This window comes from Panthera leo, chromosome C2 (assembly GCF_018350215.1).
Source record: "Panthera leo isolate Ple1 chromosome C2, P.leo_Ple1_pat1.1, whole genome shotgun sequence".
Lineage (NCBI taxonomy): Eukaryota > Metazoa > Chordata > Mammalia > Carnivora > Felidae > Panthera > Panthera leo.
Genome location: NC_056687.1, coordinates 148382599 through 148453214, shown reverse-complemented (window position 1 = coordinate 148453214; position 70616 = coordinate 148382599). Strand labels below are relative to the sequence as shown.

Here is a 70616-nt window from a genome sequence, read left to right as displayed (position 1 = left end):
AAAAAGACTAAAGTGAAAACCAGTGATAACACCAAAAGCAGAGAAACTGGATCACTCATACAGTGTTGGTGGGAATGTAAAATGGTAAAGCCACATCGGAAAACAGGTTGGCACTTTCTTATGACATTAAACATGCAAACGCTGAAAGCCCCAGCGGTTGCAATATTGGGCATCTATCACAAAGTGAAATTAGACATTAGCAGAAAAACCTAGATGCAAATGTTCAGACAGCCTTATTCATAACTGCCCCAAACCGGAAACAACCCTCCTGTCCTTCAATGTTTGGGTAAATAAACAAACTCTAGTACCTTCAATAAATAAACATGAATTAAAAAAAAAAAAAAAAAAGAATGACCTTTGGATATGCTCAACAATTTAGATGAATCTCCAGGGAATTATTCTGAGTCAGGAAAAAAAAAATCCCAAAGGTTACTGTATGATTCTATTTATATAACATTCTCGAAATGACAAAACTATAGAAATGGAGAACAGATCTGTGGTTGCCAGGGATGGGGATCAGGAACGGGATGGGGAGAGAGAGGAAGGTGGGTGTAGCTATAAAAGGGCAACTGGAGAGATTCTTGTGGTGGACAAACTCTGTCAACGTCAATATCTTGACCGTGACATGGCGGTCTAGTTTCGTATCATATCGTTACTATGGAAGGAAACTGAGTAAAGGGTACACCGGGCCTCTCTGTATTATTTCTTACAACTGCCTGTGAATCTGTAATTATCTTGAAATAAAACACTCAATTAAAACATTTTCAGATACCAAAATAAAAATTGCTAGCTAGATTCCTCTGAACTGGCTCTAACTCAGAATTTAAAAAAAAAAAAAAAAAATCAGTTAACAATGTGTTTCTTAGCTTTTTCGCCCAGATAAAGCTGACATTCGTATCTGTTTTCTGACAAACAAGAAGTAGCTACTTTTGAGAAGCATTTCTGAGACTGAGCTTGCTTCCACTTATAACGATTTGTTTTCTCCAATGCAGTTTGAGTCATCTTCCTCTGCCTGTGTCACAAGTAGGTAGAGTCGAGAAGCAAATGTGTTTCTGAGTGCTTTTGTTCACATTTGTCTGCAGTTATTCTAAAAAGCAGTAATAAGTTCCTTATAAGTAGAACATTGGGGCCTGAGTTTCTTTGTTCTAATACTGCCTCTTTGCACAAATGCTGCTCAGATTCATCTTTGTCTACAAAACTGGCAAATACTGGCGTTTAGAGCAATTTCTTTCCCAGCTCTAAAATCCAATTCAGGACCATTTATTTGACTGCCATGTCTATTTAGTCCAATTGGTAAGCAATCCTCGCTCTTTGTTTTTTTGGGACTTTGACATTTTTGAAGAGTGCAGGTTCACTGTTTGTGCAGAACGTCCCTCAGTTTGGGCTTGTTTGATTGTTGCTTCGTGATTCAGGTAATGCATTTATTGGCAAGAATATTACATAAATGATATGTCTCCAGGATCACACCAGGAGGCAAATGATGTCAATTTGTCCCCATTACTGGTAATGTTAACTTTGATCAGGTGATATCTGCCAGGTTTTGCCATTCTAAAGGCACCTTTTTTATAATTTGTGTGGGGTGTGTTTTTTTAGTGTTTTATTTATTTATCTTGAGAGAGAGAGAGAGTGAGCAGGGGAGGGGCAGAGAGAGAGGGAGAGAGAGAATCCTAAGCAGGCTCCTCACTGTCAGCACAAAGCCCAACGCGGAACCCAAATTCATGAACCATGAGATCATGACCTGAGTCAAAATCAAGAGTCAGACTCTTAACTCACTAAGCCACCCCAGCGCCTGTGTGGGGGTTTTTTTTTTTTTTAAGCGTCTTTCAAAATCAAGTCTCGTGATATTTGGAATATCCATGTTGGAGTAGAAGGGCAAATGTCTTCATATTTCTGCCTGTCAAAATGTCAATCCCAACAAGGTTCACCTTGGTGGGACCACCTTCCAGTTTCGGAAGTTAACATCTCTGCTAGTTTGCATGGTTGTCTTTTGACCAGAAAGCTGTTATCACACAGCGTTGAACACTGCATTAGGAAAGTGCTGGAAGCACTAGCATCTCCAGCAGTGACACCCATCTCATCCACCATGATGAGATGAGGGGATGGTTGCTTCTCTGAGGGAATGGCCAGCCCCCACACCTGCAGCGGATGTGGTGACAGCCCCGGGTGTTCCTGTGTATGCTATCTGTCTAAAGTAATCTCTATGCCTAATGTGGGCACGAACTCACAACCCAGAGATCAAGAGTCATATACTCTACTGACTGAGGCAGCCATAAGCCCCGATGTCATTTTTTTTTATTTTTTTTATTTTTTGCCATTTTTAATGTTCATAGAATCAATATAAAGTTTTTGTTCTGATGAACATGGACATATGTCACTTTCATTTTTTAGAAAGAACTTTATATTTGAAACTAATCTATGAATGATAATACCTCATAGGCCTGCAGATAAAATATAATTGGTTTCTTTGCCAATATATAAATAATTTTTAGGGGGAAGAGCCAAGATGGCAGAACAGTATGGAAGGTCTTTTTGCATCGCACATCCATGAAATACAGCCAGATCAACGCTAAACCAACCTGCACACCTAGAAAACTGATTTGAGGATTAACACAACAAATCTGCACAACCTGAACCACAGAACTCAGCAGGTATGTGGCGTGGAGAGGTAAAACAGGGGAAAGAGAAGCCACAGATGACAGGGAGCTATTTTTTCATGCAGAGAGAAGACGGAGATGGGGTGGGAGGAGTACAGGAAAAGCATCCCCCCAAAAGCAGCTGGAAAGAAAGTGGAAAAGTGGAAATGGCCACAGGGACTGAACTAAAAAGGGAGAAAGGAGAAAGGAGAGGGTTTAAATTCCACTAAGACTCTATAAACAGGGGGAGCGCAGAGTCAGAAACTCCGCAGCTCGATATCTGGAGGTGCTCTGGTGGGAAGGGCGAATCCCCAGGAGCAGAGAGTGAAGTCTTCAAAGTCCTCAGGCCACACGGGAGAGGCGGTTCTCCTGCTGGGAGGACGTTAGGTAGAGGCGGTGCGGCCCCTCCCACAGGCAAAGGTGTCAGCAGACCCCAGAGAACAACCACACCTGCTGGTGCTGGAACAAGGTCTCTGGGGGTGAAGACTGGTGCCAGATGTGTTGTGATTTTCTATAATCCCTGAGGTGCTGCTGCTACACGATCACGTGAACTTTTTCTGGGGTGGGCTGGCACTCGGCCACAGTCTCTGGCCATTGGCAGCAGCATGGTCCCTCGAACGTTCCTGCATATGGCCTGCTCGGGCCACTGCTCGGTAAGACCCTCCTTCAGAAGGTCTGAGCAGGTCAAAGCCGCAGTCCCTCAGAAGTGAGAGGCTGGGAAACACAGCCTCATCTAAGATAAAACTCAGGGAGGGAAATGCCGCCTGGCAACCTGACGGCTTGCTCATGGACAGTATAAAAGCAGGGAGTGGACGGAAGCTGAAAACAAAGGAGGGGTGCGTGACTGCTGACCAGGGAGAACAGAGTTCTGATACAAGAGACTGGATAGCTGGATGAGGCCATTTTCACCCCTCCCACACATGCGCATACACACTTACAAGCACCACAACAATCCACCCCTGTAAGCTAAACAGCGCCATCTAGTGGAGAACAGAGCCATTACACTAAGCCCTACCCAACTGGGCCAACCTCACTCTTCAGGAACATGAGTCTCTCCGCCTGCTTAGTTTACGACTATAAAGCACTTCATAGTTTGACTTCTAGGGGAAAACGATCTCATTTCAGTCGTACTTCAGTCTGTTCCCTGGTCCATCTATTCAATTTTTTTTCTTTTTCGTTTCTTTTTCTTGAATACAGAAAGAGAAAAAATTTCTGTTTATTTTCAATTTTTCTTAAAAATATTTTTCTTTAATTTTTTTCTACTATATATTTTACTTTTTTGTAAAATTTTTAAATTCTATTTTACTTCCATCATTTGTTCATTTTATTCTATTTCAATGTATTCATTTTTTCAAATTTTCAAATGCTTCCCTTTTTTTCTTTCCCTTTTCTTTTTTCTTTTTTTGTTTTCTTCCCCCCACTCCCTTTTTTCCCTTTTTAATCTAATCTATCAAGCTCCTTTCAACAACCAGACCAAAACACACCTAGGATCTAGCATCATTTATTTGATTTTTTGTGTGGATGTGTTGTTTTTAATTTTTTAATTTTTTTTTACCTTACTAATTCCTTTTCTTCCTTCAAAATGAAGAAACGAAGGAATTCACCCCACAAGAAAAAGCACGAAGAAACGACAGCCAGGGACTTAACACAGATACAAGCAAGATGTCTGAACCAGAATTTAGAATCAAGATAATAAGAATACTAGCTGGGGTCGAAAGTAGATTAGAATCAATTTCTGGGTAGATAAAAGAAGTAACAACTAGTACGGATGAAATAAAAAATGTTGTAACTGAGCTGCAATCTCGAATAAATGCCAGGGCAGCAGAGATGGATGAGGCAGAGCAGCAAATCAACGACATAGGGGACAAACATATGGTAAATAATGAAGCAGAAAAAAGAGGGAGACTAAGGCAAAAGAGCATGATTTAAGAATTAGAGAAATCAGTGACTCATTAAAAAGGAACAACATCAGAATCATAGGAGTCCCAGAAGATGAAGAGAGAGAGAAAGGGATAGAAGGGTTATGTGAGCAAATCATAGCAGAAAACTTTCCTAACCTGGGGAAAGACACAGACATCAAAATCTAGGACACACAGAGGACTCCCATTAGATTAAAAAAAAACTGATCATCAACAAGGCATATCATAGTCAAATTCAGAAAATGCTAAGGCAAGGAAAGATCATGAAAGCACCAAGGGAAAAACAGTCCTTAAAATACAAGGGAAGGCAGATCAGGTTTGCCATAGACCTATCCACAGAAACTTGGCAGGCCAGAAAGGAGTGGCAGGATATATTCAAGGTGCTGAATCAGAGAAATACACAGCCAAGAATTCTTGATCCAGCAAGGCTGTCATTCAAAATAGAAGGAGAGAAAAAGTTTCCCAGACGAACAAAAATTAAGAGTTTGTGACCACTAAACCAGCCCTGCAAGAAATTTTAAGGGGGACTCTCTGAGGGGAGAAATTATGTGGAAAAAAAGACCAAAAGCAACAAGACTAGAAAAGACCAGAGAACACCACCAGAAACTCTAACTCTATAAGAAACATAATGGCAATAAATTCATATCTTTCAGTACTCACTCTAAACATCAGTAGACTCAATGCTCCAATCAAAAGACATAGGGTAACAGAATGGATAAGAAAACAAGATCCATCTATATGCCATTTACAAGAGACCCACTTTAGACCTAAAGACACCTTCAGATTGAAAGTAAGGGAATAGAGAACCATCTATCATGCTAATCATCAACAAAAGAAAGCTGGAGTAGCCATACTTATATCAGACAATCTAGACTTTAAAATAAAGACTGTAACAAAATATGAAGAAGGGCATTATATCATAATTAAGGGGTCTATCCACTAAGAAGACCCAACAATTGTAAACATTTACACTCCAGATGTGAAAGCACCCAAATATATAAATCAATTAATCACAAACATAAAGAAACTCAATGATAATAATACCATAATAGTAGGGGACTTCAAAATCCCACTTACAGAAATGGACAGATCATCTAAACAGAAAATCAATAAGGAAACAATGGCTTTGAATGACACTGGACCAGATGGACTTAACAGATATTCAGAACATTTCATCCTAAAGCAGTGGAATACACATTCTTCTCCAGTGCACATGGAACGTTCTCCAGAATAAATCACATATTGGGACACAAATCAGCCTTAAGTAAGTACAAAAAGATCGAGATCATACTGTGTGTTTTCAGACCACAACACTTTGAAACTCGAAATCAACCACAAGAAAACATTTGGAAAGATAACAAATACTTGGAGACTAAATAACATCCTACTAAAGAATGAATGGGCTAACAAAGAAATTAAAGAGGAAATTAAAAAGTACATGGAAGCCAATGAAAATGATACCACCACAGCCCAAACCTCTAGGATGCAGTAAAGATGGTCATAAGAGGGAAGTATATGGCAATCCAGGCCTTCCTAAAGAGGGAAGAAAGGTCTCAGATACACAACCTAACCTTACACCTTAAAGAGCTGGAAAAAGAACAGCAAATAAAACCCAAAACCAGCAGAAGACAGGAAATAATAAAGATTAGAGCAGAAAGCAATGCTATTGAAACCAAAAAATGGATCAATGAAACCAGAAGCTGGTTCTTTGAAAGAATTAACAAAATTGATAAACCACTAGCCAGTTTGATCAAAAAGAAAAAGGAAAGGACCCAAATAAATAAAATAAAGAATGAAACAGGAGAGATCACAACCAACACAGCAGAAATACAAACAACAATGATAGAATATTATGAGCAATTATATGCCAATAAAATCGGCAATCTGGAAGAAATGGACAAATTCCTAGAAACATATACACTACCAAAACTGAAACGGGAAGAAATAGAAAATTTGAATAGACCCATAACCAGTAAAGAAATCAAATTAGTAATCAAAAATCTCCCAAAAATCAAGAGTGCAGGCCAGACGGCTTTCCAGGGGAATTCTACCAAACATTTAAGGAAGAGTTAACACCTATTCTCTTATGGCTGTCCCAAAAAATAGAAATGGAAGGAAAACTTCCAAACTCTTTCTATGAAGCTAGCATTGCCTTGATTCCAAAACCAGACAAAGACCCCACTAAAAAGGAGAACTATAGACCAATTTCCCTGTTGAACATGGATTCAAAAATCCTCAACAAGATATTAGCCAATCAGACCCAACAATACATTAAAAAAATTATTCATCACAACCAAGTGGGATTTATACCTAGGATGCAAGACTGGTTCAATATCCACAAAACAATCAATGTGATTCATCACATGAGTAAAAGAAAGGACAAGAGCCACATGATCTTCTAAATAGATGCAGAAAAAACATTTGACAAAATACAGCATCCTTTCTTGATAAAAACCCTCAAGAAAGTAGGGATAGAAGGATCATACCTCAAGATCATAAAAGCCATATATGAAAGACCCAGCACTAATATCATCCTCAATGGGGAAAAACGGAGAGCTTTCTCCCTAAGGTCAGGAAAGAGACAGGGATGTTCACTCTTGCCACTGTTATTCAACATAGTATTGGAAGTCTTAGCCTCAGCAATCAAACAACACAAAGATATAAAAAAACAACACATCCAAATCATCCAGGAGGAGGTCAAACTTTCACTCTTTGCAGATGATATGATACTCTATATGGAAAACCCAAAAGATTCCACCAAAAAACTTCTAGAACTGTTCCATGAATTCAGCAAAGTTGCAGGATATAAAATCAATGCACAGAAATTGATTGCATTCCTATACACCAACAATGAAGTGACAGCAAGAGAAATCAAAGAATCGATCCCATTTACAGTTGCCCAAAAAACCATAAAATACCTAGGAATAAATCTAACCAAAGAGGTGAAAAATCTATACACTGACAACTATAGAAAAATTATGAAAGAAATTGAAGAAGACACAAAGAAATGGAAAAAGATTCCATGCTCCTGAATAGGAAGAACAAATATTGTTAAAATGTCAATACTACCCAAAGCAATCTACATGTTCAGTGCAATCCCTATCAAAATAACACCAGCATTCTTCACAGAGCTAGAACAAGCAATCCTAAAATTTGTATAGAACCAGAAAAGACCCCGAATAGCCAAAGCAATCTTGAAAAAGAAAACCAAAGCTGGAGGCATCACAATCCCAGACTTCAAGCTATACTACAAAGCTGTAATCATCAAGACAGTATGGTACTGGCACAAAAACAGACATTCACATCAATGGGACAGAATAGAGAACCCAGAAATGGACAACTAATCTTTGACAAAGCAGGAAAGAATATCCAATGGAATGAAGACAGTCTCTTCAGCAAGTGGTGCTTGGAAAACTGGACAGCAACATGCAGAAGAATGAACCTGGACCACTTTCTTACACCATACACACAAATAAACTCAGAATGGATGAAAGACCTCAATGTAAGACAGGAAGTCAGCAAAATCCTTGAGGAGAAAGCAGGCAAAAACCTCTTTGACCTTGGCTGCAGCAACTTCTTATTCAACATGTCTCCAGAGGCAAGGGAAACAAAAGCAAAAATGAATGATTGGGACCTCACCAAAAAAAAAAAAAAAAAAAAAAAAAAAAAAAAAAAAAAAAAAGCTTCTGCACAGCAAAGGAAACAATCAGCAAAATTAAAAGGCAACCGATGGAATGGGGAAGATATTTGCAAATGACATATCAGATAAAGGGTTAGTATCCAAAATCTATAAAGAACTTATCAAACTCAACACCCAAAAAATAAATATTTCTGTGAAGAAATGGGCAAAAGACATGAATAGACACTTCTCCAAAGAAGACATCCAGATGGCTAACCGACACATGAAACAATGCTCAACATCACTCATCATCAGGGAAATACAAATCAAAACCACCATGGGATACCACCTCACACCTGTCAGAATGGCTAACATTAACAACTCAGGCAACAACAGATGCTGGGAAGGATGCAAGGAAAGAGGAACCCTCTTGTACTGCTGGTTGGAATGCAAACTGGTGCAGCCACTCTGGAAAACAGTATGGAGGCTCCTCAAAAAATTAAAGAAAGAACTACACTACGACCCAGCAATTGCACTACTAGGCATTTATCCAAGGGATACAGATGTGCTGTTTTCAAGGGACACATGCACCCCCATGTTTATAGCAGCACTATCAACAATAGCCAAAGTATGGAAAGAGCCCAAGTGTCCATCGATGGATGAATGGATAAAGAAAATGTGGTAAGTTGCCATTTGCAACTAAGTGGATGGAACTAGAAGGTATTATGCTAAGCAAAATTAGTCAGAGAAAGACAGATATCACATGACTTCACTCTTATGAGGACTTTAAGATATAAAATAGATGAACATAAGGGAAGGGAAGCAAAAATAATATAAAAACAGGGAGGGGCACAAAACATAAAAGACTCTTAAATATGGAGAACAGAGGGTTACTGAAGGGGTTATGGGGGGAGGGGGGCTAAATGGGTAAGGGGTGTTAAGGAATCTACTCCTGAAATCATTGCTGCACTATATGCTAACTTGGATGTAAATTAAAAAATAAGTTAAAAAAATAATTTTTAAATACATCATTATTTAAAGCCTCCCGTTTTGATAAAGAAGGTATGGTATATACACAGTGGAATATCATGCCATAAAAAAAAAATGAAATCTTGCCATTTGCAACAACATGGATGGACCTAGAGTGTATCATGCTAAGTGAAATAAGTCAGTCAGAGGAAGACAAATACCATATGATTTTATTCATATACGGAATTCACAAAACAAAACAATTGAACAAAGGAAAGAAGAGACAAACAGACTCTTAAACACATTGATGATTACCAGAGGGGAGGGTGGAGGGAGGATGGGTAAAAAAGGTGAAGAGGATTAAAGAGTATACTTATGACGATGAGCTATAGAATTCTCAAATCACTATATTGTACACCAGAAACTAATACAACCCTGTATGTTAATTATACTGGAATTAAAATTAAAAAAAAAAAAAAAAGCATTCCCTTTCAGTCTCAAAGGTGCCCCAGTTTACTTAAATGTAAGGCTTAAAACTACAAAACTCCTAGAAGAAAACACAGGGAAAAAGCTTCATTCACAGTTTCACAAATTTTGCAATGATTTGGACATGACACCCGAGGCACTGGCAAGAAAAGAAAAAATAGAAAAACTGAACTGCATGAAAATTTGAAAATTTGGTACATCAAAGACACTGTTGGCAAGTAAAAAGGTAACCCACAAAAATGGGAGGAAATATTTACAAATCATGTGTGTGATAAGGGATTAAGATCCAGAATACATAGAGAATTCCTAAAACTCAACTCAACTCAAAAAAAAAAACCAAAAAACAAAAAACGAGCAAAGGACTTGAATAGAAATTTTTCCAGAAAAGTTATGTAAATGGCCAAAAAACGCATTAAAAAAATGCTCAACACTACTGATCATTAGGAAAATGCAAATCGAAACCACATGGAGATACCTCCTCACACCAGTCAGAATGGCTACTATCAAAAAAAAAAAAAAAAAAAAAAAAACAAAAATAGCAAATGTTGGCGAGGATGTGGAGAAATTGGAACCCTTGTGCACCATTGGTAGGAACGTAAAATGAGGCAACTACCATGGAAAATAGTATTGGTAGTTCCTCAAAAAATTAAAAATAGAATTAAAAGGGGTGCCTGGGTGGCTCAGTTGGTTAAGCGTCCGACTTTGGCTCAGGTCATGATCTTGGGGTCTGTGAGTTCAAGCCCCACGTCGGACTCTGTGCTGACAGCCAGAGCTTGGAGCCTGCTTCGGATTCTGTATTTCCCTCGCTCTCTGCCCCTCCCCCACTCTCACGCTGTCTCTGTTTCTCTCTCTCTCTGTCTTTCTCTCTCTCTCTCTCAAAAATAAATAAACATTAAAAAAAATTTTTTTTAAACAGAATTACCCCAGGATCCAGCAATTTGACTTCTGGTATATACCCAAAAGAATTGACATCAGGGCCTGGAAGAGAGATTTGTACACCTGTGTTCATAGTAGGGTTATTTAAAATAGCTAAAACATGGAAGCAACCCATGTGTCCGTCAGTGTATGACTCGATAAGCAAAATGTGGTATTTTCATACAATGGAATATCATCCAACCTAAAAAAAGGAAATTCTGGCACGGCTACAACTGGATGAACCCAGAGGACATGATGCTAAGTGAAATAAGTCGATCACAAAAAGACAAATACTCTGTGATCCCACATATGTGAGATACATGAGATATGAGTTGTCAGAACTATAGAAACAAAGTAGAATGGGGGCAGCTGGGGGCCGAGGAGATTAGGGGTAATGAGGGAATTACTGTTTCATGGGTACAGAATTTCAGTTTTATGAGATGACAAGAGTTCTGGGGATGGAGGGTGATGATGGTTGTACAACATCATGAATGTATTTTTTTTTAAGTTTATTTATTTATTTTGAGAGAGAGACAACATGCAAGTAAGGAAGGGGCAGAGATAGAGGGAGAGGGAGAGAATCCCAAGCAGGCTCTGCACTGTCAGCATAGAGCCCAATGTGAGGCCTGAATTCACGAACCTTGAGATCACGAGGTTCAGACACTTAACTGACTAAGCCGAAGTCAGACACTTAACCGACTGAGCCACCCAGGTGGCCCGTCATGAATGTGTTTAAAATCACTGAAATGTACATTCAAAAATGCTTAAGATGATAAAATCTACGTTATATGTATTTTATCACAATAAAAATGTTTTTAAGGGTCCCAGTTTGGACACATTAGCCCACAGGCCTGATGATTCAATGTAAGATTGTCCTTGAGAAGTTGAATTCAAACAGACATTCAGAGAATTCAGCCAGAGATAGTAGAGGTGGTTCCAGACTAGCCTTCAGCACAGCCTCTCGTCACCCTCCATGCATCTTCCCTTCCTCCATGCACTGGACATCAGAGCTGTGAGCCCCAAGCCAGATATGCCCCAATGACTATCAAGGGCATGCCCACCATCCCACACTGTCAATAGGTCAAAGTCCCAAGTCAACAAATAGCTCAAGGGACTTGGGTTCTTCTGAACAGATCCATCCATCACTGTAAGTCTCTCTTCCTCCACCGTCATATCCCTCCTTCCCTTAAATGCCCTCATTTCACAAGTGAGGACCATGATGTCCAGAAGGGACAGAAGCGGAACCAATGGCATTGCCAAGATAACCAGAGAGCCAGGGGTCAGCCTACCTTTCTAACTTCAGGAGAGTCCCTGCTTTGGGGTGAGAGGCAGGAATCTTGGCTCGGATTCCACTGCTCGAGCTTTCAACGGGCTGCTCACTCCAGAGGAGGGTCACTGTGACCACGGGGACGGCAGTCCACACAGCACCAGACCACACCTCCAGGGGGAGTTATGGGGTATTGTCTGTGCTTCCCTAGCCCCTCCAGACTGCAGTGCACCACTCTATGCCCGGGGTGAAGTGCTCTCAAACACCGGAAACTCTCCTTTTTTAGGATCTCAACTCTCCTACCCCAAGAAAACCCACCATCTCCATGATCAACCAGACTACTCCAGGGCTGGGAAGTCCCTTCCACAGTCTGATAAAGCCATGAATCGCTCCATGACAAGCTGGATCACCAAGGTAATTCCAGAGTTCTGTTTTTGGTTTTGTTTTTGTTTTTAATTCACACTCACTAGTTTTCTGACTCAAATCCACTCACTAGGATGGGTAAGAAGTTTTATACTGGTCAGGCCAGAGTCCCCAGAAGCAGAGCCTGAGACAGCGTTTATCGAGAGAGGGTCTCAGGAGAAGAGGAACAGGTGAAGCAGGATGGGGCAGAGGAGGAGCTGAGTATGGATGGTTTGGACAGGCCCAAGCTCTGCCTGACCCCACAGGAGCACTGGTGCAAGAAATGCACCAGACTCGGCCCCCCTGAAGGCAAGGAAGCAGACTATTTTTTTAACCCCTGTACTGGCTGGTCTTTGGCCCTAAACAGCCTCTGGGGGCGGTGGGAGATGTGTAACTCCCTAAGCAAAGTAGTTCCCACTGGTGTAAGGCATTCTCCAGAGAAGGCTGTGAGCCATCAGAACCACATTTACAGAGGCTGCGATGGAGGGTCTGATGAAGGGGACCTGGCTGGGCGCCACATCACCCAGGGCAGCTGACTGCCAAGGCCCCTGCCCCTGCGGATCACCAGATCCCTGGGACCTCCAGCTCCCAAGGATGGAGTAAAAGTTTAAGCCTGAGGGGGGTTCACTTCTGGTCTTCACAGATGCCAACTGGCCTTGCCCCACCCTGAGGCCAACCCACTGCTTCAGATGCCAGGAAGTCAACACTTCCCTGTCCTGACTCTCAAAGCAAAGTCTCCACCCTCCCTGTTCTTGGACAATCCAGTTTCATCCAGTTTCCTCTGAGAGTATGCTCAGAGGTGTCTGAAAGGCAGCCCAACACCCCAGGCAGCCTCCCACTCTGGAATACAAAGAGGCTGTTGACTCCTCCCTGGCACTAAGGAGCACCCAGACCTTGGAAGGAGGTTCCTAGGAGGGTGGGTTTGCCTCTCCTCCCTTCCAATTGGGCCTTTGGCGGCAAGAAAACAACTCATCCTGTGACACACCTAAGTCACTCCTGCTCCTTCCAGCCAGTTCCCTCTGGTTCCAAGGAAAAGCAGTTATACAACTTCAGGCTTTGTGTGGGTGCGAATGGGTGGGGCTCATCAGCACATCACCCTTGGGGGCAGAATGTGTGCCCTTTGCTCAGTAAGGGTACTCCAGGCCTCAGCCCATAGCCCTGAGAGGACAGGGGCTGGTTCCTCTCCAACATACTGGCCACATGGCCACACCTCCCCAGGGCAGAAGGTGATGGTGTTCCAGGTGCTGAGGGGCCCGGCCACCTCCACAGAAAAGGCTTAGCCATCCTCCAGGGCAGCGAGGTTTTGTGGGACTCTGAGTTCACCTATAGTTTAAGCGATAGCTCTCCATCAACCAGAACATTCGATTCCCAAGAACTTCAGCAGCCAGCAGGGAGAACATTCTTGTGGGAGTCAGGGGCTTCTTGGTGTCTCCTGGGCCCCTGGGCCTCTGGAGAGGCTACCAGAAGAGGGAAAAGAACCCCACATTCTAGTCTAGCCCACTCTGTGTACTTGGGGAACTTCTGAGTTCTCTCTGGGTTTCGGCTTCCTCGGAGGTGGGCAGACAATCTCTTGGGCTGTTCATTTAGGGACTGCCTCTTGGCTCTACTAGGTCTGCCATCTGTTGACTCCCCAAGCATCCCCTGCTCTGCCCCCTGCCTCCACAGAGTGGGGTCTGGGAGGGTTGAATCATCCTCCAAACCACCAGGTGTCTTCCTGGGGCCTGAAGCACCCTGCCATCCCCAAAGCGTAGACACCTTGTAATTCCCAGAAGGTAACCGTGCTGCTCAATCCTAGGGCCACCTAGATCTCTCGGCCACATCTCATTCCCCAGAATGGTACAAAGAGGCAAAGTACACAAGAGGGCCTTAGGGCCATGATATCACATAGCAGGAGTGAGAGCAGGGACTATGGGAATGTTCAGCCTGGTTCATTATGTGACCCTCCCCACGACTCCTCCCCTTCCCAGCCTCAGTTTCTTCCCCAATAAAATGGGCACAAGCATACAAGAGCCCAGGGCCTGGCCCAGACTCCCCTTACCACCTGTTCAGTTATGCTCCCTGCCCCAGCAGGGCCCCTGCTCTGTCACCCTCTACTTATTCTCATGACACAGGGCAAACTGGGCGAGCTGACCCCTTCTTACAGGGAATTCCTGGATCGAGCCCAGACACAGCCCTTACCTACAAAGGCCTGGTCCAACAGGAATTGTGCACACCTGTTTCTGAGAGTCAGAAGGGGGAAAGGGACTGAACAGTCCCTGAATAACTTGCAGTTCCCCTAGATAAGTAGAGAGGCTCTGCTGAGTATGAAAAACCCCTGCTGTCAGCGGTTACCTCCGGCCCCCAGTACATTTAGCAGCCACTATATTTCATAGATGGAACACAATCTCAATAGCTTTGGATGCACTGTTTCTGAAAAGATTGGTGCTGGTTTCTGAAAATGAACTGATCAATTTTCATTGCTAGGCCTAAACATAAACAAGCAAACAAAACAAAACAAAACAAAACAAAACAAAACAAAATCCAGCCCCTTTCTAATATGTTCTCAGAGCTCTGTTCTCAAGCCTAGCCTGAGACCAAGCCCCAACCCTGACCCAGACTCAGCCCTGACCTTGTAGAGGCCAGGACCCCAAAAGAAATCTGAGCCCATCAGGACAGAAGTAGTTACACAAATCATGTGCAACGACGACATTACACATGGCCACAGAACAAGTGTCAGGTTAAACATACGAACTGAGAATTCTAGGCAGGGAAAAACTCAATGGACTGGACCGTCTTAGTCATTTCGGTACCCCCAGAATCCAGCCCAGATGCTGGCATGGAGTAGGTGCTCAGGAAACATTGGGAGGGAGGGAGCAAGCTGGACCTTGAAATGCAGAGAGCCTTCCAGACAGAAGAAGCGGCATGAGCGGAGATAGAGAGTTAGAGCCTGTGGCAGACAAGTGGGCCACGAGATCCTTGCCTCCTGGGGTTGACACTTTGTGTGATCCCCTCCCCTGAGTGTGGGTGGGACCTGTGACTTGCATCTAACTGACAGCATACAGGAGAGATGAGGGAAGGTGTGCGAGTGTGTGATGTAAGATTGTGCTGCCCGTCTTGGCAGTGTCTCTCTCCCTGGCTTTGAGGGAGCAAGCGGCCATGTTGGGGAACGCCACACGGCAAGGAGCCCAGACAGCCTCTAGGAACTGAGCAGCCCGCCAGGGCCCCCAGCAGCAAGTAGGAAAATGAGGCCCTTTGTCCCAAGCTACAAGACCCTTAACTCTGTCAACAGCTATGCGAACTCAGAAGTAAATCCTTCCCTGGTTAAGCGTCAGATAAGACCATCGCCTTGGCTGACAGCTTGGTGGCAGCTTCATGAGACTCTGAGGTAGTGAGGTCGTGGACCCAGCAGAACCATGCCGTAGACCCCCGAGCCACAGGAAAGTGTGAGGTAATAAATGTTCGTTGTTTTCAGCTGCTAAGCGTGTGGTCATTTGTCACACAACAACAGACGAGGAACAGAGGGCTGCACTGGGAGGTCTTGACAGAACTTCTGGTCACTGGGATAGTTGAGGGCGGCTAGCACGTGACAAAATATTGAGCAGCAGGGGAGTGGAGGGAGGGAAGCGTGAAGCAGGTGATAACGGCAACCTGTTACTGAGCACATACTATGTGCCAAGCACTATGCTAAGTGCTTTACGTGTGCTAAGTCCTTTAAGCCTCACACACTCCAGGAGGTAGGGACTATAACTGTCCCCATTTTACAGATGAGGAAACTGAGGTACAGAGAAGTTAAGCACTTTGCCCAAAGTCGCACCCCTGATCAGTAGTAGAGCTGGAACTCAAGCCAAGAAGCCTTACTACCTTGCTTCGCCCCAATACCCACCCTCCATTTTATTTATTTTTTAATTTTTTTTCTTAATGTTTATATATTTTTGAGACAGAGAGAGACAGAGCATGAATGGGGGAGGGTCAGAGAGAGAGGGAGACACAGAATCTGAAGCAGGCTCCAGACTCTGAGCAAGCAGTCGGAACAGAGCCCGACGCGGGGCTCGAACTCACGGACCGCGAGATCGCGACCTGAGCTGAAGTCGGACGCTTAACCGACTGAGCCACCCAGTCGCCCCCACCCACCCTCCGTTTTAAAAGGCAAAAGATTTATGCGATCTGAAGAGAAACCAGAGCATGCCCACCCTCCATTTTAAAGCATTTTGCCACATGACTTCAAGAGTGAGGGAGCCGGATGTCAGCCTGAGGAACTGTGTTCTTTGGGCAGTAGGAGGCCTTGACTGGGGAGACAGGGGAGTGGCAAAATCTGCTTCATGTGTTGGAAAGCCTTCTCTGTCAGGGCAGCAGGGAGGGTGGGGAGGCAGGCCGTGGGAAGACTTGGAGGCTGGGGCAGTTTGTGGAGGATGGAGGCGTCAGAGGGAACATCCAGAGCCAGGCACCTGCGGATGGGCTGGAGAGCAGACAAGAGACGGAGTGAAGGTGCTGACAAAAAGCCACCCAGGCTAGGGGTGCCTAGGTGGCTCAGTCAGTTACGCGGCCGACTTCGGCTCAGGGCATGATCTCGCAGTTCCTGAGTTTGAGCCCCGTGTTGGGCTCAGAGCCTGGAGCCTGCTTCAGATTCTATATCTGCCCCTCCCCAGCTCAGGTTCTGTCTCATTCTCTCAAAAATAAACACACATTAAAAAAAAAATTTTTTTTTTAAGCCACCTAGGCCAGCAAACATCTCTAGGCTCAGGACTGGATTGAAGTGATCCAGTTGGACCCTGAGCCTGTCACCTCCCCTTTTCTGCTCTGTAGTCCTATAGCCTGTTTCGCCTCCTCTAGGGGGCTGAGGCTGATGGGCTGGGCCTCCTGTCCACGGCCCCTAGCCAGTCTCTGGGCATGCCTTTCCCTCCTCCTCCAAGGGCTCCTGGGAAGTGCATGCAAGGGTGCACTTGGGAGGGGGGGGGGGGCGTGCTGGCATAACCAGTGTCACCAGGGCACAGACCCCACCCCCACCCCTGGGATTCAGGCTTGGCCTGGATCCCCTTGAGCTGTCCCTGCAGATTCCACAGCATCCACCAGAAATGAAACAACATCGGACAGGGACGGGAATGAGCCGGGCTTAGTGCAAAGGCTGCAATTCGTTTTTTAATCTGGTGATTTACAAACCTCTGAGACATCTGGACCACTCAGCCTCAAAGCAGCTGATCCCACACTAGCTAATGAGGGCAGTGGCTTCCAGCTGGAGGACCTGGCAGCTGGCGCTTCTGGGTCTAGCTGTCCCGAAGCCAATATGTGCCCTGGTGGCTGGACCGGCTCTCCCAGTGGCGTCCACTGGAGGAAATCTGCCTGTCTGCTCATCTCTGTGCCTGTGCCTGGCAGTGCCTCCCCTCTTACTGTCCTACCTTCCCTGACTCTCCAGCAGCAGCTTCACAGAAACTTGTTGTGTCTCCTGCTGGGGGAATATCCTCCACCACCACTTGGCTTTCACAAGCCAGCATCCCAGGGACATCTCCCTGAATCCCGTCAAAAATGCTCTCTCCTTTACTTAAGGTTCTCCAGCACTCTGGTGACCCTGACGGCATTCCCCTTGCATGCTAGTACCATCTTCATGGTCCTTTCCTCCTTGACCAACTCCCTGCCTGTGGCTGGGGCTGACTCCTCAGCTTTGCCCGTGCCCAGAAGCCATGAGGGTCATGATGTCTTGAGGCTAGAGTTTCCATCCTGTCCCCAGGGTCTGGCATTTCCCCTGACCTCAGTGGCTCAACAGCAACCAATCTGAGCAGGAAGATAATCTCCAACAGGCTCCCTGAGGTCTGAGAAAGCAACCCATCTCAGGTGAGGCTCCCTATAGAATAGGGCATCTTGTCCCTGGGTCCACTGACCCCCAAGGAATACATAAATAGAAATCAGGGGGTCCATATATTTGGGTGGGAGAAAATGACAACTTTATTCCCACTAACTTTTTTTTAATGTTTATTCATTTTTAAGGGACAGAGAGAGACAAAGTGTGAGCAGGGGAGGGGCAGAGAGAGAGGGAGACACAGAATCTGAAGCAGGCTCCAGGCTCTGAGCTGTCAGCACAGAGCCCAGTGTGGGACTTGAACTCACAGACCACGAGATCACGACCTGAGCTGAAGTGGGAAGCTTAACTGACTGAGCCATCCGGGTGCCCCATATTCTCACTAACTTTTAACTGAAGTTTAGCATTTTCTTCCACTACGAATGTAGGCAACAAAACACAGTGGTCAAAGCAGGAGCTTTGACTTTGTCAGCAGCAGAAATCCCAGATATTTTCATCTCACATCCCTACTGGTGGAGAGGCCTCAAAATGTCACCTTCTCTCAACCTTGCTCTAAAGTCACTGTAGCAGGGGCACCTGGGTGGCTCGGTCGGTTGAGTTCCCAACTCTTTAGTTTAGCTCAGGTCGTGATCCCACAGTCATGGCATCGATCCCCACATCAGGGATTCTCTTGCTTGGTATTCTCTCTCTGCCCCTCCTCCATTCTTTCTCTCTCTCTCTCTCTCTCTCTCTCTCAAACTCTTTCTCAATAAATAAACATTAAGAAAAGAAATATATCACTATGACATAAATGTGTTTCACTCTTTTGATAACTACATTTCAATTGATTTCCTTTGCAATCCTTTACGTTTTATTTTTTTTTTAATTTTTTTTTAATGTTTTATTTATTTTTGAGACAGAGAGAGACAGAGCATGAATGGGGGGAGGGTCAGAGAGAGAGAGGGAGACACAGAATCTGAAACAGGCTCCAGGCTCTGAGCTGTCAGCACAGAGCCCGATGCGGGGCTCAAACTCACGGACCGCGAGATCATGACCTGAGCTGAAGTCGGACGCTCAACCGACTGAGCCACCCAGGTGCCCCTATTTTTAATGCTTTAAAAACATCATCCGGGGGATCTGGTGGCTCAGTTGGTTAAGTGTCTGATTTTGGCTCAGGTCATGATCTCGAGGTTTGTGAGTTCAAGCCCCGCATGTGGCTCTGTGCTGGCATCTCAGAGCCTGGAGCCTGCTTCAGATTCTGCGTTTCCCTCTCTCTCTGCTCCCCACCCCCACCCCCTGCCAACTTGTGCTGTCTCTCTCTGTCTCCCAAAAATAAATAAGAACATTAAAAACAAATTAAAAACAAAACAAAAACAAAAAAAACACATCGTCCTAACCAGAGTCCACGGGCTTCATCAGAAAGTCCATGGCAATGAAAAGACCCAAGCACTGCCATGGAGTGACTCCCAGGGGAGAGGGAAGGGGTGACCTCTAGTCAGGAGGGGTCCTCTTTCAACCCTTATGGACGGGGACCAGGAAGTGCTAGAAACTAATATTCTGGGACAGTTGGCTGGGCATCCAGACTAGCAGAGGGCTTTATTCCATCTCTTCCTTCTACTTATTTTTAACTTGTATTATGTTATGACTTCTATTCCTGAATGTTTCCATCATGCCCAGCAGGGAGCTTGGCAGAAGAGGATTTCCAGCTGAACGGAGAGGAATGTGAGAGCCTGAAGGGTAACAGTCTGTGGTACCCTGGATTGGGGTTTGGGGTGATGGCCAGCAGCCCACAGGGCAGCCCTCAGTTTCCCAGTTGGGGGTCTGGGAATGACCAAGCCCGGGGGTTTCCCGGAGATGGCCCATTTGGCTGTCACTCATGGCTAGTGACACAGGGAGGGCCAAGAAGTAAGCCCCAGACAGGTACTAGAGTGAGCCCACAGCACCAGGCCTAAGGAGTCAGGGGCTGAAAGCAGGCCTTCAAACTTCACAGCCCAGATCCCTGTGCTCAGGCACTGTGGGTAGGGGGCAGGCAAAATCGGCAAGCTATCTAGGTCAGCGATACCGGAGTGGTCCCCCAACCTGTTCTCTGCTTCTTCTATAGTGGAACAGATGCTTTGGGGGTCCTTCCTCTGATCACAGCCGCAGCTGTGATGGACAGTTCTGTGTAGGGTCTCAGCATCCCCCTTCAAAAGCACAGAGATGTCTCCTTTTACCTGGCTCAGGGCTGTCTCTGAAGTCATGGGGATTGGGGTGGGTACAGCCAGGAAGTGTGGGGAAGTTTATTTCCCAGGTAGGGCCCACGAAGAAATGCCCCAGCTTCCCACCCCCCAGCATGGACCACTCTGGGGGGTCCTTGTTGAGCTGAGCCCCTATCTCCTAAAGCAGATGCCTCAATAGCACACCCCTTGCCCTCTTCCTCTAGCCACATAAGATCACCTGCCAAATAAACTATCTGCACCCACATTTCAGCCTGCGATGTTGTGATTTATAATAAGAAATGTGTATTTGGTCTTCATCCCTGGTTCCTGGCACAGAGTCCCTAAAACCCTTGTAATTTCTAAGTGATAGGAGCACTGGAGGCATCTTTTATTCTAGTCTTTGGTCTTTGACCCCAGTTCCTGACACAGTAGTACATGCCTTGGGGTTTTCTGGGTGGTAGGAGTGACTTTGGTTCTAGTGAGGCATCTGTGGTGGGCTTCTGCGTGTTTCCTGGGTGGGGGCTGGTCACCAGAAAGACCAAGACATAATTAGAAGCTTGGAATTTTCAGCCTCGCCCACCATTTTCTTAAGAAGGAGATGCACTGAAAATGGAGCTAATGATCTCTCAATCATGCCCATGTGATGAAGTCTCCATAAGAATGCCAAAAGTACAAGGTCCGGGCAGCTTCCAGCTTTGCAAACACATCCACTTACCGGCAGGGTGACATCTACGTACACGGGGACTCTCACTCTTGCACTTGGGACCTCCCAGATCTTACCCTCCGTCTCTTCATCTCTCTGTCCACCTGAGTCCTTTGTCCTATCCATTAACAAACCGGGGAATGTGTCTCCCTGAGTTCTGTGAGCCGCTCGATCAATTTAATCCAACACAAGGAGGGGCCACGGGAACTCTGAATTTATAGCCGATCGGTAGAAGCACAACCCGGATTGGAACCGAGCCCTCAACCAGTGGGATCTGATGCTGTCTCCAGGTAAAAGTGTCAGAACTGAGTTAAACGGCAGCACAGGCAGTTGGCATCACAGAATTGCTCGGTAGGGAAAACCCCACACACATCTGGTGACTGGAAGTGTCAGAAAGGAAGTGTTCGGTGTGGGTTGTGAAGGGGTCCCACAAAGAGTGGGGAACTGGGGTTTTCCCTACTCACGGGGGGAGGGGGGTGGGGGTGGGTAAAGACTGCCTTTTTCTATCCGCCGGGCCCGGTTCTGCTTTTAAGGAGACCCAAACTGAGACATGCGGTAACAGAATTTTGAACCTGGGCACGAGCTTGCCCCCGATCAAGGCCACAATCCCCAGCTTTGCGCTATAGCTGCATGTGACCATGACTGAGTTTCGGCGAATGACAATCCCACAGAAAGCCAGCAGACATACCCTGTGCTACCTCCAGGCCACTCTGTCACTAGGAAGGTGCGCCCTCTCCCTCCCACTAACTGGAAAGCAGAAGTGGTGGTGAGCCACCGTGGGCCATGTGGGCGAGGATTTTCGCACACCATCGCGTAGTCCCCTTCCACACTAAATCAGGAGCAGCCCGTGTGACCAATAGAGTATGGCAAAAGGGACACAGGGGGTGACTTCCAAGACTCGTTAGAAGAGACATTGTAGCTTCATTGGTATCTTGGACCCCTCACCCTGGGGGACGTGAGACTCTGTGCCGTAGGACCCTCAAGCAGCCCTGTGGACAGGTCTGCGGGAGAGGTGGCTGCGGCCCTTGGCTGACATCTGGCTGCCACCCCATGACTCATCTCACGCCAGAGCTGTCCAGCCAAGTCGCTCCTAAATTCCTGACCCGCAGAAACCACGAGAGACGATACATGATTGACTTAAGCCAGCCAGTCGAAGGGTAATTTGTGACAAAACATTAGCTAACTGTTATGGGTTGAATCGCACCCCCCAAAATTCGTATGTTAAAGTCCTACCCACCCCCAATACCTCAGAATCTCATGGTATTTGGAGATAGGGTCCTTACAGCGGTAATCAAGTTAAAATGAGGTCACTGGGGCAGGCCCTAAGCCAACGTGATTGACATGCTTTTAAAAGAGGCAATTTGGAGAGACACACAGGCACACAGGGAGAGCACGATGTGAAGACAAAGGCAGGGACTGGGCTGATGCTTCTACAAGTCAAGCATTGCCAAAGGTTGCCAGCTACCACCAGAAGACATGGAACAGATTCCCTCTTTCAGCCTCAGAAGACACTGACCCCCATGACACCTCGACCTCATGCTTCAAGCTCCCAGATCAGTGAGATGATAAGTTTTTGTTATTAAAACTATCTAATTTGTGGTCCTGTGTTACAGTAGCCTCGCAAACGAGTGCCATGACTGATCGGGGAAGAGCTAAGGGATAGCAGGGCAGCAGAATGGAAGGATCCCGGGCCCTTCACATCTCAGTGAGAACCCCCAGACCAGCTCTGGCTTCTATGTACCGAAGAAAGAAACTTCTCTCTTATTTAAGCCGCTGGTCTCTACCACATGCAGCTGAAGCTATATCCTAACTAATATAGCATCTAAAACTTCCTCCTCACATGTACTTCCCTCTCCCCAGCATTCATATGGAAATGATTCCCTCCAAATAAATAAATGGAGACCTGCACTATCATCGATGTAGAAACTGCCGTCCTTCCACATGGAGACTCTCAGCATTTCTTCCACGTGACGAGCAGGTAGGCTTGGGCTGGAGGAGACGCAGAAAGCCAGCTCCCCACTCTCCCTGTGAAAGAGCGACAAGTCCTGGCAGGACTGAGGGAGAGGCACTGGGGACTGCTGACCCTACTCGCGGACGCAGCACAGCATCTCCCTGTCAAAGAAGAAAACGTACCAGATGTGGGAGAGGCTGCACAGATCAGGAGCAGAGGCCAATATGAAGATTCAAAGGCAATGCGTCTCTCTGTCAGAGCTAAAACAAGCCACAGGCACTTTCTCACTCCTCCCCAAGGCAGGCTTTTGCACTGTGCTCTCCCTGAGCAACATGGGCACTGGGGAAGACGAGGCTGCACTACCAGAATTCTTGCTGATTCGTGTGACGGAAAGCCAGCATACCGTGGCTTAAGTAAAGAAGGGTTATAGCTTAAAAACTGAAAAGTCCATGGCGAGACAGGCTTTAGGTACAGCTGGATCCAGGGACTCAAACAATGCCATCAGAAATCTATCCCTCACCATCTCTTGGATCTGATTTTGTATGTACTGGCTCAAAACTCAAGCAAGGTAAATAAGGCTACAACAGCGGCAGGCTTATATTTTCCTGGCGTGATAGCAAAAAAGCTCCCTTCTTTCCCAAAGTTCTGGCAGAGGCGTCAGGGCTGATGTTCATTGGTTCAGCCTGGGCCATGTGACTGTCATCTTGGCTCTCATTGCCAAGTCTGGGACAGGTACCCACCACTGGAGCCAGAATGGAGGTTGAGCCCCACCCAACTGCTGCACCACATAGGCCAAGAGCAGGGGAGGTGTGGTTTCCACCCCAGCAATCAAGCCACTTGCTGTTACCAGCAAGCCACTGGGTGATGATGGCCATGTTCTACATGGATGTTGTTTCACACTGACAGGAGGACTGAGGAAACAACTCCAATAGCTGAGTGGCCAGCCTGTGCCAGGCTAGAACATCTTGGCCACGGTGAAACACAGCCAGCCCATCCATGTGGAGGGGAGACCAAGACCCCAACCCAATTCTGGCCCCAGATTAAGTGAGTTGGCACTTCCCCTGGACCAGGGGTGGGACATTTCTTTAATGCACACAGTTCTGTACCTTCCTGGGGCAGAACGCCCTTTAATGGTCCTCAGATGGTGCCCAGTTATCCTCAAATGGGGTCTTGGCTCTAGCCAGCAAGGCCTCCGCTCTCTGGCTCTTTCCTGTTCCCCCACTGTGGGTCACACACACACACACACACACACACACACACACACACTCACACACACACTCGTCCATCACCAGTCCAAGACCATCCCTCCCTGGTCCTCCATACCCTTCAGTGTATGGTCCCCACTGAGCCCCTCCTTCTGGTCTGCAGCACCCTAAGAGCCTAAGCCCAGCCTGCAACCCCCACTTACACTCTAACTCATCCCTACAGAGGATCCTGGTCTCCCCAACTACCCTGGGAGCTCCCAGGGGCCGGGCCTCCTCCTTGCTTCCTCTCCCCAACCAGATCCTCTCCTTTCAAGGCAGAGGATAGACAGATTGCATCTACCCCAAGGGGAGACAAATAATCACATATCTGGAGGCACTACGAAGCAAGAGAGCTAACAGTCAAACCAGGGTGACTTCCCAGAGGCGGCAGTGGGTGTTTACTTGGGCTGCAACAGAGTTACTGAAGCTATCTGGGCCCCTGACCCATCCCAGAGAAGAAGAGACCTAGGGGCAGACACAACTGGCAAGTGACTTGGGCCTGGGCTGGATCCAGGATAAGGAGGAAGTGAGAGAGGACTGCGTGGCTGAGGCTATTTTTACCTAGACCTGTGCAAATAGAGGCGTGGGCTGGTCCGGCCAGTTCTTCCCCTTCCCTGATGCTTGGCAGCTCCCCCTGGGTTGGGAGACAGAGAGGAGGGATGGGTAGAGGAAAAGCAGATGTGAGAACTGCCCCCAGGGGCGCAGAGGCTCCCAGCTTTGAGGCCCGGGCCCTCATCTAGGGCCTGTGGACTCAGAAACTAACAGTCTGCCTCCCAATAGCCAGCCACACACTCCCACTCCCCATGGCAAGCAGTGTGGATTGCGGCTGGAATCAAAGCCAAGGGTCAGCCTGGGGTCAGAAATTAGGTTGAGCTGAGGCCTGTAATTAGACTTAGACATCATCCTGGGGTCATGGGTCACTCTGGGCTGGGGCCCATGATCAGTATCAAAGGTTAGTTTGGGTCAAGACCCATGATAAGGTGAGAGGTCAGACTGGGGTCAGGGATCAGTCTGCAGTCATGGTTAATTCTGGGTGGAGGCCCAGGTTCGTGGTTAGGGATCAGCCTATAGTCAAGGGTCAGATCTGGCCTAGAGTCAGGAACAGGTCTAAGCAGGAAAGTCCTAGAGGAACTCCATTTCTCTTACTTACCAACTTTCACTGACACCCACCCTGGGCCTATCATCCCAAGCAGAGGCCCCAGAAATCTTCCCAGAGGGGGCGACTGACATCAATTCAAGCCCAAAAGCAGGACAAAGTCACCCCTGAGCAATGTGTGGAGGAAACCATTCCTGGCAGAAGGAACAGCCCAGGCAAAGGCATGGAGGCATGAAAAGAATGGTGTTCTGGAAAGTTTGGGTGGGATAGGACCAGCCTCCAAGGCCAGGCTAAGGAGGGGGAAGAGAGGATTCCCTCAGAGCCGTAAGAGGGCCACATTAGAAACCTGGGACACAGAGGCGCCTGGGTGGCTCAGTCAGTTAAGCGTCAGACTCTTGGTTTCAGCTCAGGTCGTGATTTCACAGCTCATGGGTTCAAGCCCCGCATCGGTCCCACACTGACAGTGCACAGACCCTGCTTGGGATTCTCTGCCTCTCTCTCTCTCTCTCTCTCTCTCTCTCTCTCTCTCTCTCTCTCTGCCTTTCCCCTGCATGCTCTCTCTGTCTCTCAAAAACAATAAACAAACTTAAAAAAAAAAAAAAAAGGAACCTGGAACGCAGAGGGCAGCAACTGCTATGGGTTTGGGGAAGAATCATTCATTCATTCATTCATTCATTCATTCTGCAAATATGAATAGAAGATTTACTGTTTGCCAGGCACCATTTCAGGGACTTAAGATACGTTGGGAACAAAGCTCCTGAAAATCCCTGCCCTCATGGAGCTTCTGTTCCAGCAGGAGAGAGAGACAACAAAATGTAATAAAGTAGATTCACAAATAATTAAAGGGCATGGCAGCTGAGAAGGTGGTAAGTGCATGGGGGAAAGTGTAGACCGGGTGAGGGGCCCAAGAGTTGGAGTGGGGGGAGCAGTTTGCAGTATTCAGTACCGATACCTGGGGAAGAGCATTGCCAGCAGAGGGAACAGCCAGTCCAAAGACCTGAAAGCAAGAGTCGGCCAGCAATGAGTTCTTGGAAAGGAAGGGAGGCCAGTGTGACAGAAGACGAGAGGGAAAGGATCCATTGGGGCACTCACTCAGGGTCCGCAGGCATTTGAACTGAGGAGTGACAGGATCTCACTTATGTTTTAAAATAATCAGTCTTGGAGAGAGAGGTTAAATAACACCAGAGAGATACAATCAGGAAACTTGGATCATGGGAAGCTAACACACAGGACCAACCCAGTTTCTTCAAAAGAGAGTTTGCAGGTTGAGGAGACATGGAGAACACCTCTGTGTTAACTTCCAGTGTGTGAAGCTGATTTAAACAAACAACTGGGGTTTTTTTTTAAAGCATTTATAAGGCAAAGAATGAAAAAATTTTAAAACCTGAATATTTAACGCTATTAAGGAATGGGGCGTGATAATGCTACGGTGGTCATTTTTTTTCTTTGACTCCTTATCCTTTGGAGATACGTAGTGAGATATTTACAGATAAAAATCACTTCCAAATGATCGAGGTTGGAGTGGGACACAGGGAACGAACTAAGTGATGGGGGGAAAAAGCGAGCTCATTATATTATTTTATCCACATTGTATATTTTGTAGCTCTTCTTAATAAATTAAAAGATAATAGTCATCAACCTGGTTGCTGAGATTGGAGAATGGGGGGCCAGGGAGAAGCCAGGGGTTCCGAGTCAGCTACTGCTGTGAGCAGATGAGGGATGAAATGAGCATAAACTGCTATGGGAAGGGGGGGCGGAGCAGGGAGGGGCTTGCCAGGGACACTTTCCCTGGGGAGACATCCCCCTGGCTCCTGCCTCTGGTTACCCCTCCCGCCTTGCCCATTCCTTTCCTCTCTCCCTCCCAAATGTCCTTCCTCTGCCCCCCTCCTCACCCCCGATCTCCTTCCTCGACTTTCTTCCTCCCACCTCCCTTCTCCAGCTAGTGTCTCCCTGGCCTGGTTCCTGGCCCTGTGCAGGTGGTCCCTCCCAGCAGGTTTATGGTTTATGGCCACAGTGGGTTGCCAGTCGCCACCCAGCTGCAGCCTCCCAGGCCTGTTCTCCCCATGCTGAGGGTTACCTTCTCTAGGTTTCCTCTGAAGAAGAAAGGCTGTTTTGCAAGGGCTACTCTCCCTCCTCAGAACGGTCCCCTCGGCAGTTCTAGCCCTGCCTGGCAGAGGTGGAGTGGGGCCCAACTTGGCAAGGAGACCATGACAAGGTTTTTGCCGTTCTCCTCCCTGGAAAGAAGTCTTCTCTTGGGCAGGATCTCTCCCCACCAAGCAGGGTTGAAGCTAGGAGGGAGCTGACCTGCAGGGGGAGGAGAAAGGGAGACCTCCCTGGGACTCCCTAAGACTGCCTTGCTTGAGCAGCACTGAGCTCCCTGCCTGCACCCGCAGGGAGAAGGGGACGGTGTCTGTACTGAGAGGCTGGACCCTGGACATGAGACCCCTGGCCCCACCAGGATTCTCAGGCCCTAGAGCCTCAGCACCATGAAGACTGGACTAACGAGAGTCTTGGCATCAATCAATGAGACCCAAGGCCGGAAGAGAAGGAAGGGAGTTGCTAATGCTTTCCCAGCACAAGCCACTCGGGAACCCAAGAAAGGGGGAAGTTGTGGTTCCCAGTTGCCAATCTGATGTGGTGAGGGTATAAAGTCAGTATTAATTTTAATTCTAAAACAGTAAAGACAAGCTGTATTTTTTGGACCTGGGAGTTTATGAACTGTGAGTCCCACCCACGTGAAAGGGAAGGCAGGGAAGGGAATTGAGGGCTTCTGGCCCCAGTGAGGCCCTGGCCTGGCTGCACCACACTGCAGATTGCAGACCATGGTCCCTGCCCGGGGGCTGGGCAGCAGACTACTTCCCGGCATGTGGACTGCCAGCAGGGTCTCTGCCCCTCTCACGTGGTACTGGGAACAGGGAAATAGCCTGTTTCCACAGGAAGCCCCCCACCCCTCCCCACATGCCCTGCCCAGAGAAATCAGAGGGCAGAGCCTGGGGTTGATGGTCTGATAATAATCATAGTAATAAGATGGTAATAAGATGCATTTAAGGAGTATGGCCATATGCCTGTGGGGACAGTTAGACCGTAAAGATCCCAGGGGCCTCTTGGCTAGACATCTGTGGCTGAGGACCAGCTGGGGACCAGAAGAGGGACAATAGACAGGCTCTCCCCACCTAGCCTGGGTCCCTTGCTCTGTCTGCCCAATCTTCAACCACAGCCCCAGTCCTGGAGCCCACACTTCAGTCTGGAAGTCACACGGTGGCTGCTGGAAAGGGCCCAGGTCAGATTCTAGGTCCTGTTGATGGGGAAAAGGAAGTCAGCTGGATCTGGATGCTTTCACCCCAGCCCTGCAAGGACCAGGATAATGGTTGTGCCTGATGTTTTCCAGGCCTGGTCTGTGCTCCATCTTCTCTGTCCATGACACCCCAGCTTTGGGCCCATCCCTTTCTGGGAACACCTGGTTTATCAACACCAGCCTCCGGGTTACCTGCCAGGGTTTTCCCTTCCTGTCTCAGCTCCCACCTGCTCCCACAGAGCAGGCCTCTGCAGAAACACCTGCTGGGCCCAAGTGCCCTCACCTCAGCAGGCAATGGCCAGCAGTGTCCTGTCTGAGGCACATCGGCCGACGACAGAGCTGCCCCAACCGTTCCCCACCGCAGCAGCCATGCTTTGTCTCCCTCGTCCCAATTTTTGCTCCTATGTTTATGTATGAACACGAATTAAACATTAAATTGAATTATGTATGAAAATAATTCATAAAATTACTTATTTATTAATATCCATTAAGTTATAAAATGGAATTACAGTCTTCTCCACTGGTGCTATCCATGCTTTGTTTTAATATCAGCATTAGGAGACCTCATAAAATATCTTGGAAAACATTCTGTCTTCTCTGCTGCTGTCGAGCAGTTTGATTACATAAAAATCATCTGTTCCCTAAAGGTTTCAGAATTCTCCTATTATAATCCCAAACATCTCGATAGACTGAAAATTCTAATGATATGAACTATTTATCTTACATTTTCCATCTTAATTCTCCTTCATTCACATGGGTAATGGTGATTAATACTCATAATTATTCCTGATATGTGAGTCTATGTTTTTATTTACCATGTATTCTTGTCTCTACCCCTCCCCCCATGTATACAATCTTTTACCAAATTGGTGGGGTTTTCTTTGTCTTATTTTTCCTTCCTCTAGCTGCTTAGGACTTACATAGAGAGCTCTATTTTTTTTTTCAGTTGATACGCTTAAATTTTTAACACACACACTATTCTCTTGTGTTATCGATTATGTTACTTACCCACCCCCACCCCCCAGCCCCGTCTGTTTTGTTCCACCCACATTATCTTCCTTTTCCAGAATCTCTGCTCAAGGTCAGCTACACACTGATTTACAGGAACACAGGGCCAGAAGGCGGGGAGGCGAGTGTGTAAGTTAGATCTGTGGCGTTAGTCTGAGCTCTCCCTGGGGTGGAAGTGCTCCAACACCCATGGGGGTCCACTGCCCCAGGAGTGAGCTTGGAGGGACAGCCTGGTCCTGTGGTCCTAAGCACCCTCCCTGAGACTCATTCCCTCTCTGCCCCTAGTTACCCAGAACCTTGCCCCTAACTCCGCCTCCCAACACACCTGGCCAATGCCAGCTGGGAGCAGGTGTGCCCATTCACAAGGACACACGCTCACATGCGCACACACACAAAGACGTTGCAGTAGGCATTTGACCAAGAGACTGTGGCTGCTGTTAGAGAGTAAACGGGGGTCCTCCCCTCTAGAGTCTTCCAGAATCACTGCACCATGACCCGCAAGCCAGGTTGCACGATGACAGACTGTTGACCCCCTGGACTCAACTGAGCATTGGGATTTTGAGGAAAGGAGTTCCCTTCTCGAGTCTCCCCTTTCTGTGCCCAGACTGGACCCTCTCCCAGGGTAGGAGACCTAAGTCTCCTCTTCCTGTCTCCCAGAACAGGAGCTCTCCCTCTCCCTTCAGTTTCCATGCCTCAGTTTCCCCTCTGTGGTAGCCTTAGGCATGCATCACTTGGACCTCCCCTCAAGAAAGAACTTGCCACTCAGCTGTGAGGAATGCAGTGAGCTGACAGCCTCTAGACGTAGCACCTTCAGGATCGTTTGAGCTGAGGGCCCGCTCTTCCCAGATAGCCCCCAGCCATCGACCAAGCACAGTGAAGTTACTAAGGCATCTGTGTGCCATCTTTGGTCTGGAGCTCCCTGCTAGGTTGGCAGAGGCCCTGTCTGATCCGGCTCTCTCCCTCTTTGTCTTTCACAGGCTTCCCCTGCCATCCCATAAACTTCCACAGTCCTCATTCCATCTTAGCATCTGCTCACAAGAGGACCCGAATCGACACACCTAAAGGTGGCACCGTCCCCTCTGTTCCCTCTAAGCCCTGGCCTCCAGGACGAAGGGATGGGAGGGTGTAGGCCATTTCAGAACCAGTCCCTAGGCTTCATTTCCCCACCTGTCAAGTCAGGACAATTCCTCCTCCATCACCTGTACTCCAATGAACTTTGTTTTTTTTCCTAAGCGCAGCTATAGCACCACCAGAAATTTCCCCAGCACCCGGCTCAAGCAGTGCTAGGCTCCCCTGGAGGGGCAGCCTGTGTCTGAGCCACTGTGACATCCACAGGGCCCATCGCTGGCCAGCACCAGTGTAGGTAGGTGATACATGCGGGATGAAGGGATGCTATTTGCTGCCTGCTGTTAGAGAAGGGATGGAGGGCACATTGCTTCTTTAAATACCTGTCTGGACCCCTCTCGCCCTCCAAATCACAGTCTGGAGTTAAAATGTGTCTCTCACAGGAAGGCCCCAAAGAATCCTAGAGAGACTGCATCCACACAGCAATGTGGGTGGCTCTGGAAGGGCAATCCTGGAGCAGTGACTCCCCAGGCCAGATCCCTGCCTGGCCCCCACCGTGCAGGCCAAAACTGGTCCCCAGTCACCGTTCCCACTCTGCTGCAGAATCACACAACCAGTGGGTTCCTGAGCTGGGAGCCTTGAAGCAGTGAGTGCACGACTAAGGGACATGGAGAAGGACTGGGGGAGGCCAGGGTGGCACCCACTGCAGGAACGAGGCAGGCAGCCAGGAAGCCAGGCAGGCTCCAAATGAGTAACTGCAGACTCTTTCCTGCCGTGCCTGTCATCACGGGGAAAGGCAAGTGACTGCCTCTTTCTCTTTCCCCCCATCTTCTGCACCCCTGTGATTTCCGGCAGCGGCAGCCGAATGGGTGCTGAGGGGGGAGGGGGCGGGAAGGATTGGGCTACAGACTGGGGACAGATTCCAGGAATCCAGGAAGGGACACCTCAGAACAGAATACACCAGGGAGGAATTGTTCCCCCCAAAAGGACATGGGGGAACAGGGAGCAGAGGGTGGCTGTGGCCCACTCCCCAAGCCTGGACTGGTGAGGCAAAGGCCACCTCCAGACGGGGAAGAGAGATCCCATTTACTGCTTCCCAAGCCCTCAGGTAGTCTGCTTCTGCCCCTCAACTTCTGATATCCGCCCCCACGCCCCTCCCAGCCTTCCCAGATAAGGGGACAGGTGAAAGGCTGGCTTCCCCATAAGATCCTTTAGGACTCTCAGGTGATGCCCCCTGTGCCTCAGAACACAGAACTGAACAAGCAGGAACAGTTAGTAAAAACACGGTCACACCTAACCTTGGCTGAATTTTTAAAGTTTTTGTTTGTCTTTGCTTTTTTCTGTTTTCTGCTCCTTCTTCCACTTCTGAATTTGTTTTGTGCCTTCTGACAAGTAAGGAAGGGTGGGTCCCCCGGGGGAACAATTTTGAAAGAACAAAGGAGTAATTTTCATTGCAAAGAATCTGCAGGGAAACGATTCTCCCTTAGTCACCTGCTTCCTTCCTGGGAGCCTGAGGAGCGGGGAGGAGGCCCTGCCAATTACTCTTAATGCCTCAAGCCTGCCCAGGCCGCTAAAGAGGAGGGTTCTTGTGGACCACCCTCCAGAGCCGGGTGGGGGGGCGGTAAGGAAGCCCATTCCCAGCTGGGAGCCTTGATTCCCTGTCTCCTCTCCTCCCACCAGCCACCTGACAGGCCTGAGTGTCAGGTGGCGAAGTGGGGTCTGGCTCCCTCCTATTCCCCAGTCCTCACCACCTTCCTCTCAGTGCATTCTCAAGTAGCCAAGATTCCTGTCCTCAGAGAGAGCAGAACTTGAAAAGACCAAGAGACGAGCTTTAATGGTGGGACTTCAGTATCCTGCAGTTTGCTAGGTGGTGTGTGTGTGTGTGTGTGTGTGTGTGTGTTGAATGGGCAAAGGTTTATGAGAGCCGAAGCCCATGGATTTGTCATTCACATCAGGCACTCCTAGGACACTGCCAGCAGAGGTGACTCCCCAGAACTGGGACCCAATTCCACTGTCCTGCTGGAGAACTGAGACTTGAGAAAGGGTGCTGTCAGGGTCACAAGGGGAGTCAAGGACTCCTGGCTCCTGAGCCAAACCTGGCCCCCAGAAATGGAGATGGCAGAGGAGAAGCCTGGAGATTCTTCAAACATGTCATTGAAAGGCTGGGTCCAAACCCCAGAATAGCCAGGTCAGAGACATCTCCACAGTGCGGGTATCTGGGGAAGGGCTGCTGTCCAAGCTCATCTGGAAGGAGGTAGAAATTGTGGGGAGTACAATAGCTCTCCAGGTCCCTCTCCATCAGGAGGTGCTGCTGTCTTATCTACCTCTGTGTGCAGCACAGAGACTGGCACACAGCAAGGGAGAGAGAGAGAGGGAGAGAAGGAGGGAAGCAAATGCTAGCACCCCAAGTAAGCCTAAATCGAGGAGGGCCTGGGAGCTCATCCCTTCCAGGCTTTTCCCTGACTCCCCATAACTTCATGCCCCACCCCAGAAAGCCAGGGGCCGAGTTTCCCACGCTGTAAGAAGGGAAGCCTGGTTGGGTCTGCAGGGAACTCTGACGCACCTGCTAGTCGACCAGCGCCTGGAGTTGGGCCTCCTTCAAACAGCCTCACCTGGGGCTGGGCGCCCAGGGACGCACCAACCCTCTCTGCCTCTCCACTGAACAGTCATCCCCTTATCAATACCCGCCATCCACCTTGTCTCTGCCGCCAACGCCTCCAGCCTCGATCACAATGTCTCCAGCCCTCGGAAAGAGGACAAGGCAGCCACCCGCTCTTGGTCTACAAGAAGACCTCCCGGGGCGCGGCGCCAGTGTACCTGAGCCTCATTCTAGGGATGAGTAAAATTGAGCCTGAGGACGCGCAGTGGACGCAGGCTGATCCGTTGTCACCCAGAGGCCGACTCGCCCGGTCTTGGAAGCGAGGCACCAGAAACAGGCGGCCCGAATCCAGGCCTTTCTCTGCACTTCAGTTTCCCGGGCTGTAAAACAAGGAAGGTGGGGCGGGGGGAGGGGGGGGGAGGAGGTCTTCAGCTTCGTTTTAGGTAGGCTGCGCAGCCTGGTCGCGAGCACCGGGGACAGATCTTCCCTCCCCGCATGGGGGCGCTGGAACTTCGGCCCAGCCTCCCTCGGGAGGTGCCCGGGCAGGGGCGCGTGAGGGCGCGGACGTGCCATCCTCCCTAAAGCACGGCCCCCTCACTCCCTGGTCGTGAAGGGCCCGGAAGCCCAGCCGGTGCTAAGCGCGTCCTGCCAGGTCGCCTGGGCTCAGAGGTGGCACCGAGGATCCCAGCGTCGGGCCTCACTCGCGCTCTTGTTTCCCCTCGCTCTGCCTGTCCCGGCGAGGGATGGGTTGGGGCGATTGAAAACGAACCAAACCACGCGCCCCACCTGCGGGTCGCTTACGACCTAGGGCCCTACGCAGGCCGCAGGCCGCAGCCCGCAGCCCGCAGCCTGGGGGATAAGAAGTGACCTGTCCTGTCTCATAGTCCGGCCCGCCCGCACCGGTCCTCCGACGCGCAGAAATGGGAAATGGGGAGGCTGGCAGGGAGACTTCCTGGAGGAGGTGGCTCTGAAGGTGGACGTGAAGAGCGTCCTGGGGTGGGGCTGAGGGGGCGTGTGGGAGTGGGAGATCTCAACCAGGCGCTTGGAAACGTTGTGATCTAAGCAGGGGAGGATGTGGCGTGTTGGGGTCTCAACACTCCCGAGGATGCGGCCCGAAGGGGTGAAGGCTTGTGAATCCCCGGCGACTGAGGAGGACTGACGTGGGTGATCCGCGGCGAGATCGCAGGGACACCCCACTGGCGGGGGAGCCCCCAGCCCCGCCCCACACCTGAGCGGCGGCCCCGCCCCTGCCGATCCATTGGCTAGACCCGCCGCCCGTCAGACGAGCCCCCGGGGCCCGCCTCCAGCCCCGAGCTGCGCCTCTTCGCGTTGGGGCCACCGCGGCAGCGCCACTCGGCCCGGCTCCCCGCCGTCGACCGCGCGGTGCGCAGCCCGCCCGCCTATTCCCGGCGCGGGGCCGCCTGTCGCGGGTTCAGGGCGGACCATGCGCCCGACTAGCCCGCCGCCGGCCCGCTGGCTATGCGTGCTGGCCAGCGTCCTCGCCTGCGCTCTCGGCCCCGCGGTGAGTGTCCGCCGGGCCCCCCCCCCAGTCCCGGCCGCCGCGGGTGGAGTGGGGGGACGGCGGGAGCCGGGCCGTCTGTGCGCACGTCTGTGTAAGGGGAATGGGGGCACGGAGCGCTGGGTCTCGCCTCCCAGCTCAGCCTCGGACTGGATCTAGACCCGAGGGATGGGATCTCGGTCGCGCCTAGTCCCTCCCAGCGCCGCTGGGAGCCCGCTCGGCGCGGTGATCTGAGACACCGGTGGAGGGGCGCCAGGAGAAAGCGTGCTCCCCAAACTTGCCTTCGGTGTCGTGGCTGCGTCGTGCGTGGGGAGAGGAAGTCAGTGGGTGCAAGGTTGGGGACTGTGGTCGATTGGAACGGAAGGCCCGGTAGACCGTGGGTGGAAGGGAGGGAGGCTGTGAGGGTCGTCGTTATGGGCTGTGCCCGGCTGGAGGTGTCTGCGGGGTGTTGTGTGTTACGTGTAGGAGTGACGTCCCAGCAGCAGACCCAGCGCTGGGAAGGGGCTTTGGGGATAAGGCGGCTGACTGGCAGGCCCTTCCTGTGCCCTCCCACTGAGCAGAGCTGAAAGGTAAGAGCCCGAGGTGGAAGGTGGTGGGCAGTGAGGGGCTGAGGGTGGTGTTTATGAGGAAGGGCCAGACTTGTGCATGGGGAAAGCTGAGCAAGGTGTGAACAGCCAAGAGGCAGTGGCATCCTCTTCCTCCCACTCCTGGTTCATCCCCACACAGGTATGTGTATGCCTCTGATGTGTGGCTGTGCCCTTGTGTGTGGCTGTGGGTGGCTCACCTGCAGGGCAGATCCTGGTTCAGGCAGGAGACGCATGGATCATCTCCCTCTAAGATCAGGGAAGACCTCAAGACTCACTGAATCCACCTAAGCCCATTTTACAGATGGGCAAAATAAGTCCCAAAGACACCTGTTCCCCCCTAATCAGACCAGGACTGAGGTTGATTTTCTCTCTTTCCCTACCCCAGGAATCTGGGGGAATCCGGGGTTGCTGCTTGAGGAATCTGGGGTTGCTGCTTAGTCAGAGCCTAAAACCCAAGTGGGTCCCAGGTGTGGCACCAGCTCCAGGTTGACTGCTGGGTGCGTAGAGTATATTGATCACCTACTCTCTTCTAGCCCATAATTACCTCCCTTACCGTCACCTCCACCAAATCAGGAATCTCTGTTTCCATCTAGCTAATGTCTTGTACATCCTGGGGACGAGAAGCTCATTGCCTGTCCTGGGAGCAGAACTTAATAACAATTGGTAGGAGCCTCCCCTCCTCCCATCGAGAGACATGACACCCACCTCCTGAGCACTCAAAGCCCCACCTGCTTCTGGCCCTGAGGCCACAGCTCCACAGCCCTGGCACAAACTTAGAGCCCCTCAGTGTCCTGGAGCCTCCGGGCCTCGCCAACAGCCCTCTGGCTCTCCCAACTGGGCTGTGACCACTCAAATTCTCCTTGGATGAGCCAGGTTTCTTGGGACCACCACTGGTACCTCACTCCCCATCCTTGGAGGCTTCTCAGCCCAGGGGTGGAATACTTTCAGCAGGGCCTCCTGTCGTGCTAGGCCACATCTCCCCCCACCTCCTGAGGCAGTCCGAGCCTGCCTCCTCCAATGCCTACTGTTCCCTGTCCTTCCACATTTTATTCACTCAATACCCCACTCTATCACCTCTTCCAGACAGCCTTCCCTGATTGCTCCAGCCCACTCAGCCCTCCCCCGACTCTGACCCCACTCTTCAGCCCTACCCACCTCCCAGCCTGGGCTCTTCTGACCACCCCCATGGATCAAGGGCTGTGGTCTGTCATTTTTGCTGTCCCCCACAGCCCAGTGCAGGGCTGGGTCTGAAGAGGGAGGACAAGGAACCCACCCAGGACTAGGTGAAGGCCGCCTGAGATGAAGGGCTCCCCACATGCTTCTCCACTTGACCCTCCTCCCCACCAGACAGCACTTTCTCCCTCACTGAATGGACACCAGGCAGTCCCGCTCCAGCCAGACTCAGGGTTGAGGGGGCTGATGTTATCAGAGTCATAAAATGGCAGCTGCAAAGTTCAGTTTAAAGACCCAAGGCCTTATCGCTCCTATTTATGGTGCCCTGACCTCAGTCAGGGAAGGGGAAATCTCTGAACAGGGAAGCAAAAAAAGGGAAAGAAAACGTCTAGTGTCTCAGAAGAGGAAGTCTGCCCCAAGGCCACCTGTCAGGCAGGCCTTCTACCGCCCCTACCCCCTGGACAGCAGACACGGGGCTCCTCAATGGTAGCAGAACTGGACAGGGCAATTCCCAGCCCAGGGACAAGGAGAGGGGTGTCAGAGGAGGAACAGACCCAGGTCCTTCCCTGGGAGGATTCTCAGGCTGGTCAGGGAGAGCAGAGCCAGTAAGCCAGGAGGAGGGCCCCGGGGCGTGAGGAACATCTCCCAGAACTGAGGCAAGAGTAGCTGAGAGAAGCAGTCAGGGAAGGCTCCCTGGAGGAGGCAAGACAATGCCCCAAAGAGTTTCGCCACATGGGCCAACCTTCCACCAGAGACTATAAAGGAGCCTCTGTTGGCAGGACCAATGGGCCTGACCCCAGAAGGAGGAAGAAGGTCCCAGGTTCCCCTCTGAGGCTGAGATGGCCCAGGGGTTTGGGGAAGGTTTGGCTCCTCTAATTCCTCTCTGAGGCAGTTGCTGGCCACCTGCTCCTGAAGGGCTGAGTCTGCCGTAGGCATCCCGCCCTGGCCATCGGCTCCCAGCCTCTCCAGAGGCTGTCCACAGCTGACCAGTCTCCCTTGGCCCCCAGCTGACCACCCTGTGGGCTTCTGGGAACACGGCTACAGTAGGGTCAGGGCCTCCTCCTTGAGCAAAGTGACAACCTCAGGCCCGCCCAGGGCTCCTGGGGGACTGTGCTGAAGAGTGACCTCCTCCTCGAAGTTTCCAGCCTCCCGTCCTGGTGCTCTGAGTCTCAGCCTTCCCTGACGTTTCTGGAGCACATGAGACCTGGTCCTCGCCCTACTCTGTGGCAATGGTCAGTTGACCTTGAGAACAAGCTGATCTCTGTAGAAGGGCCTCAGTTTGCTCATCACAAAAGGAAGGGTAGGAACGTTGGCCCCGGCATAGGAGAAATGGGGCGAGAGGGCTGGGTTGGAGGCCAGCTGCACCCTGCAACTGGGGCGTAATTTTCCCTCTGAACCTCAGGACTCTGTGGAAGGGGATTGGTCCTCCAGTCAGGACTTCCAGGATGCTTGAAGGACAAAGTGCCTTGTGAACTGAGATAGGCCATTTCTTCTCTTGATGCCCCAGCTCAGGAGCTCTGGGGACGGGGGTGGTCCTCATGAGGTAAGCCAGGCAATGTGGGGTTATGGCTCCAGGCCCAAATAGGTGATGAGTTGTCTCAGGGAAGGCTGGGTGGCAGGCACTGGGCCTCCTCGCACAGGGGGCAGCCTCGGTGGCAACCCAGCCTGTGTGAGCCTGCCACTCGCAGGGACCCCTCACTGCGGCCCCTCCGGCAGTGGATGCAGGAATGGGGCCAGGGGACTAGACGAAGCCCTGTCGCTTTCTCCCTGCTTTTGCTACTCAACCTCCCACGCTCTGCCCTCCCCAGTGTGACTTCCCACCACAAATGTATACTATGTGCCAAGTCTCACGCACACCTTAGATGTATTTCAGAAGTAATAGAGACACAGCTTAATGTCTCCACCACATGACGAGACTTTTTAGTCAAACCTTATTGTGAAGATTTTCAAATAGATTTTAAAAAGGAGAATAATATCATGAGCATGGAAACACCCATTCCTTGGAGTGATGTCAGCAAAATGGCAGGATGGGAACTGCCCGTGCTCGTCCCCCCAACCCCTAGGTGTGACAGTTCGTATTTGCAATATTTCCCTTTCGCGGCTGAAGTATCTTAAAGTAAATTACAGACATGATGACCTTGTGCTGCAAATTGTCTTAAGATGCATCTCTAAAACCGAAGGACATTTTCCCATGTAACTATAATACCACCACCACGGCTAACAAAATGAACAGGCATTCCTGAATATCTTGTGTTCAAATATCTCCAAACAGTATTTAGTCAAGCACCCCAGTATCATCGAGGGGTTGGGTCTGATAGCGAGGAGCATTCCTGCCTGGGTTGTGACGAGCCTGGACAGCGAGCTGGGGGGTGGGTGGACATCCAGCCCTTCACTGGAACATGACCCAGACTTTATCTGCACTCCTTTCCTTGTGGCTCATGATGTGAGGGTCCATATCTCTCAGGAAGTCCCTCCCGCCCCCGCTATCTGAAAAACAAGCTTTCTGCGCAATCTGTCATCAGAAGAGGGGAAGAGGTCACCAACTGACTCTGGAAGTCTCGCAGCCTCGTGGCTCAGCCCTCTGCATGGGGCCCCAACACCAATATCGCCCCACCCCCACCCCGGACACCACGGGTGTAAACTGAGTCCTCTTTCTCCAAGAGTCCCCAGGATGACTTCCAAGAGGCAGAAGATTTAAACCTGAGTCCCTGCCGCTCCTGCCTCGCTGGCTATTGCCACGGTGGTCCCCTGCAAAGAAACTCTGAGAGGCTTTGTGCCCCTAAGTACACCTCACAAGAAGGGCCCTCAGATGAGGCCAAGCTTAACCACAGGCCGAACATCTTTGCTTGTATTCTGATAATGAGAGCCCTTGTCCTGGGACCACCCTGCAATATGGAAAGTTCTTTCTTGCCCCAAGCCCAAACGTGCATCCCTGTGTCTCCCTCTCTGTCTTTACCGCTGCACCCCGCGCTACCACCCAGAGTTCAGCCTTTCCCAGGAGGAGGTATGGGTGGCAAAATTTGGATATTTAGAGGGGAGGCTTCAGACTATCAGTAAAAAAGATATAAAAATACATGGAGGGAGGGGTGCCTGGGTGGCTCAGTCAGTTGAGTGTCCAACTCTTGATTTCAGCTCAGGTTGTGATCCCAGAGTCATGGGATTGAGCCGTCAGACTCCAAGCTGAGCGGGGAGCCTGCTTAAGATACTCTCTCTCCCTCTGCCCTTCTCCCCCGCTCAAACACTCTCTCTCTCTCTCTCTCTCTCTAAAATTAAAAAAAAAAATTTAAAAATGGGGGTGCCTGGGTGGTTCAGTGTCCAACTTCAGCTCAGGTCATGATCTCACAGCTTGTGAGTTTGAGCCCCGCGCCGGTATCTGTGCTGACAGCTCGGAGCCTGGAGCCTGCTTCGGATTCTGTGTCTCCCTCTCTTCTCTCTCTGCCCCTCCCCTACTCACACTCTGTCTCTCTCAAAAATAAATAAACATTGAAATTTTTTTTAAGTAAATAAATGATTTAAAAAAGTTTTTTAAATACAGGGAGGAGGAAGAAATCAGACTGCAGTGGTGGGGGGGGGGAATGCCCGACTCGAGACCTGCCTTCTGGTGGGTACAGCTGCTGTCTGTCTATCAGACTGCCTGGGGTTCTGCGGCGCTCGTCAAGGCCGTGGCGAGGCCGGGGTCCCCTCACAAGGCTGGCCTGGCATGTAGGGCTGGCGGGGCCTTTGACAACAACTGCTAACCTTGGTTGGCAGTCCCCTAGTGCCATTTATGTGTGACCCCGGACACAGCCCTGGGAGTGGACAGCGCTGTCATTTGTCCCCATTTTACAGACGAGGCGGGAAGACTCACCCAAGGTCTCCCAGCCAGGGAGTGGCCGGCAGTCTGATTCTGGAACCTGCAGACTTAACTGGGCCCTGCCGTCTCACCAAGAGACGTTGCCTCTTCCCAAGCAGCTGTAGCATGCCCCGGGCTGCCCCGGGACGCAGGAGACATTTTTCAATTCATAAAATGTACAAATCTGAAGTGACATCCCGGGGAATTGTCACATACATATCTGAAGTGACGGCTCAGGCAATTGTCACCCATATGTCCACCCGTGTAGACACCGCTCAGATCAAGCTATTCCACATTCCCCATCACCCCAGGGGTCTCCCTCGAGCCCCTTCCCTATAGGACAAGGCCTGATTTCAACTTCTTGGAGTGCCCTCTGCGAAGCTGGGAGTGGGTTTCTCCTCTTTTCTGTGACTTCTGGATCACATGACTTACCTTACCTTCCTGTGTCCCCACTTCCTCCCCTCTGCCCTTATCTCCTCCTCCTCCTCCTCCTCCTCCCCCTCCTCCCCCTCCCCCTCCTCCTCCTCCCCCTCCTCCTCCTCCCCCTCCTCCTTATCCTCCCCCCTTCCTCCTCCCCCTCCCCCTCCTCCTTCTCCTTCCTCTCCCCTTTGCCCCCATACACCCTCTCCATCTCCTTACCAATTCAAACACAAAAGCCAGAATGAAGGGCACAGCCTGGGAAGCTGGGTTGGGGTCCTGTGTGCCTTTGACCACACTGCTTTCTCTCTAGGTCCTCAGTTTCCTTCTGTGACTCTTTGTTGCCCCATTATTTCAATAGGGGGAGGAGGCTTAAATAAATCATGGGATGGTGAGGGGGGAACGGTAAGTGAGACCACCACAGCTCTTTATTCTCCGTTCCCCAGTCCCCTACAACTTGGCGGGGGGGGGGGGGGGGTGGAGGGGGGTGGGGAAGGGCCCTCCTTGACAAGTCTCAGAAACATGAACCATTCACGGTGACTCCTAGGGCTTGGTAATTCCCAGGCAGGAAGTGCTTTCTCCGGTCTTACCTAATCTAGCCCGCTGCACTTTTCACCCCTCTCAGAAACCAGCTGCCCCTCAGAGGGACTCCTGTTTCCCCACCATGCTGCTTCTGTCTCCCTAGGCTTCTCCCACCACAGTTCTCCGGCCCCAGATGAGGCCGGGAGTTCTGATTCCAGACAATAGCTGTGGGCTCAAGCTTCCCTTGAGGGATGGGTATGGCACCCACAAAACCTGAGTCAGCCCTCCACCCTGTCTTTCAGAGCCCCTAGCGTCTAACAGCCACAACTCCCAGCATCTACACCCTACCCCAGATCTCAGTGAGCCCCACAGGCGGGAGAAAGCCCTCACGGTGGAGATAGAGAGAAAGATAGAGAGAAAGGGACCCAAGTAAGCCGGCGGAATTAGCAAGACTTGGTTAATCCCTGCCCCCAGCCAGAGACTCAGGATTCTCCTGCCAATTGCCAGTCCGTCACCTCCCACCTGCAGCCAGTACCATGGCAGGGGACATAAGAGGACCTGGAATGAAGGGAGGCTACAGACTGCCTCACCCTTGCCTGGGTCTCCTCTTCTGGGCTCAGGAACTCCTGTGATAGAGAAGGTGCTGGGGACTCGGTCGGGCCTGAAACTCTCACCTCAACCCACCCACAGGGTCAGGTGACTTTAAGCCCACTTGGAGCTCAGCCCAGCACAGGAATTGGTGAGGGCTTGAGAGAAAGCCCTGTTTTCTCCTCTCCACGCGGGGCCTCAGGAGACAAGTTGGGAAATGTAGGCAGTAGTCGAAATAAGGAGGGACTCGAATGCCAGTTTTGAAGTGTGGGCTTTGACTGCTAGGCTTTGGGGACCCTGAGGTGCAGGTGGTGGTGCTGAAAACTAGTACACTGGCCCAGGCAGGTACTGGAGGCCTGGCCCCTGCCTGTATCCCACAGCTCGTCTCCTGATGCCTCAGGACCCCTTGCTGCAGTCACCCCAGGCTTTTGCAACCTTGCATGGATTAGACATTTTCATACCTTCATACTAGAATCAGTAGGCTTGGCTGTATCTGGCTGGGAATTTTCCAACTCCGCGTGTCTGCAGTCCAGAGGGATAATGAGGATGTTTAGCATAGGGAAATAAGTGGAAGAGGAAGTTCAAAGTCTGCCTGAATTCCTCAATGATAAGGACTACAGGGAGCTGCCCTGGCCCTGGCCCCCAAAGGGCAATGGTAGACCAGATGGCCCAAAGCAAGGCCATGGAGAGGAATTGATGCAGTCCAGACTAGTGGTCAGAGATATAGGTCCTATCTAGGAATGTGCATTTGCTAGGTGACCTCAGATCCCTCTTTGGGTCTCTCCTTCCCCTACCCTTCTTCAGATGGGCTCTAGCATTCAACTAAGCTGTGGTAAAGACAGAGCTCATCTTCCAGACCATGCTCACTTTATTCAGAGATACCCCAGGCTCCTAGGTTATCCCAGGGCCTCCTGCCCCTGCTCTGCAAACTGCCTCTCAGGAAAGGCTTTATGGCTGTGCTGATGGGCGGTGCAGGCAGACTTGGCTAGAGAAGCTGACCCGATAGCCTTCCAACGTCAGAAGCTACTAGGAACCCTATGATGCCCTCAGTAATTTTGAAGAATTATCTCTTGGTAAGCAGCATGGCCACAGCTCTGGCTTAAGAGGACCCAGTAAATGAGGGCATCCATTGTCCTGTCCTCAGAGCACTAGTCTGGACTCTCTTGGTTACAGGGATAGAAAACTCAACTGATTCTAGAAATAAAGATAGACATTGACTCATGTTGTTGGAAGCAGGGCTACTTTCAGACATGGCTGCATCCAGGGACTTAGATGATGTCAAGAGGATCCAGTTTTCCTCTATCTCTTTATTCAGGCTTTACCCGTGTGGCTTTCATCATTGTGTTCCACAACAACACAAGAAAAAACAAGATGGTGACAATAGTTCCAGCCCCTGCACCCTTTGAGGTTTCCAGTCTAGTGGGAAATCAAAATCCAAAGCCCCAGGAATGAGCCTGCTGGCTCTGAACAGCCTGACTGGGGCCATGTGCCAGGCACTAAGGCCAGGAAAGCTCTGACGGGCTCAAGTCTGATCACATGTTGATTTCTTAGCAGAGGGTTCATCAGAACCCCAAGAACTAGGGGTGGGGAAGGAGGTGGTTTCCCCGATAGAGATGAGGACGTGGCACCAGAGGAGGGTAAAGGATGGTAGGAAAGCAGCAACAAGAAATGTTTACTACCATCCATCCTGCGTTCATGTTGTGGGGGGAGCGGAGGGGAGAAGGGGCAGAAGGCAGAGCGAACCCTGTTGCTGGAGCTGGGAAGGCACTTTGGGGAGAAGCATGCTCCAGGCAAGCAAGACAGCCCAAGAGTGGGACACGAGCCCATCCCCAGGTTCTTCTTCCAGAGGCCACCCCTGGGGTCCTTTGGCCACCCCTCTTCCCATGCCTGAACAGCACGAGCCAGCCACAGATCTCTTGAGATAGAGCATCTTGAGTGTTTCAGTCTCAGTAATGCTTTTGAACAGGAAGGGAAGCATGGGACCCCCAAAGAGGGACCACTGCACATTTCCTTAAAGTCTCATATATTTTCTTTTAAACAGTTATACAAAAAACAACAACAACAACAACAACAACAAACACATATCCTGCTACATAATAGACCTTTGTAACTCTCCATATGCCAAGCTTTAAAGACTTAACCAGCTAATGCCTTTACCCCAATTAGATGATAAAGTTAAAGGTCCAAGATGGAACCCGGTGGGCCTTCCAGGCCATGGCACATGGGTGAGCGAGGTCTAAGTGCTAGGGAGTCTGAAGGCATCCTGGACAAGGACATCCTCCCTTGGGCTAGGCCAGCAGCGGTGCTTAGCTGCATATGGGAAGGTTGGATGGTGAGGACCTCTGTGACAGTGAGGCGCCACCAAGGCCTCCACAAGGGATGAGACAGTATTAAGTGGAAGGGACTAGCTGCACAGCTTCTTGGGCACTGAGTTGTCCAGCTTCAGCTTGGACCCCCTTCCTCTATAGCAATGGAGAGCTCCCTGGCACCTGGAATGCTTATCCCTCCGGGGGATCACCTTACTTAGAACAATGGTCAAAGTCACACCCTTGGTACCAGGCCAGACGGGGATACACTTAAGGAAAGAAATGCTTTCCCCCATAGCCCCACTGCAACAAGCCTTTGAGTCAGCAGGGGAGTTGGTAGAGGCCCGTTTGGCCTACAAGGAAACTGAGGGACGTAAGGACCTTGTCCCAGGCCAGAAGGAACAAGTTGGAAGAGACACTGAGAGTCTCTGATTCTGGAGCTGCCTTGCTGAACAAGACTGTTGGGGACTATGGCATTCTCTTCCCTGGGCAAAGATGAGGAAACCGATGTGGGGTTGCAGCCACTTCCCTAAAGCCAAACAGACCAGCGGAAGCTTCTTCCAGCTCAGTGGTTCCTCCATGGAGGCCTTCACCTGCCCTTGCCCACCCAGTGGTTCCCAAGACCTGTTTTGTTTTTTTTTTTCTATCTGTTCCTGGGCAGCCATCACCCCTGCTCACCTGTTGGCCCCAATGCCAATGCCTGCCCACCCCCCATGCCTTCACACAGGTCTGGTTCCATCCCTGATCCCCTCGTAGGGTGCAGGAAAGGGGAGGGGAGAGGCATGGGCTTTCCCATCACTTCTCCCCACCTCCCAGAGGCAGGAGTAGGGACAGAGGAGGTTTGGTGGGATGGCAAGACAACCTAGAGGGGCCTCCCTTATTTCCTGAAACCTCCCTTCCTTCATTAGATCTGATATGGCTTAAATTGTTTAGAAGCTAAGAAGAAGGCAGGTGATGTGTGGGTAAAGAGGGCCAGTGTCCCCTTCCCAGCCTGGTGACCCAGGAGACCGAGCACAGGCTCCTGGAACGAGGACAGAGGCTGGAAGATGCAGCCAGACTCCTGGATTCCTCCCAGGCCTGGCTCCAGGGACCAACTCCTCATAACCAGGTAGCACTAGCTGAGCCCCACTCATCCGCAGAGTCTGAGGCAAGCACTGAGGACTCGCCACCCAGGCTGGAGGGGAGCAGAGTCCAGAGGGCCGGCTCTGAGCTCTACAGAGAGGTGCCAGAGGGGTGCTGCCCACAAAAAGACTCAGTTGTTACAGCTGCAGCACTATTGGATCCGCCAGGAAGCCATGACAGGGCCCTCAAGGCAGACCCAGCTTTGGGGACTGTGGTCAAGAGTTCTGGGTCCAATCCAGGTCAGGGTCGGGTTTTAGTCTGGGGTTGGGACTGGGGTTCCATCTGGAAGCTGGGCCGGTCAAGTGACAGGCCTTGTTGGGTCTCATGCTCCTGGAGTCTGCGGATGAGAGGTAGGCCGTGGATGAGGCTGACGGGTCCCCCCTCCCCCTGTCTCTGTTCCCCAGGGCACCCGGGCAACCATCCTGCAGCAGGAGGAATGTTACTATCTGCAGCTGATCGAGGTACAGCACAAGCAGTGCCTGGAGGAGGCCCAGCTGGAGAATGGCACGGCAGGTGAGGCCCAGCAGGAAGAGAGGGCCGCGGACCTCCGGGGAGCCCTGCTCCTCCTCACCCCGCGAGCCCAGATCCAGGGTACATGCCTCCCACACGCATCAGATGGGAATGGCGCCACGGAGCTGCTGGGGGTGAGGAGAGGACGCCGAGAGAAGCTGGGGGGCCAGGAAGCGAGAAGTCCTAACAGGCCTCTCTGGTCCCATCATCTGCCCCTGGTCTGGAAGCGTCCTGCTGTTAGCCCAAGAGAACACACTACATGGGGGGTTCTGAGGCCCAGCTTCTTCCTCCCAACCCCAAGCTCTGCACCCAGAGGTGCCACCGCACACACACAGGCCCCCAGGCACACACGCGTCCCTCCCCATCCCAACCCACCTTCAGCAGGCCAGATGAACCACCCGCTCGTTGTGCCGCCGATGAGACAAGTCTCAGTGAGACTCAGAGGCTGAGCACATGCGGGCCCGGCTCCCCCTGCTCAGGGGGTGTGGGAGAGCTCCAGCCTGGTAGTGCGAGGGCGTGAAGGGCGGTGCCAGAGGCACCCTCAGGCCGACGCTGCCCAGCTGCCCAGAGCCAGCAAGGCCATCACTTCAGATGACGCCTCCCTAGCCCGGGCGCCCCACACTTGGCACAACAGCCTGGGGAAGGAATGGGAGGGCTTCCAGAGGCCTTCCTTTGCAAGGTGCCCTCGGGCCAGATTCTGAAGGGTGGGCTGGATGTGGAGAAGCCGAGAGGCTGCGAAGGTGGGAGGCGCCTAGGCAGACTTCCCCTGGGGACTGGGGGTGGGTGTGGCTCGAGGCTCACTGAGGGCAGAGAAGGGCTGGAGCCGCTGGGTGGATGTGCCTGCTCCCGGCCTCCCTGCCAGGTCACCCCCCTGAGGCCACACTTGCAGTTATGTAACAGCCTTGCTCAGGAGCAGGGAACATCTTTATATCTCCCAGGCTCCCCCGTCTCCTGTCACCTCTCTGAGACTGACAGTTATGCAACCCTTCCTGGATCCCTCCTTCTTGGCCCTGGTGCCCAGAATCTCTGCTTCCTACACCGTGAGTGAGTGCGTGCAGCCTCATGGATGGACTTTGCCTCCCCAGCTCTTGAGGAAGGACAGACTCCTGTCTCCTGAGGCCTTAAGACTGAGACCTGGGTGAGGGGTGGCCTGACCATCCACTGACCATCCACTGCCTATGCCTATGCACCCCTCCCCACCCTCCAGGTGGGAGAGGCAGGAGACACCGCGGACCGTCCTCAGCAAACCCCAACAGTAGGATCTGGGGGTGCACGTAGCCCAGAGAGGCCCTGACCCCGGATCTAGGCCCCATTGCACTGCCTCCTAGGCCCCAAGGGTGAGCCACCCTCGTGATCCAGGTGAGGTAATTGCTGGCACAGGGTGCCTGTCCGCTGCCAGCATCCTGTCACCAGGAAGACAGCCTGGGATCCAGAGGAGGGCAAGTGAGTCTGCCCATGACCTTGTGTGGGTGGGGTTCTGCGCGTGTTCGCGCACATCCAGATGCGTGCTCCTGGCCCACGGCCGTCCGGAGCGGTCTCTGTGTCTGGGGTCTGTAAGCTCTATGTCTGACTCTGAGTGTCTTTGTGTGTTGTCTGTGTGTGATCGCGGGTGTATGAGTGTGCATATCTGCGGTGTGCCCAGTCATGTCTATGCATGTGTGTTTGTGACTTGTGCGTGTCTCTCGGTGCCTTTGTTTGCTGGGGTCTGTCCTTCCATGTGCAAGTAAGCATGCATGTGTGTATATTTGCACGCATGACTGTGCTTCTGGGTGACTGGGAGTGCTTGTCTGTGTGTGTCTGTCGGTGCACACACATCTATAAAATGGCACAGTGGAAGCCCCCACCCTGCCTCGCCACCCCCGCCCCAGTCTCCAGGCTGTCTTTCTTGTTGAGGTGGCAGTCCCTTTCTTGTGGAGGTGACACACACAGCCAACAAGAGCCCTGTTTCTCTGTGGGCCTGGGGACACGTGTGGTGGGGCCTGTGGGGCCTCTCTGGGTCAGGCACACAGAGAATACTCCTGAGGCCCAACCCAGGACAACAGGCTCTCCAGATAGCCAGCATTTTTTTTTTTTTTCTGATTTAAAACAACTTGTTTAAGTTTATTTATTTAATTAGAGAGAGAGAGCAAGTGAGCGTGAGTGGGAGAGGGGCAGACAAAGAGGGAGAGAGGGAGAATCCACACTGTCAGTGCAGAGCCCGACTGGGGCCCAAACTCACTAACAGTGAGATCGTGACCTGAGCCGATGTCAAGAGTTGGATGCTTAACTGACTGAGCCACCCAGTGCTCTAGCATTTTCTTGGCTGTTACTCCCTTCTCAGCTCCCTGACCCTGCTGCCTCCTCCAGGAAGCTTCCCTGACCACATGCCTCTAATGGGCTTTCTTCCCAGGGTTCCCTGCCATGTCCACTGGCCTGCACCCCAGGACAGTTCGCAGCCCAGTCCTGGTGGTGTTGAGATTCCTTGAGGCCAAGTGCAGCCCCCCACCCAAGGGCAACACCCAGTCTCCCTCTCCCTGTGCCACTTGTGGTGAAGCAGAGCTCAGGGCCAGAGACCCAGCTCTGAAACTGCTCTCTGACTATGCTGCAGCTCAAGATCCAGAGAGCTCTAAGTCTGGTGAGGACACAGACACAATAACTGGCCTATAAAACAAGGTGTGCCCAGCATTGTCAGAGAGGGCTGAACAGAGTCCAGCAGAGCAAAATTCCCCAAGAAATGGGCATCGAGCCCTTCAGAAGAAGAGGAGCGCAAGAGGTTTGCTGGAGAGGGAGCGTATGAACATGTGAACAGGCTGCACCATTCACCAGCAATGTGACCTTGGGCTTAGTTACCGAATTGCTCCCTGCCTCAGTTACTCAGCTGTAAAATGGGAGGGTTAAATAAATAAGTTATGTATTTAAAGAGGGTAGAACAGTGCCTCGCACATACAAAGGCTACATAAGTATTTGTTGATATTATTAATAGGGTCTTGAACCGCTAGCAGGATTTACCTGGCATGATGAGCCCCTACATGGCCTCCAGAGAGGCTGGCACAGGAGCGGGGGAGGGACCGGGAATCAGAAGAAGGCCACGGAAGCGTCATGACAGAGTGGACAAAAGGGCTTGGGGCCCTCAAGGAAGGGCGGCTGTGTTCTCTGGCAGGGCCAGAGTGGATCTGGGTGTTCTCAGCCTTCAGCCATAGGTGCTACCTGGCTGCTGCAGCCCCGGAAGGTACCCCTCCCCGGGGCCACCCACCCCAGCACTCAGAGTCCCGAGGCTCTTTCCCACGTGGCGACATCCTTTCACCTCCTCTCTCTCCCCAGGCCCCCTTCTTGAGAACTTAGGAACCTTCGGACCTGGGCAGGGCTGGGCTTGGCTGAGCTGGCATTGACTTTGGCTCAGGGGTTGGGTTTCCCAAGGAAATCTATGGGGCTGGCAGGGTTGCAAAGAAACAATTAAACCTCCCTCAGGGAAGGGGTTCCAGGGGAGTTCCAGTCCCTCAGGGGCACCCAGACCCTGAACAGGCAAAACCACGCATCTGCCGATTCAAGCAGCCCCCTAGGGACTCCACTGTGCACCCTTCGCTAGCCAGCCCTCGAGGCTAATACGTACATGGTGGAAAACACGGCCTGCAGTGCAGGGATTTCTTTGAACTCCCGTCCTGGACACCACCACCCCACAGCACAAGTCACAATTTGACGGAGTTCGGGGCATCTATGTTGCTTTTGAGTTCTATGAAGACTCCTCAAGAACTAGCCAACCCCCAATATACCCATCGTCCCATCACACCCAACACCTCCTTTTATAACAAATATTTTCTAATGTCTCCTTTCCTATACAATGAAATTCAGGACATGTGCCTTCATTTTTTTTTTTTTTTAAATGAAGTTCTGGTTGTAAAAGGAACATAAAAAGGAAAGTGATTTATAATAAAATACTATGTACATATTCAGGCACAATCACACTAAAAGATAAGAAGACACAGTTTGAAGGTTGTCCCTATAAACTCTGGGAATGCAGTAGCTATAGATGTAGATTGATACATACAGCGGTTGCTTCACTGACTCAGGTTCACGGGCAACATTGCTGTCGGTAATGTGATTTTCCAAAACCTTGAACAACTCTTAATAATGTTCAGCATTTGAGAAAGCACAGTCTTCTCTCCCTTTACTCAGTTGCATTTCGGGAAAACCCCATGTATGTTAAGCCTCTGCGGTAAGTGCCTTGTGTTTAGATGTGAGATGGAGGAAGAGTCTAGACTCCGGCCATTACAAAAGAGTTTCACCTGCACAAAGGCCCAGTGGCTCGTCTGAAAGTCTTGCAGAATACTCCACTTACAGAATATCTCCCTGGCACAGACCCATCAAATGCCAGGTGAGGCCTCCAATCTCTGCAACAAACAAAACCCCACCACTGTTCAAAACACCCCCAGGGGGCACTCCAGCCCTCACTGAGGACTGTGGAGCTGTAGTGATGCCTCCTCCCCACTCCCTGTCAGGACAGGCCCTTTACAGCCTGGGCAGGGTGATGCCACCCACCCCTCTCAGACTGAAGGCTCCTCTAGGTGGGAGCCTGGAGGGAGAAGAAGAGTGGGTGCCTGTGGACTCAGGCCCCAAGCCTGGAGGCACTTGGTGGCCATGCTGACCTCTGCGTCCTCTGCCTTCACCCCTCAGGCTGCAGCAAGATGTGGGACAACCTCACCTGCTGGCCAGCCACCCCTCCGGGCCAGGTGGTCGTCTTGGACTGCCCCCTCATTTATAAGTTCTTCTCTCCAGTTCAAGGTAAGAGCCTTGGGTGGAAGCAAGGGAGCCGGGGCAGCACAAGTGATGCCAGCTGGAGTGGGTACTCACCTGTCAAGGAAGTGAGAAGGCAAACGGGAAGGGGTCAAGGGGATGAGCAATTGGGGGTGCGGGAGGAGCTGTGTGGAAGAGAATGTGCCAGAACTAGGTCTTTGAAGGATTCGTGGGATTTGATTAGCTCTTCACGTAAAAGATAAACACGTGGGAAGGGCTCGCTAAATATTTGCTCAGCAGTTGATAACCAATTGACTGACAGATACAGGACTAATTATGGCTCCCATGTTCCCCATTGTCTTGGGCTGGTCATGATTCAGTCTTTCACTGCCTGGAGCCGATGACCTTTTGGGCTTTGCTTACACACCTTGTCATGTTTGTTTGTTTGTTTGTTTGTTTGTTTTTATTTTGAGAGACAGCGAACGTGAGCAGGGGAGGGGCAGAGAAAGGAAGAGAGAATCCCAAGCGGGCTCTGTGCTGTCAGCACAGGGCCTGACACAGAGCTCGATCCCATAACTGTGAGACCATGACCTGAGCTGAAATCAAGAGTCTGACACTTAACCGAATGAACCACCCAGGTGCCCCACACCTTATCATATTTTTAAATGAATGTTCCCACAGAAGGCAGAAAAGAAGAGGGGCCTCTTTAGGAACTGGGCTTTCTTGTTACTGATTAACCAAAGAACCTTCCCTGCATATATTCAGCCATTCTTTCATTCAGTGAATATTTATTAAACATCTACTAGCATGACAAGCATGGGCTAGACAAACACAGCATGAAAACAGCCATGCTATCTGCCCACAGGGACCTAACGTTCTGGTTGAAGAGACATTTAGCAAGAGAACAAACACGTGTCATAAATGGTAAGAAGTGCCAGGAGGGAGAAGGGGGTAAGGCACAACATTAAGGCAGGTGTTCACGGATGGACGGGCTCGCCGAGGGGGTGCTACTGCAGCTTCTGTCTGAGGACCCGGAGGCCGGAAAGATCCTGGGCTGGGGGATCATTGAGAGGGAGAATCAGCAGCCTGTGGGATGGGCACTAAGGCAATGCAGTGGAGGCCAGGGCGGCTGGAGCAGAGAGAGCTCAGGGGAGGGAGGAGAGGAAAGAGACAGGTGGCAGAGGCCAGACCGTGCTGGCCCTGAGCACTGACTGAGGACTTGGGATTTTTTCCTAAGTTCACTGAGAAGCCACTGGGGCCTGAAGCCAGTAACTGACATAGTCCAATTTAGGTTGAGGTTTTTAACCAGTAATTCAGATTTTTCATGAGAAGGAGGGATTCTGGTAGTGCAATGGGAAGACCCATTCACAGGGCAGCTGAAAAGTGGTAATCGTTTGGACTTAGAGTGTGGGTGGCAGAGGAGACAAGTGGGAAACTTGCCCATGAAGGGTGTGCCAGGCTCATGGCGGGGAGGGAGAGATCCAGCATGCCCTTCTGGGGTTTAAGTTTGATGAGCTGAGACACTCACCAAGGACTAAGGGAGGAAAAAAAAAGAAGACTAAGGGAGGAGCAGGTCTGGAGTGGAGAGGATCCCAGGGAGGAGCCAGTCTGGAATGGGGAGGATCCCAGGGAGGAGCAGGTCTGGAGTGGGGAGGATCCTCCTTTGGAGGAGCAAGTCCAGAGGGGGAGGACCCGAGGGAGGAGCAGGTCTGGAGGGAGAAGCATTAATGAAGAGCAGGACCCAGAGTAGAATTCAGAGGGGGCGCCTGGGCGGCTCAGTTGGTTAAGCCTCCAGCTCTTGATTTCAGCTCAGGTCATGATCTCACAGTTTGTGAGATCGAGCCCTACATTAGGCTCTGTGCCGACAGCTGGAGCCTGCTTGGGATTCTCTCTCCCCCTCTCTCTCTGCCCCTCCCCTGCTCATGCTCTGTCTCCTCTCTCTCTCTCTTAAATAAACATTAAAAAAAAATCTTTTAAAGAATTCAGAGACTGAGCAGAAAGACTCTTGGGCATCTCTTACGTCAGGTGGCCTTTCCCTCTCTGGACCTGTTTTCCTGTTTGTAAAATGGGGACAGGAGGTGGGCCAAAGGGACTCTTTGGGGCAGGCTGGTTTTTCCCCCCAGGCTCCGTGTTGTGACCTCGGCAGTCAGTGAACGAGAGATGTCAGTGCCCTCCCTGGGGAGTCTGGGAGCAGTCACAGATGTGCCGCACTCCAGGCCAGCCCCCACCTAGCCCAGCTCTCCAGCGGAACCCGGCACCTGGGTAGGTAGGCGAGGAGCTCCTCTGGCAGCTCTCAGGTGTCCAATCGGCAGAGGCTGCAACCAGCCTTCTCTCAGATTCCCTGGAAGTGCCTGCTACTTGTGTTCCTCCCTGACACTCTGCTAATTGCATTCCTCCTGACGGCATTTCCTTCTGTCCCTGCTGGAATTATCAAGGCAGCAACTTCACATAAGAATCTGGACTGCAGCCCACCATCTGGCTAACCCTGAGGCTGCCAGCCTCCATGGGGCCCACATGGTGCCTTTGTGCAGATGAGAAAAAGGTAGCCCTTCCTCAGGCAGAGTCAGCCTGTCACCAGAACCCACCTAATGACAAGTTGAATATGAAACAGATTGCAGCCCCCACCATTTATCAGCCAGATGCCCCTGTGCAGTGAACAACCTGCACAGCTGTACTTGGTGCCTTAGCCTCCGAAAATGATGGAGAGAAACAGGAGACTAAGTTAGAGGCTGAAAATGTAAGGGAAAGAGGTGTGTTTTCCTGGGAAGAAGGTGTAAGCCAGTGACCTTAAACTCCAAAGAGGGAAGTTTGAGAGAAAGGCAAATCCGAAGCAGGAATAATACCACCCCTAACTCTAGTCCCTTTGGGTGACAGGACTGAGGAAGGAGTGTCCTCCCTGGAAGGGTTGGAAGGGACCTAGTTCTACAGGGAAGGCTGAAGACACCTGAAGAGGATAAAGACTGTAGAGTTAGAAAGAAGTCATCTCCCGGGCTGGGTAAACATCCCAGGGGAGGAGTGCCGGCCAGGCAAGGGATCACTCATCCAGGGACCAAAATGTTTGTGGGGACCCGATCCTTTAATTCGTGGTCTGTATGTCTTTCGTCTGTGGTGTTTTTACCTTTAAATATTTGAAAAGACATTTTTTAAGAGTGAAAACTAGGATCGCTAATTTGGTGGAGAAAATTCAACACAGGCTGCTAACTGTGTCTCTGGGGTCTACGGGACACCTCCTCTCCCCGCCTCACCACCTGCACTGTGAAGCCATAGATAAGAGAGTTGTGATGCCAACCTAAGACGTTTGCCCCGGTTGACTGGGACAGGACACCACTGACAGGATTTTAGCAGGAGAGCACCACGGTCACATAGAGGATTTAGAACAATCTCTCCAACTCTCTCGGGTTGGGAGTGGGTTAGCGGGGACAGGAAAGCAGGGAGAGCCATCAGGAGGCTCCTACCTAATTCCGGGGAGATAAGGTGCTGGTGGTGGTGAGGAAGGGAGGCTGGGGCAGGACTCGTGGCTGAGGTGAGGTGGGGGGGCGCGGAAAGAGGGCAGTGGGAAGGAAACGAGTGCCCGATTTCTACCTCTAGTCACTGAGCCGTGCTTTTCACATGGAGGGCCCAGGGAAGAGTGGAGGGGTGGCTGTGACTTCTTTTCATGACATGGTGAGCAGGAAGAGACTCCTTCCTGCATATCACCCTCTACACACGCAAGTTCTGCTGGTTCCCAGGGCCGGACTGGGCTGCGTCTTGGGGTCCCATGGTGGCCACCTTTGAGATCTCCTCAGGAAGAGTTCCCTTTGAGACCTGGGCCCCAGTCCCAGGGCTCTTCAAAGAGGCCACCCAACCTTGAAGATGTCCCCCTATCCCCTGCCTTCCCCCCAGTACCCAGGGCGGCCAGGGTTCCAGGGGACAGGGTGGCCCTTCAGCCACTCTGGAAGTTCAGAAAGGTGCAGTCAAGCTAACCCAGGTCTGTATCCCAAGCCTGCTGCTTCCTTGCTGTGTGACCATGGGCAGGTCACCTCTCTCAGCCTTGGCATCCCCCTCTTTGAGTGGAACTAATAATAGCTCCTAATCACTAGCTTTAACACAGTACCGTTTGTTGCCCCCTCCCCCCCCCCCCCCTTACAGAAGGCATGAGAAGCTGCTGTGTAGACACAGATGGGGCACCTAATTCATGGTCCCAGGTGCCTGCTATGTCATGGGCCTGGCCCATGGGGCCCTGGTCCTTCTGGTGAGAGTGGAGCTCAAAACTTGAGGCATTAGTGTCCCAACCTCAAGGCTGGCTGATCTGACCTTGTCCCTTTTCTCTACTTGCCCCAGGCTGGTGGGGGAAGTCCACACAAGATTCGGATCCTGGGAGGGGCCCACGGTGAGCTCCCTAGATCTGGGGCTGAAGCAGGCCGGCGGTTTACTGACGGTCTGGTCGAAGCCTGCCTGGGCCACAAGGGGGAAAGCTACGGAGCTGAGCAGGGCCAGCAGGAGGACCTCTCTCTCGTGCTGGGAGCCCCCTGCAGCAGTGTGCTCGGGAGGCCTGCGCGGGAAAGGGCTGCCGAATCAGGAACCGGCCCAGCCCAGTGCCTCTTCCTCAGCAAAGTCCCTCCTGCTTCCTCTAGGACCTCGCAGTGGCAGGAGACCCAGGCCCGGCTAGTCCTCCCTGACTGTCCCCAGCCCCCCAGCTGTCCCTCAATTCCTCAGCCATATAAAGTAGGGTGCTAAGAACCTCTTTCAAATGGCAGCCAGGAGGATTAACAGAAATAGCGGACAGGGAATCACCTGGTATATTCCAAGCACACAGCCAAGTTTAGAAATAGTAGATGTACATGCACGCTGGACCCCCCCCCCCCGCCCCCAGCTCTCAGGACAGCTCGATGTCTCCAACAGCTGTGCACCTGGACACCTGACACAAGTCCCCAGGTCCCTTCAGTGCAGACGGGGGCAAGGGGGCAGCTGAGAAGACTCTGGGGGTCACACCTGCTCTACCTTCTTCTCTCCGTGTGGCCTTGGGCAAGTGACCAACCACTTGGAGCCTCACTTCTCAAGTGTGAACCAGGCTGGGCTTCCCTTCCTCACTGGAGGGTGGAGGGGACTGAGACACTGAGCCTACACTGCTCTGTACAGTACTGATGAATGAAGGGTTCTCGAACTTGTCTTTGTGATGGAGCTGTTGCTGCTGCTGCTGCTGCCGCCGATGCTGCTGGTGGTGGTGATGGGGACCATGGGGGTGACCGTGATGGTGACGATCGTGGTGGTGCTGGTGGCGGTACTAATGATGGTGACAGTAACGATACCAGTGATGATGGGGACAGTGGCTGTGGTGCTGGTGAGGAAGGAGCTATAGGGCAAGGACGTCAGGACCCATCTTCTTTCTCAGCTTCACCTCACCTCCTTCCCTACTGTGCTCTCCCTCCTCCTCCCTCTTCCTCCATCCCTTTACCTCCTGCCCCTGCCTCTTCTCTCCTCCTGCCACCCCCACCCTCCTCTCTCCCTCTTTCCTCCTCCTCCTTCTCCTCCTCTTTCCCCCTTCCCCTCCCCAATAAGCCAGCTTTCACCCCGGACTCCAGTGCCCCTTTAATGAGTCCTGGGATAGAGGGAGGGGGGGGATCTTCTCTGGCTCACCCATTTTCCTTCTTTTTTCTTTTTTCTTTTTTCAGTTTATTTATTTATTTTGAGAGAGAGCTAGAGAGCAAGCAGGACAGGGAGAGAAACCCAAACAGACTCCACACTGTCAGCGCAGAGCCGGATGTGGGGCTCAAACTCACAACCCTGGAATCATGACCTGAGCCAAAATCAACAGTTGGAGGCTTAACCCACTGAGACATTCCGGCGCCCCTGGCTCACCCATTTTCTATTCAACTCCTCTCCAGGGCTAGAGCGTGGGCAGCCTCAAGGTAGCCCTCAGGTCACAGGCACTCTCATCAGCCCTGTCCCTTCGCTACAGCTTTGGGCCTCCAAGGACAATGGAGAACTCGGTGAAGTTCAGCCGTAAGCTCCTGCAGCGCTGTGCCGCTCGATTCCCTGCACACACATGCCTTTGCCCGGGCAGGTTCCCTGCCAGGACTCCCTGCTTCTCCATTCATGAGCATTTCAGACCTGCACCCTTAACCAGGTGCCCTCCACCCCCACTTCCTGCCTCACCTTTGGTCCCTCTCCAGCAGCACACCTGAGCCACACCAGGTGTGGGAGGAAATCAGGCCCATCGGCCCAGGCGAGCTGACCCAGGAGGAGTCCCGCGGCCCAGCCACAGGGCAAAGAAACCATCTGCCACACCGGCTCCTGTGGCCCTGTGACAAGAGTGAACATTTAGCTCATGACAAGGGTCATGGGTCATTCTATACCAAGAATTCAGGCCGTGACAAAAATCGCTTTATTTATCTTGCACCCGGGGTCAGTTTCAGACACGACAAGGGGCAAAGCTGAGCCCAGGAATGTCTGCTCTGACTGTTACTCGTGTTGCCAAGCCCTGGAAGAGCTTTTCCCTGCCCCACGTGCCCCGGCAGCTCCCTGGGAGTCTGGGTCAGGGCCGCTGGAGCCTGATACAACTGGGGGTGCCGGGGAAAGGCTGAGCTCAGAAACAGCCCAGCCCCATACCTACTCCACGGACTCACGCTGCTCCCGGCCTCAACCTCTCTCCTCTCCCCCCTCTCCCCTCCACCCAGGCCGCAACGTGAGCCGCAGCTGCACCAACGAGGGCTGGACGCACCTGGAACCTGGCCCCTACCCCATTGCCTGTGGCTTGAATGACAAGGCATCAGATTTGGAAGAGGTGGGCCTCAGTCCACCCCTGCCCTCCCACAGTGCCTTGGCCTGCAAGGCTCCTTCCACCCTCTCCCAGCAAGGAGTGAGCTTGCTGTCTATGCCGAAGCCAGGACTCGTGGGGTCTGCCTTCCCCAGCCTCCTCCCTTGCCAGGCCTGCATTTCCAGGGGCTCATCCCCCTCTCTGTCCCTGACAGGGAACAGGAAGGGGACTTTCATGAGGATGACACACAGCGGCAAAAGCTGAAACAGCACTCGGCCCTCCGGCCGGGCCACCCCGCTGACTCATGGAAGCCTTGCTCCAGCCCTAGAGGGGCAGGGAGGGCAGATTATCATCTTCCTCTCTCATGCAGAGGGGAAACTGAGGGGCAGATCCTCAGCAGCCAGTCAGGGACAGGGACAGGGACAGGGACAAGACCATGGTCCTCAGTCCCAGGACAGGCATATGCCCCGGAGCAGGTGAAGCATGAATGGTTGCTGTGCAGATGTGGGCCCCAGAGCCACGTGGGGATACTGATGGGAAGCGAGAGTATGACTGGAGTCCTCAGCTAGGAGCCCCCTCACTGCTTGGGTGTGGGGTCGTGGGTATGTGTGTGTGTCCATCTGCTGTGACGTTTGTCCCACCCCCAGACACCCTTCTCAGAGCTTTTGCTCCTCCCACAAGGGCAACGTCTTCAGAGGCCTTCAAAGCCCACCAGGTCCCCAGGCAGGATCTAAATCCCCTAAATCCCACCTAACCACTTGCCTGTTCTCCAGCAGGGTGTGGGATGTGGAGAGAAACAAGGGACTCACCCAGTGGCCAAGGATCTGCATACGTGTCCCTAGGGAGGGTTCCTGGAGGGGCCAGCCAGAAGCCTTTGGATTCCAGATTAGGCCTGTCCCCCTGCAGAAAGGCTAGATTGCCCTCCTCCTGCTGACCCCTGCCTCTGAGAGCCCCGGAAGGGAAATTGTCCCAGTGTCGTCTTTAGTATTCTAATTCCCCGTGTGGCTCTCTCGCTGCATGGCGGGAGGTCCTCATGTGGAGTCTGAAGGGCACAGTGTTGGGCCGCCGGGGGGCCGTGCCCGAAGCTGGCACGGAAGGGGTGCTGAACACATGACTGCAGGATGAACAAACGGGCACAGGGAACGCGTGAGGTCTTTGCTCTTTCCGTCACTGACATTTCCCTCGTGAAAGAGCAGAGAGAGGAGGTTCAAGTCAGCCCCCGCCCCGCCCCGGGAAGCAGTCCTGTCCCGTCTGTGGAAACCCAGGGGAGGGGTGTCAGGGGTCCGGGGACTGGAGGGGGCGGCTCAGCTGCTCTTGGGACCCTGGAGTCTCTTCATCTGCCAAGGCAGGGATGGGAGGCAGGGTGCGTAAGGCACGCACCCCTGCCAATACCCCCTAGGTGAGCCCACCCCACCCCCCCCAAGACCCCCAACCCCGCCACCCTCTTCCCTCTAGCAGCAGCAGTCAATGTTCTACAGTTCCGTGAAGACCATCTACACCATTGGCCACAGCCTGTCCCTCGCTGCCCTTCTGGTCGCTACAGCCATCTTGAGCCTGTTCAGGTGAGGTCCAGCCGCAGCAACAAGCCTCAGAGCAGACCTAGCCAGGTCGCTCCTGTGCTCGAGCCCAGCCTGGCCCAGTCATGCTCTGGGCCCCTTCCCTGTCACCCCCAGGCAGCATAGAGCCCCTGCCCTGTCCCCCTACCAGGCCAGCCTCCCCTGGAGAGAGCAGGCTGCTCAAAGTGCTCCACCTGTCTCGGCCTAGTCCCCATGGGATGGCCCTGCACCTGGAGATCGGGCGCCAGAGGGTGGGGCAGGCTCTGGAGGCTGAGGCACTCGGAGGCCAGGCTGCACCAGGGTTGTGCCCGGGGGCGGGGCCTGCCCTTGGAAGCCCTATGCTCCCCTGCCCAGCCCTTGCTCCGAGCGCTGGACAGTGTGGTTGCAGTGGGGGGTCCGAGGCCCCCTCAGCCTCCCAGCTCTGCCCACCTTGCACAGGAAGCTCCACTGCACGCGGAACTACATCCACATGCACCTCTTCATATCCTTCATCCTGAGGGCCACCGCTGTCTTCATCAAAGACTTGATCCTGTTCAACAGCGAGGACGTGGACTATTGCACCAAGGGCTCGGTGAGGACCCCACCCACGCCCACCTCCCTCTCCCTCTTCACCTTTACCTTCTCCAATCTCAGTCCCTCTCCGCCTGCTGCTTCTCCCCTCTTCCTCTCTTCTCCTTCCTCCTCTCCCTCCCCAAGAATGGCCAAACCCCTACCCAACCCCGTCTGCAGCTCCTTGAATCCCACCCCCCTCCCAGCCACAGGAAGTGGTGCTCAGCCACCTGGGAGCTCACAGACCTGCCCCTGCCCGTGACAGATGCCTCTCCTTGGTGGGAAATGTGACACTTCATAGCCAGAGTCCACAGTCCCCCGTCCCTCTTCTGTTGGTAACTTCCAGAGCGATCTTTGGGAACTCCCTGCCTCAGTTTCCCCATCTTGCAAGGACTTCCAAGCTTCCATCCTACTCCCCCACCCCTACCACCACCTGGATTCGGTCCAGATACACACACAGCCCTTCTTCTTCCCTTCTTCCCCTGCCATCAGTCCGTTCTGGACCTTCCTCAGGAAGGGAAGTTAAGACAGTGTCTAAGGAATTAATTGTCCGTCACTAAGGGGTCCATCTCCAAACGACTGAGCTCAGGACCCCCTCCCTGAGTGTCCCGGAGCTAAGACAGAGAGCCCAAGACCAGCCCTGGCTCCTACCCATTCCTGTGGCCAGTGACTCTGCTTCATGAGGACCTACCTCAGGGGCAGTGCATTATTTTGGGCGTCAGCAATACCTTCTCCTCAGAGAATGGACCTATGATGGTGGAGTCTTAGGCATGTAGACAAGAAGGAAGGGAAACGCAGGGTGGCCACCCTGGACAATCCCAGAGCTCCTCAGAGGATCCCACCCAGGAGCTGGGGCCCATGAGCCACGGACCCGGAGAAGCCAGGAAGCCTCCAGCACACTTGTTAAGGATAATTGTGGAGACTGGCTTTCTGATTCATTAGCAGCTCTCTGAAGCTTTTCTAAGGCAAGAAGCACAGATAACTGTCCTATTAAAGAGATGAGCTATTCTAGTTGCAAGGCAAGTGGGGGAGGATGGGGGACACAGGCCCGCCTGTAGCCGGAAGGACAGAAGTGGGACCTGAAAGAGCTTGCAGCCACAGGAAGAGGAGAGCAGACTACTGAGGATGTCGGAAAGCCAAGGGCACAGAAAGGAAGGAGTGGAATCTAGAGAGCTTCCCGGAGGGGGAGGGCTTTAAGTTCTGGCTCACAGGTATTGGGGCTTGATCTGAAATGGAAAACTTTCTAGGAGAGAACAGAGGACAGAGCAGGTCCTCCAGTTGTGCCAGGTGGGCCACCCAGAGCCCCAAGTTGCCCTACTTCTGCCTCCTCTCGCCTCTTCTCCTCAACACTTCCATCAGGGCCCCACTCCACAGCCCATAGCCTACAGCCCCACATATTCAGGGAACCCTTGCAAACCCAAGCAAGAATCCTCCTCATACCTCTTCTAGCTACCTCCTATCCTAATTGAAATAAGGTGAATGAGTAGGTGGGGGCGGGGTTAAGTGAATGGGCAGGTAGACGGATGCTGAGTAAATAGATGCGTGGATGGCTGTACAGGTGGAAGGATAGATGGGTAAAGTAGGAAAAACTGGGTAGATGACAGGTAGAGGGGTGGATGAGTAGATAGGAGGTTGGATGAATGGATGGATAGCTGGTTAGGTGTGTGGGTTGGTAGAGGATGGCTAGTAGGTGGATAGGCAGAAGAATGGAGAGATAGGTAGGTGAGTGCATGGGTGGGCTGATAGACGGAAGATGAATAAATGATCAGTGGATGCATGGGCGTTAGACAGACAGATGGGTGAGCTGGTAGGACACCTAGTGGGTAAATAATCGGACAGGTGGGCAGATGGATGGTTGGATGGGTAGGTGGGTAGATAGACATATAGAAGGAAAATGAATAGATGATAAGTTGATGGATGGATCATTAAATCTGCAAACTTATCCCCAAATCTCAGATGAACTAAAATCAGGGATAATGGGAAAACCACCGGGTACATTTCGAAAGGGACAATGCAAGAACAACAAAGAGACTAAGCTGGCCGTGCTGCACCTGTGTTTGTTGCCCCAAACGGAGATGTGGGCAGGCAGGGGACCCCAGTGAGCCCCTTCTCTGTTCCTCCCCCTGCAGGTGAGCTGTAAGGCAGCCATGGTCTTATTCCAGTACTGTATCATGGCCAACTTCTTCTGGCTGCTGGTGGAGGGCCTCTACCTGCACACCCTGCTGGCCGTCTCCTTCTTCTCTGAGCGGAAGTACTTCTGGGGGTACATACTCATCGGCTGGGGTATGGTACCAGGGAGGGCTGCCAGGCTGGGGACGGAAGGGGCAAGGCCTGGGGAGCTCATTAGGGGGTGGGTGCCAACCCTGCCTGCACTCGTAGGTCTCCCTGGGCCGCCGGTCCTGCCTACCAGGCTCTAGGCCAAGAGTTGACAAAAGTCCCCCCCAATGTCTCACCCCGGGGTAGGTGCCCTCAGGCTGCAGCTGAAACTAGAGCTGATCTGTGGGACAGACAGTTTCCGTGAGCATCCATTTCCCCTTCAGCCCTTGAAACGCAGGGCCACTGCTAGTCTGTAAAGTGCCCCTGTCAAATTGAGAAAAAGACCCTCCCTTTAGGGGGACACAGCCCCTCGGGCATAGCGCTCCACCCCCTCAGTAGAGCAAGCATGTTTGCACAGTGAGCGGCCTGTGCAACCGCAGGTGGCAGCCCCGGAAACCCACTCTTCTCTCCCTCCCTTTCTCTCTCCTTCTCTCTCCTAAATCTCTCTCTTGTGCCCTTTTCTCTTTTTCTTTTCTTTGGCCCTGACAGGGGTGCCCAGCATATTCACCATTGTGTGGACAATCATCAGGCTCTATTTTGAGGACACTGGGTGAGCTGCCACCCCGCCCCCTCCCCCAGGCTGCCATCATCTGGGGCAGATCCCCTAGGTGGGATGAAGGGAAGCTGGGAGGCACAGACTCTGGGCCTATGGTCTCTAAAGGGCTCGGGGGCAGAGCCGGAGCACCTGGGAGGGCCTCTGACCCTGGCTGAGGACAACCGTTCTCATTCTCCCCCACCATGCCCTATCCAGATGCTGGAACACCATCAACTCCTCATTTTGGTGGATCATAAAGGCCCCCATCCTCACCTCCATCTTGGTAAGGCCTCCTCCCACCACGTAGAGATGGGGAAACTGAGGCCTAGATTGGGTAGTCCACTGACTTCAGGTCACACAGGAAATTCGTGTCAGGATCAGAACGGAAACACAGGCTTCCCAGTGACTCTAGGCAGGGTCGTCCCCATCCTTTTCCCCATCAGTTTCTCCTCTAGGGTAAAGAACCCAGATGGGGAGGGCCAGTCCTTCAAGACGTGAAGTAGAATTCCCAGATGACCCCCCAAAGTGGGGAAAGCTAGGGAAGAGAGAAGACGGATAGACAGCAGGGTCCTGGGGAAGAAACCAGGACATCAGTCCGGGGAGCTGGACCCCTCAGCCTCCCCTCTCTGACCACTAACCTTGGCCGCATCCACCAGGTGAACTTTATCCTGTTTATTTGCATTATCCGGATCCTGGTTCAGAAACTTCAGTCCCCAGATGTTGGAAAGAGTCACAGCAGCCCATACTCGTGAGTATGCTCTGGCTTCCCTGGTGTCCCCATCCCCCGTCCCCAAATCTGCCCACGTGTCTTTGAAGTTTTCCAGGAAGTCAGGTGACTCCAGAGTCACCAAAAAGCCACCTTGCTCTCGCCCACCTCCACCCCCCATGACCTGGCTCAGCCCACAAGTGTCCCCCGCTCCATCCCTACCCTTGCCAGGCCCATAAACCCCGTGCCTGCTTCAACTGCAGTCACTTACCTAGCAAGCGATCTGCCCCAGGTATGTATCCGCTGCCAAGCCAGGGAGCTTGAGAACACAACAGATCACTTGTGTCCTATTCACACCAGGTGCCCAGTCCCTGGCAAGGGCCTGGCACGGAAAAGGGACACAGTAAGTACACAGTAGATGGATGCCCTGGGGGAGCCCCCAGCTGGACAACGAGATAGCCACATAGGATTAAGTAGTCCCCAGGAAGAGTTAACAGCAGTTTCCATGCCAGGTGTGCTAAGGGGTTTCCACATATCATCTCATGTCATCCACACTGTCCCCTATAAACTGTCCACATTTTACAGGTAAGGAAACTGACACTCACTCCCTCCTCTTCAAGGATTTGGGAGCACATGGCCCTGGCAGGGGGGAGGGTACAGTGTCCCTGGGACAGTGGTCATGCTCCTTGCTTGGAAAGAAAGGTGTGAGGGCTGTCTTCTGCTCTTGGCAAGACTGGAGAAACAGGAAGGTTTTCATGAGAACAGGGCTTGAAGCCAGAACTAAAGAAACAAGGACAGGGTGGCTGTGAGGAGGTGAGGAGGGGTCTGCATGCCTACCGACGGGAACAAGAGACTGATTATCAGTGCTGCAGAGACAGGACAACCCTGGAGCATCCCATAAGGGCCGCCCAGTCCTGGGATTCTGGACGGTTCTTGGCCTGGCTTCTCTTTGGAGAGTCTTGTGCTGTGGTTCTAAGATTCTTAGCTAGAATGTCACGAGCTGCTGGATTTAGGATTCTATTCTGGAATCCTGTGATTCTCTCTGATGAGACTAAGACTCACGTTCCTGGTGTGACGGCATTCTCCCCCGCTGGGTGCGTAGGAGGAACTTCCCCTCCAGTCTGAGAACAGGGTCTGTAGCCTGCCAAGGGGCAGTACATCAGGCCCGGGCATCCTTATCCTCTGCTTTGCCTGTGGGGCCCGGTTTGCCCCAATGCACAACTGCTCCAAAGGGCTTGAATCTGAGGCAAAGGAAGCCGGTCATCACCAGGTCCACGTGGGTGAGACAGAAACTGAGCAGCTGTCGGCAGGCAGAGGGGTGGGGGGAATAGGAGATGGGGCTCCCCGCTGAGGGGCTGTCGGCTCCCACTCTCCACCTCCCCATAAGCCTTCAATTTAAAGAAAGCCTCCATCTGTCAGCCTTGGGCATGCGGGAGAGATTTGTGGCCAAAAAGGGGTGGGCAGTGCTCAGGATCTTGGCGTGGCTGGGACCCGGGTCTAGGAAGGAGCAGGAGGGGCAAGGCTGGGGGACCTCAGGCCCAGGACTAGGTTTCCCTGGACTGACTTCCGAGGCAGAAGGGATCACGGCGGACACCCCCAGCCGCTCAGACCTCTCCCAGCCAGGGAACCGCGAGTTCACACTGTCTGGACCGGCTGAGGTCAGGTGGTTGGGAGGCCTGAACCAGGATGAGCCCTGCTGCACAGGAGAGGGATGAGTCATTTAGAATGAATATCGACCCTGTCAAGCACACAAGGCTGGAGAAGGAGGAGCTGGTCCTTCAGAGCCTGCTGAGAGTGTGTGTATGGGTGTGGGGAGCCAGGGAGGGAGGGATGCAATCTCAGAAAAGGTGGCAACTTCTAGAGAAGTGGACAGGCAGAGAAGCCAAAGATGGACTAAACCAGGCATAAACTGGAGTGCCCAGCATCCTCCCAAGTGGCCTTGGGCGTATGTGATCAGCACCCCAATTACAAAATCTTCCTTCCCAAATGTCCTCATCCCTAGTAGAGAATTAGTCTCTTGTGGATTTTATAACTTTATAACTTTATAACACCCAAAGTAGATCTGAGTTTCCAGTGAGGGCCATTTCTGTAATTTGATCATATTGAGCATACATTTACCCCCACCGTAAAGATTAGGAGACCAGGAGAGGGGGAACCAGGATCTCCTGTTAGCTGAGAACATCTCTCCCTTGGCTGCCACAGACCCTGAAATACTATGTCTCATCCTCAGGGTTCAGCACTGACCTCCCCTATGGTCTCTCCTCCAGAAGGGTGAGAAAAGAGAGCTTCCTTCTCCTTCATGCTTCCTTTTAGGCTAGGAGACCTGGAGAGGGGGTGGAGGTGGAGGGTAGAGGCACTGCAGATATGGAACAGGAACACATGTGCACATAATACTTCCAGGAGCCAGCGGCCCATCCTCACACACCCTGGTCATCATCCCTACCTCCTATACCCACTGTCTGCCCTCCCCCTTGTCCCCAGGAGGCTGGCCAAGTCCACTCTTCTGCTGATCCCCCTGTTTGGAGTGCACTACATCATGTTCGCCTTCTTTCCCAGCAACTTTACAGCTGAGGTGAAAATGGTCTTTGAGCTCGTCATGGGGTCTTTCCAGGTATGAACCATCCACCAGTCTGCATTCTTCTCTGGGCTTTAAGGGAATTCAGCCTGGGGCCTTGGCCCCTTGCCACTGGATTCCATTTTTTCCCCACTGTAATAAGTCCTGATTAAGCACCTACTGTGTGCTTTGCCCTTTGGTTAATCAGGGGAACATAAGGACCAGGGCCAGGGGTGGTACAGGGGCTGGGGGGCTCCTGGGGTCTGTCCACCTCACCTCTCCTACTCCCTTCCTCCCCAGGGGTTTGTGGTGGCCATCCTGTACTGCTTCCTCAATGGCGAGGTAAGCCCCTCCCAGACCTTGGGGGCCAGGCAATAGCACTCAGGTTGAAACTCAGGTTTCAAGGTGCGGAAACACTAATGGGATAAGTGCAGAGCAAGGATGGGTTAAATCTTGCTACCCCAAGTGTGGTTCTCAGACTAGAAAACAGGTGATGGCACATACCCAGGACCTGGTTAAAAAGGCTGATTTCTGCCCTCTGCCCCCCAGACCTGCTGACTTAGAATCTGCATTTTAACACACACACACACACACACACACACACACACACACACACACCTGGGATTTGTGTGCACATCAGTTTGGTTAAGTGGCTGTGTCCAGCAAGTGGGGATTAGGGGCGAGGGGGTGGACTGCCAGTGGAGGCTGAGTTACCGTGGAGCCTGGTCACAAAGCACAGTAATCCATCCACTCAGATGAGCGCGAGTGAGCTGGGGGGCAGCGATCAGGGGAATGGGGATTCAGCCACCCCCAGGCAGTACCCCTCCCCCTCCCCGACTGCGTTCTCTGATCCTCTCTGCCTCCTACCGCCTCTGGCTCCAAGGCCTTGATTTGACCCGGGTCCCCAGTGGTCCCGCTGTGCACTAGCCTAGGTAGCATCCGGGTCTCTCAACTTAGACTCCCCAGGAGGATTTGACTGGCTGGCTCGGCACCCTAAATCCAGAGCAGCCCGATCAGCAGTGGAGGAGGCTTCCTGGGAGCGGGCTTGAATACCTCCCTTTCCCCAGGTGCAGGCGGAGTTGCGGCGGAAGTGGCGGCGCTGGCACCTGCAGGGCTTCTTGGGCTCGGACGCTAAATACCAGCACCCGTCAGGAGGCAGCAACGGGGCCACATGCAGCACGCAGGTCTCCATTCTGACCCGCGTCAGCCCGGGCGCGCGCCGTTCCTCCAGCTTCCAGGCCGAAGTCTCCCTGGTCTGACCGCCAGGCGCCCAGGGGCCCCCGGCGGCTCCTCCCGTCCGCACCACCCACCCCGGGCGGCACCGGGGACCGAGGCCTGCCCGGGCGAGGCCAGCCCCGGCCCTGGGCTCGGAGGCTGCCCCGGTCCCCAGGCCACTGTCCGGACGCCCCTCAAGAACTCTGCCCTTGCGCTTGTCTGAGAGTAGGGTGCACAGATGCCGGGAGCCGCTTCTCTGCAAGCAGGTGCGCCGGGGGGGGCTCCCACCTGAGAAGACGTGGGGTGGAGCTCGGCCATCAGACTCCTCCCGGAAAAGTCCTCGTCCGCCAAGCAGGGGCAAGAAGTCCACATGCTCTCTCCCCTGACTCGGCGCTGGTGGCTCTCGGGCGCCGTCCAAGGTAGGCAACTGCCCGTCCTCGGACAATGAATGCGGGATCGTGGTGTGCGCCGAGGACACAAAGACCTTGGCCCTGAAGATCACCGGCCACCACCACCTCGACGGAGCCTGAAGTTCCACCATTGCGTCAAGTTCCTTTGGGTTAAGCGTTACCATTAAGGCATCTCTTCCCAGAGGCGGTCGCCTCCCCCAGCGTCGTCCTCTGAGCTGCCAGCCCTTCCAAGTGGAGGAGTTTGCCTCAGACGGGTGTGGTTTTGATAGGGAGTTTAGTTTGGGGCGCACAGGTATCTCCATAGTCCCTGCTGAAGCGCAGTGGTCCCAGGATGGCTGGAACGATCGAGACTGCCGCCAGCCCTACAATCCCTACAGGCAGTGGGAGCTTCCCTTGGCCGCCCACCTATGTGCCAACTATCAGAACCAGGCTGAGAGATGTGCGTTCGTGTGCCCCTTAATCCTCCCATCAACCCAACAAGGTGGGAACTACTGTCCCTATGTCACAGGTCAGGAAACCGAGTCTCCCAGAGAGGTGCCTCGCCTTGTCACACAGGTAGGGTTCGGTCTCAGATCCGTCAGATGAGAAAATGAAAGCACAAATTCTTAACTGCTGCTTTTTATATATCATAACCAGCTTCATCCTCTTAGTTATTTGTATCACCACTGATATTATTGCTACCATCCCTGCAATCCCATTCCCACCCGAGCCACACTGGAGTGTGGCTGAGAAGTCCTCTAGCCCACATATTGTCTGGACAGGAGACTGGTGGTCAATAACATCCTGTGCCTACCCTGCACCCTGTGGCCACATGGCTTCCTGCCCACACTCCAGCCAGAAGATATCCTCAAGAGTGCAAACGGGCTGTGTGACAATAAACGTTGGGTTGAATCGGCTTGGCTTCCCTGGTGGTTGATGTTCCCACGTGACCTAAAATGGGGACCAGCTTTCAACTTACGGCCATTTTCCCCCTTTCAGAGGAGGGGAGGTCGAAAGCATCACTGAAGCCAGCTGTCACCACCCTTCTGGCTTTGGATGGGAATCCTACACTTCTAGGAGAAGCACGGAGTTCTAAAGGCCTTCACCCCATGTCTCATTGAATGGTATCCCATGTCTTCTGAGCGTGGGGAAGTTATACTAGGTTCTCGTTGTGTCCCCTGACCTTCTAAATCCAACCAAGAGAAGGAAATTCTATTCTTGGATTAGTACAGAACAGCTGACCGAGCTGCCGCAGTCCCAGAAATGGTTAAGTGGGAGCATGTTGCAGGCCACAGTGATTCCTGCAGACAGGGGTGCATGGGGTATAAGCTGACCATGTTTACACTGCCCAGGGTTCAGGTAAAAAGAGATAGAGGACAGAAATGTCACCAAAATGAGTGACAGAGCCAATACGACTGGTGGAATGGTTTAGACACAGGCAATAGGGCAAAGTAGATGATTTCAGTTAGCAAGAGAGGTCTCCCTCCAAAGCCATTGCCTGACCCCTTGGCTTCCACTTCCTGCAAACCTGCAGAGGGGTGGTCTTGTTTGGGAGCAGGAGAGGGATGTCAAGCTGGTAAAAAGAAGCTAGAATAGGCTGGCAAAGCCTCAGATCTGCTTACAAGCCTCCTTCGAAGCCTTGTCCTACTCAGTACCATCCCAGAACCCATCACCCAATGACAGCCCCAACCAAACCAGCATGCTGAGGAGGCCTGAGTCAGGGGTGGTCAGGCCAGGATCAGAGTCACCGTGAACCCAGGGCAGGGGCAGCCCCAGGCACATACCCTTGGGCCAGTGGCCCAGCAGGTCTGACAGTGGCAAACTCCGTCTAGAGTCACATGTCACGCCTGCCCTGTGCGTGGTCAGCTGTAGGACAGAGAAGGAAATATCCCTACCTTTGGTTTCAGGCGCTCTCTGGCCTGCTAGAGAGCGCATTCTCAACACTCACCGTCCCTTCCTCTGCCCGGACCAATGGTGGTGACCACCAACGGGGTGTGGAGAGCTGGGCATGGGCATTTGGGTCACCCGGAACTTGTTCTATTCTTCCCCAAGAGTCTCCCATCCCTACTACTCCAAGGCATGGGGATAAGAGATAGGGAACAGGTGGGAGGGCCATGCTCCTCTCTCCCAGCTGGGTCATGTTACTGTCTGATTTCCCTCCCTGCCTCCCCAGCTCAGTGCTTCTCTAAACTGGTTCCAAACAGAAATGGGAGGAGTCAACAGATCCAAGAAGTGGGGCATTTGCAGAGGAATGGGCAGGACCTTGCCTCCCAAATCAGTGACCCCACAGGCTGCCTGAGCTATGGGAAGGCCAGGAGGGACCACCCTCCAAGCTAGACCCAGCCCATCCACCACAGTGCCTGAAATCCCACCATTAGTGAGTCATAGCTTCACAGTAAAGGAGAGAGCCCAGGGGAGACCGGATCTATCAGCCAGGAGGGTGGCATATGAAGCAAATGTGGGGAGACCCAAGACACAGGCAGCAAAAAGGAGAACACTGGTGAGGTCCTGCCCTGAGAGTAGGTGAAAAGTCCAGTGTCGGGCATTCAGGAACAGAGAGAAGCTGAAATACTGTCTCGGGTGGACAGAAGGAGTATCCTATGGAATGGGAATACTCTCAGAAGGAGTATCCTATGGAATGGGAATAACCACGAGCAGAATTTCTCCTGCATACCTTCTTCCCCCCAACCTCCCCAGTCCCTCTCCTGCCTTGCAAGGCACTTGTCAGGCCAGGCCAGCTCATCTCTAGCGCCACCTGGTGGGTACCTCAAGGACTTCACCAAGGTTGGCCTTTGGGACCCAAACATCACAGGGTTCAGGCCCCTCCGCAGCAGGCCGGGTGACACAGAGGGCAGGCCTCTCTCCTCAGCTCCATTTCAGAGTGAAGTACAAGAGGGAAAATGTAGTGAGGCCACAGGACTGGTGACCCCAGGGACAGCCTAGGAGATTAGGGAGACCCAGAGCCCAGTCCCTAGACCCAGTCCCCTGACTTCTGTGGCACACAGTGATTCCTGTCCCAGTCCCAACTGTAGAGTTGGGCCTCTAGGGCACAGATTAGGCCCTGGCCCTTGACTGAGCCCTGACCCCAGGTCCTGAGGACAAAGTCCAGTTAACTCCGGTGGGCACCTCCTGGAAAGAGGAGCAAGGAGCCCCGTCCAACCTGGTGCAGAGGGCCACCATCACTTTGGTGGCAGAGGCCACCATGTGGACAGTACCTGTCACTCTGGGGCACAGGCTGAACAAGGAGGGTGGCCGGTGTGCCAGCTGAATGGATAGGGAGCAGCCTCCCAGGTGAAGAGACCTCAAGTTTTCTCCAAAGACTACAGCAGGGGTCTCTAGGTCCCAAGAGAGCATGATGGGTGCCAGGGACACCCAAATCCAAGTAAGCAGGTGCCTGGGGTGGGCCCTTAGCCACAGGAATCCAGTGGAGGTTTCTTAAATGAGGCCAAGGGGATGAGGGTGGTCTTGGGTCCTGAGAAGGGCCCCAGGGGCAAACTGAAGAAAAGCTGCCAGTCCATCATCCAGGTGAGGGAGGAAGAAGAGAAGGGGGTTTGGGGAGATGACCTGGTTGGGGACATGCTGAATGTGATGTCTGTGGGATGTCTGGGGAGAGCCCCCAGGCTACTGAAATCAGGATGGAAAGCAAGGCCCAGGCA

General features: G+C 52.2%; 1 protein-coding gene across 2 annotated transcripts; it reads left to right on the top strand.

The window, feature by feature from the left end:
* Positions 1 to 34501: 34501 nt before the first annotated feature.
* Positions 34502 to 67948, top strand: VIPR1 (vasoactive intestinal peptide receptor 1). 2 transcript variants are annotated; one of them, XM_042903026.1, is made up of 13 exons: positions 34502 to 34640; positions 45589 to 45697; positions 50345 to 50452; positions 57061 to 57167; positions 58599 to 58702; positions 59135 to 59267; positions 61375 to 61528; positions 62051 to 62111; positions 62313 to 62379; positions 62753 to 62844; positions 65284 to 65413; positions 65657 to 65698; positions 66424 to 67948. In XM_042903026.1, exons 1-13 carry the CDS (start codon positions 34563 to 34565, stop codon positions 66613 to 66615), a joined length of 1377 nt encoding a protein of 458 aa, XP_042758960.1. In that variant the 5' UTR covers positions 34502 to 34562; the 3' UTR covers positions 66616 to 67948. The 2 variants fall into 2 exon arrangements, with proteins under 2 accessions (XP_042758960.1, XP_042758962.1); XM_042903028.1 differs by having other exon boundaries at positions 58596 to 58702.
* Positions 67949 to 70616: the final 2668 nt, after the last annotated feature.

Excerpts from the sequence above, each read along its gene's own strand:
- VIPR1 (XM_042903028.1), top strand. The coding sequence starts at position 34,563 with ATGCGCCCGACTAGCCCGCCGCCGGCCCGCTGGCTATGCGTGCTGGCC. Across the intron at positions 50,453-57,060 it reads GTTCTTCTCTCCAGTTCAAG|GCCGCAACGTGAGCCGCAGC; the intron begins GTAAGAGCCTTG and ends CCCTCCACCCAG. Across the intron at positions 57,168-58,595 it reads AGGCATCAGATTTGGAAGAG|CAGCAGCAGTCAATGTTCTA; the intron begins GTGGGCCTCAGT and ends TCTTCCCTCTAG.